We start from the raw sequence: 72,089 nt of genomic DNA, 5'->3' as shown, positions 1-72,089 counted from the left end.
CTTGGAGGTAAGAACAGTCTGGTGGGAGACCCAGGCTCCAGTCTTTCGGCTTCAATGGCTTTTCAAATTATTTTTCCACAGTGGAACAGCTTCAAAAAGAGAGTTTGAGGGAGGCTTCCACCCTTCCCCCATCAGAATAGCTGTTAGCCCAGCAGCGAGGGCGCTCACCTGAGAGAAGGCAGATCCCTATTCAGATTCCTTCTCTCCATCAGGCAAAGGGCAGGGGGACTAGAATTATGGGTATCCCATATCCCAAGTGAGTACCCTAACCACTGGGCTAAAAGTTATGGACCCATGGAAAAGAAGCCCTTGAGGAATTCCACCATGATTTCAACAATTTCCATCCCACCACCAACCTCAGCCTGGTCCAGTCCACACAAGAGATCCACTTCCTGGACACTACAGTGCTAATAAACGATGGCCACATAAACACCACCCTATACCGGAAACCTACTGACCGCTATTCCTACCTGCATGCCTCCAGCTTTCACCCTGACCACACCACACGATCCATCGTCTACAGCCAAGCTCTGCGATACAACCGCATTTGCTCCAACCCCTCAGACAGAGACAAACACCTACAAGATCTCTGTCAAGCTTTCTTACAACTACAATACCCACCTGCAGAAGTAAAGAAACAGATTGATAGAGCCAGAAGAGTTCCCAGAAGTTACCTACTACAGGACAGGCCTAACAAAGAAAATAACAGAACGCCACTAGCGGTCACCTTCAGCCCCCAACTAAAACCCCTCCAACGCATTATTAAGGATCTACAACCTATCCTAAAGGATGACCCAACACTCTCACAAGTCTTGGGAGACAGGCCAGTCCTTGCCTACAGACAGCCCCGCAACCTGAAGCAAATACTCACCAACAACCACATACCACACAACAGAACCACTAACCCAGGAACTTATCCTTGCAACAAAGCCCGTTGCCAATTGTGCCCACATATCTATTCAGGGGACACTATCACAGGGCCTAATAACATCAGCCACACTATCAGAGGCTCGTTCACCTGCACATCCACCAATGTGATATATGCTATCATGTGCCAGCAATGCCCCTCTGCCATGTACATTGGTCAAACGGGACAGTCTCTACGTAAAAGAATAAATGGACACAAATCAGATGTCAAGAATTATAACATTCATAAACCAGTCGGAGAACACTTCAATCTCTCTGGTCACGCAATCACAGACATGAAGGTCGCTATCTTAAAACAAAAAAACTTCAAATCCAGACTCCAGCGAGAAACTGCTGAATTGGAATTCATTTGCAAATTGGATACTATTAATTTAGGCTTAAATAGAGACTGGGAGTGGCTAAGTCATTATGCAAGGTAGCCTGTTTCCTCTTGTTTTTTCCTACCCCCCCCCCCCAGATGTTCTGGTTTAACTTGGATTTAAACTTGGAGAGTGGTCAGTTTAGATGAGCTATTACCAGCAGGAGAGTGAGTTTGTGTGTGTATGGGGGTGGGGGGGATGTGAGAAAACCTGGATCTATGCAGGAAATAGCCTGACTTGATTATGTAAAGAGTTGTCACTTTGGATGGGCTATCACCAGCAGGAGAGTGAATTTGTGTGGGGGGGTGGAGGGTGAGAAAACCTGGATTTGTGCTGGAAATGGCCCACCTGTTGATCACTTTAGCTAAGCTATTACCAGCAGGACAGTGGGGTGGGAGGAGGTATTGTTTCATATTCTCTGTGTGTATATAAAGTCTGCTGCAGTTTCCACGGTATACATCTGATGAAGTGAGCTGTAGCTCACGAAAGCTCATGCTCAAATAAATTGGTTAGTCTCTAAGGTGCCACAAGTACTCCTTTTCTTTTTGCGAATACAGACTAACACGGCTGTTCCTCTGAAACCAGTGATTTTCTAGGTGCCAAAAAGTTAGGGGTCTTCAGGCCTAAGTTCCATTGTGAATCTAGCCCTTCCTGTTTAGAATCTGAAAGCTGACATTCTCACATAATCACAGGACACCAGGAGCCTAAAGGAAAAGCCCCTATTCTGTCAGAGTCATGATGAAATTTTGGCAGTTGGCAACATTGGAAGTGCCATGTTGGAGTAGAATATTATTCTCCTTATGAGGAGAAGGTAGGAGTCTCAGGACACACGCCAGCACATCTGTGCTAGTGGGTAGTTAGTTCCTCTTCAGCTGGTGACACATAGGGTTCTATATATTATGATGGAAAACCAGCTACAAGAGTATGCTCAGTGTGGACAATCTCAAATGCTCAAAAATCCTGAGTCAAACTCCAAAAAATCATTAGACTGGCTGAGAAGCCATTAGATTTGTAGAAGTAATACATCTTTAGTTATTTTCACTTGCCTTTTGATTTCTGAGCCTTTAGGGTTCATATGAGGGCTAGAAACTTACTTTGTTTGGTGTGAAAGCTCAAGATTCTCACATGATCATGGTACTCCGGAAGCTGGATCTTGAAGAAAACACTATATATTGTAAAAGTTATGATAAAATCATAAGAGATGGATGGTGACACAAAGTTTCATTTCCTTACCTTGCATATTATGCTGTTTGATTATGATATGGCCATAGTCTTAGGAAGCATTTTCAGAGAAAAAAAAATATAAGCCTTAAAATCTGCAAGCAACCAAAATGGTAGTGTTGGTGGTGGGCAGTGCATTGGAGTGTATTTACTGGTTTATGATGTATTTTTCAACAACAGCCAGATGAAAATAATATATAAAGTAATTGAATTTCTGAAGAAAGGTGCCCCTTTGGAAGACCAGAATTTAATAGCATCACACCAGAAGACATCAAAAAAGAGCTCTCCAACCTGGAGACTCTCATAAATAACCAACCTTCCATACAAACAGACTTTATTAAAATAAGACTGGAGATCCACATTACATACTTCACCTCTCTACAAAGGAAAAAGGACTGTAAGCTGTCTAAAATCCTACCTGCCACATGGGGCCACAACAGTGGTACCCCTAACTCACCCAGGAATATCGTCAATCTATCCAGCTACACACTCATCTGGGTAGAAGAGTCTGTCCTATCTTGGGGACTCTCTTTCTGCCCCACCACCCCCACAAACATGATACAGTTTTGCGGTGATCTGGAAGCCTACTTTCGCCATCTCCAACTCAAAGAATACTTTCAAGATAACACTGAATAGCACACTGATACACAGATACCCTCCACCAACAGCACAAGAAGAAGAACTCCACATAGACTCCTCCTGAGCCTACCTTCATGCCTCCAGCTTCCATCCCAGACACACCACACAATCCATTGTCTACAGCCAAGTGCTGAGGTACAACCACATTTGCTCCAACCCCTCAGACAGAGACCAACACCTACAAGATCTTCACCAAGCATTCTCAAAACTATGATACCCACAATAGGAAATAAGGAAACAGATCAACAGAGCCAGACGTGTACCCAGAAGCCTCCTGCTGCAAGACAAGCCCAAGAAAGAAACCAACAGAACTCCACTGGCCATCACATACAGTCCTCAGCTAAAACCTCTCCAACGCATCATCACTGATCTACAACCCATCCTGGACAATGATCCCTCACTTTCACAGGCCTTGGGAGGTGTTAGAGGGCTTATTCCTTCACCCACTTACTTCCCTGGTCCTTCTCACATGAACAGAGAGCAACAATACCCGAAGTCCAAAGGTGCAAACAATTCGATGTTCATTGGGGTGAACTTCCAGCAAGCATGATTCCAGTTTCCTTCCTTAGTATCCTCCTTCCCAGCTCTGACACCACAGAGCCTTACACCTGTGTCCCTGTTCCCATTCCTGCCCTTAGCCAAACATGATTCCAACTTCCTTACTCCCATTCCCATTTCCCCCTTTAGCAAAACACGATTCCAATTTTCTTACCCCCATTCCCTGTTCCCATCTCACACACCCACATGCCCACCCACACCCACACCCAGTCACTTCCTCATTGACTACAGATTATATAGTAAAACTTGAGTTCTGCTTAGCTATACCTTAACCAATCATTTTCCTGAAATTTAACTAACCAATCCTAACATATTGTAACATGATTATGTAACTAATTATATTCCACCACCTTAATTAGTTTACACCCAGCAAAATTAATTATACAGCAGACAGGAACAATCACAGAACCAGGCAGAGATTATACAGACAAACAACAGCAAAGTGGGAACTATAATGACAAGACAATACAGAAGTGAGGATTTCACATCCCAGCTATTGATAAGTGAGTTCTTGCCAGACAGGATGCTATCAAACTAAGTTTCCTTTTACATTTTCTAGGCACCTCCCCCTCTCTGGAGGTGATAGGAACTATCAGGACAGGATTGTATTCCTAACAGCCGAACAGCACCTTATTTCAGTGTGACTAGTTTGGAATGTGAGGATGTGACTGTTTGCTTCCCAGCTTATGGCTGCCTCTGCTGCTTAGCCAAAGGCCTTAGCCTAAGAACAGGGCCTCAGACTGTCACAGTAAGAGAAGGCCCTTACACCAGCAGACAGTGATTTTGATTCTTTCTTTTATACCTCTATCACTAGCCAAGTGATAAGAATACACCTAAATTCTTAGAGTATAGGCCTTTACAGACAGGCCTGAATATCTATATCCTAACAGGAGGCAGGCCAGTCCTCGCCCACAGACAACCACCAACCTGAAGCATATTCTCACCAGCAACTATACACCGCACCATAGTAATTCTAACTCAGGAACCAATCCGTGCAACAAACCTCGATGCTCATATATCTACACCAGCGACACCATCACAGGACCTAACCAGATCAGCCACACCATCACCAGTTCATTCACCTGCACGTCCACCAATATAATCTACGCCACCATGTGCCAGCAATACCCCTCTGCTATGTACATTGGCCAAACTGGACAGTCCCTATGTAAAAGGATAAATGGACACAAATCAGATATTAGGAATGGCAATATACAAAAACCTGTAGGAGAACACTTCAACCTCCCTGGACACACAATAACAGATTTAAAGGTAGCCATTCTGCAGCAAAAAAAACCTTCAGGACCAGACTTCAAAGAGAAACTGCTGAGCTTCAGTTCATTTGCAAATTTGACGCCATCAGCTCAGGATTAAACAAAGACTGTGAATGGCTCGCCAGCTATAAAAGCAGTTTCTCCTCCCTTGGTGCTCACAACTCAACTGCTAGAAGAGGGCCTCATCCTCCCTGATTGAACTAACCTCGTTATCCCTAGCCTGATTCTTGCTTGCATATTTATACTTGCCTCTGGAAAATTTCCACTACATGCATCCGACAAAGTGGGTATTCACCCACAAAAGCTTATGCTCCAATACGTCTGTTAGTCTAAAAGGTGCCACAGGACTCTTTGCCACCTACACCAGAAGACAGTAAACCTGAGTAACAATGGCTTGTTCACTGGGAAGCATTGGACAACAGCAGTAGCTGGTGTATATGGCTAGGATCTCTGTGTACTCTCTCTCTCTACTTTATTTATTTATTTTTTAGAAACTCTGCTAAACTATAACCTCTCAAAATGACCTGTGGGAAAACATATACACATATAAATCATGTGAGAAAATCCTAAGGCCAAATTCCTGTTGCATACAGAAATAGCATTTTATTAATTTATTTTGAACTAACAGTATGATGAAAAATCCTAACGCACCTGAACAGAAAGGGCCAGATAGTAATTCCTTTAGTGAAAATTAATCACAGGGGAGCAAGGTAGCACTCAGCTAGTAGTAGTGCTACATGGCCACTGGTGGCTGGAAGAGATTCACAATCAGGCCTGTAGACATGAGGATTTAACAAACCAATTCTGGTGCCAAATTCTTACTTATGAGATGAATGGTGCTTTACTCCACCTTTTTCCCCACTGCTATTAATAGAACTGCTCTTGGAGTAAGGTTCCGATTTATATGAGAAAGAGAGGTGGAATCTGATGCTTGGAAAACAAAAGGTTCACCTTTTAGAAAAAATTCTCATTATTTGAGTTCAGAACTAAACATACAAACATTTTAATTCGTGAACAGATTTGTATTTGTGCAGCAAATATGGATCATCCAGCCCTCGTCTTTAGCAGACTTTGTTTTGTGTTGGTGCAGCTAATTATAATGCCGTCTCTAACTACAGCAGCTGTAGTGGAGACTCTCATTTCAAATGATTAATGACACTGTTTGGACAATAGGGATTTAAACTCACAAGTACTGTAAAGACTGGGAAAAAAATCCTACAAGTATTTTGCAGTAGTTTTTTATTCCAGTAATTACAGAACAATAATGGAGTAGATTGTATGCTGCACTCTCATCTGTGAACTAGGACATAGGTCAAAGTGTCATTGCTGCTCAGAGGACCAATAAAATATGAATGTGCTTATTCTGTTCTATTTAGTTTAGTTCTCTAACCTTTTTTGGTGTTAGGGGCTGTTATTAGTTAAGTCTGCCAAGTGACCCAGGAAATTAAAGATAAGAAATATTTTTGTTTGATTAATGATGAAGACAATAGGATATCTTCAATGAGCATCCATAAAAGAACCACCACCACCTAAATATTGTACTGTGACACCTCTAAGATGGCTATCAGCACCTAGAAATGTAAATGTTGTGGTAGTTGTGTATTTTAATGAAGGCTTTAAGAGGGAGACAAAAGATTTATATAGACATAGAAGTCTCTTATGACGGTTAAATATGGAGACAAGGTATACCACACTTTCATGTCAATTGCTGGTATTATAAATCACATAGAAATGACAGATAATGAAAGCATCCTGAACCAAACTCCTGTGCTTTGGATCTGGTTATAAGCTTTATATCTCTAAAATAGACAGAAGTAAAACCCAAGATGTAAACTTTCCTGTGTTTGAAAGTTTAAAATCTGGATCTGAAGTCCAAATTTCTCAATATTTGGATTATTCAGAATCAAGCCACCCTATTTGTGCTAGGCTTGATAGACTTGGTAGACATGAATCCAAACCTTGGATTTTGTGTTTGGATTCAGTTTTTGGCAAGGGCTCATTCCTAGTGTAAATGTCCTAAAACATTCAGTCATTTTCTCTCGAAATCACTATATAAACCTGAATGAATGTATTTGTTGTAGTATGAACGAATATCATAAAGCAAGCAGACTTTCCAGAGGCTATCGTGTTTCTGGTATAATCACAAGTGATACTGTTATTGAACACAATTACACTGTGTGGGATAACAATGGCACTAAAGACCCAAGTTTCATCTGAATTTAAGTACTATGGAATAGCTTGTTTCCTTAACTACATTCAACTTGACAGTTTCCATTCTCCTTGGCAACAGCAGACCTCTCTGATTTAGATTAATTTCTCCACCTACATATAATATTGTGGAAATAAGTGTTTTAACTTTTTTGGACTGTGACTGAAATGAGAAAACAACCTATATCTCCATTCCAACTGTGTAGGTGGTGAAGGGGAAAATAACTGTATTTTCACTGTAACATACACTGCCTTGCCTTAGAGCCCATTCTTAATTATCCGGTAAATGATGGATCTGTAGATGCAGCTGCACTATGTTCTCTAACCATAAGTGTAGGGCATGGAAAGGGGAGGTTTAGTAGTCTGCATGAGTAACTGGAAACTAGAGAAGTGTGCTGCTTGCCTGGAGCTAGAATTCAGGATGTGATGGAGTGTCTTCCAAGTCTGACCAAGCCCTCGGACTGCTACCCCTTCCTACTTCTCCACGTGGGCACCAATGATACTGCCAAGAATGACCCTGAGTGGGTCACTGCAGACTATGTGGCTCTGGGAAGAAGGAAAAGGAGTTTGAGGTGCAAGTCATGTTCTCATCCATCTTCCCTGTTGAAGGAAAAGGCCCATGTCGGGACCATCGAATTGTGGAAGTAAATGCGTAGTTATGCAGGTGGTGTCGGAGAGAGGGCTTTGGATTCTTTGACCATGGGATGTTGTTCCAGGAACAAAGATTGCTAGGAAGAGATGGGATCCACCTAATAAAGAGAGGGAAGAGCATCTTCGCAGGCAGGCTTGCTAATCTAGTGAGGAGGGCTTTAAACTAGGTTTGTCGGGGGATGGAGACCTAAGCCCTGACATAGGTGGGCAAGTGGGATACCGGGAGGAAACACAAGGAGGAGGGTGCAGCTGGGGAGGCCTCCTGATTCATACTGATAAAGTAGGGCATTGGCTAGTTATCTTAGGTGACTGTACACAAATTCAAGAAGCCTGAGAAACAAATGGGAAGAATAGGAAGTCCTGGCACAGTTAAGGAACTATGATGTGATTGGAATAACAGAGACTTTGTGGGATAACTCACATGACTGGAGCACTGTCATGAATGGGTATAAACTGTTCAGGAAGGACAGGTGGGGGAAAATAGGTTTAGGAGTTGGACTGTATGTAAGACACAAGTATGATTGCTCAGAGGTCCAGTATGAAACTGGAGAAAAGCCTGTTGAGAGTCTTTGGGTTAAGTTTAGAGGTGAGAGCAACAAAGGGTGATGTCATGGTGGTCACCTGCTATAGACCTCCAGACCAGAAGGATGAGGTAGACGAGACTTTCTTCAGTCAACTCACAGAAGTTTCCAGATCACAAATCCTGGTTCTCCTGGGGGACTTCAGTCACCCTGATATCTGCTGGGAGAGTAATCCAGCAGTGCACAGACAATCCAGGAAGTTTTTGGAGAGTGTTGGGGACAACTTCATGGTTCAAGTGCTAGAGGAACCAACTAGGGGCCATGCTCCTCTTGACCTGTTGCTTACAAACCGGGAAGAATTGGTAGGGGAAGCAGAAGTGGGTGGCAACCTTGGCAGCAGTGATCATGAGATGGTGGAGTTCAGGATCCTGACAAAAGGAAGAAAGAAGAGCAGCAGAATATGGACCCTGGACTTCAGAAAAGCAGACTTTTACTTCCTCAGGGAACTGATGGGCAGTATCCCCTGGGAGGCCATTATGAGGGGGAAAGGTGTCCAGGAGAGCTGGCTGTATTTTGAGGAAGCCTTATTGAGTGTACAGGAACAACCATCGCAATGTGCAGAAAGAATAGCAAATATGGCAAGTGACCAACTTGGCTTAACAGAGAAATCTTTGGTGAGCTTAAACACAAAAGGGAAGCTTACAAGAAGTGGAAACTGACTAGGGAGGACTATTAAAATATTGTTAGAGCATGCAGGGGTGTAATCAGGAAGGTCAAAGCACAGTTGGAATTGCAGCTAGGAAGGAATGTGAAGGGTAATAAGACGGGTTTCTACAGGTATGTTAGCAACCAGAAGAAGGTCAGGGAAAGTGTGGGATCCTTACTGAATGGGGGAGGCAACCTAGTGAAAGATCATGTGGAAAAAGCTGAAGTACTGAATGCTTTTTTGCCTCAGTCTTCACAGATAAGGTCAGCTCCCAGACTGCTGCATTGGACAGCACAGTATGAGAAGGAGGTGAGCAGTCGTCAGTGGTGAAAGAACAGGGTAAGGACTTTTTAGAAATGCTGGACACGGACAAGTCCCTGGGGCCAGATGCAATGTATCTGAGGGTGCTGAGGGAGTTGGCTAATGTGATTGCAGAGCCATTGGCCATTATCTTTGAAAACTCGTGGCAACTGGTGGAGATCCTGGACAACTGGAAAAAGGCAAATATAGTGCCCACCTTTTAAAAAGGGAAGAAGGAGAATCCAGGGAAGTACAGACTGGTCAGTCTCACCTCAGTCCCTGTAAAAATCATGGAGTAGGTCCTCAAGGAATCCATTTTGAAGCGCTTGGAGGAGAGGAAGGTGATCAGAAACAGTCAACATGGATTCACCAAGGGAAAGTCATTCCTGAATAACCGATTGCCTTCTGTGATGAGATAACTGGTTCTGTGGATATGGGGAAAGCAGTGGATGTGATATACCTTGACTTTAGCAAAGCTTTTGATACAGTCTCCCACAGTATACTTGCCAGCAAGTTAAAGAAGTATGGATTGGATGAATGGACTATAAAACAGATAGAAATCTGGCTAGATCGTTGGGCTCACGGGTAGTGATCAACAGCTTGATGTCTAGTTGGCAGCCGTTATCAAGCGGAGTGCTCCAGGGGTCAGTCCTGGGGCCAATTTTGTTCAACATCTTCATTAATGATCTGGACAATGGGATGGATTGAACCCTCAGCAAGTTTGCAGATGGCACTAAGCTGGCGGGGTGGGGAGAGGATACGGTCCAGAGTGACCTAGACAAATTGGAGAAATGGGCCAAAAGAAATCTGATGATGTTCATCAAAGACAAGTGCAGAGTCCTGTACTTAGGACGGAAGAATCCCATGCACTGCTACAGGCTCGGGACCGACTATCTAAGTAGCGGTTCTGCAGAAAAGGACCTGGGGATTACAGTGGACGAGAAGCTGGATATGAGTCAACTGTGTGCCCTTTTTGCCAAGAAGGCCAATGGCATTTTGGGCTGCATTAGTAGACCATTGCCTGCAGATCGAGGGAAGTGATTATTCCCCTCTATTCGGCAGTGGTGAGGTCATATCTGGAGTATTGCGTCCAGTTTTCGGCCCCCTACTACAGAAAGGATGTGGACAAATTGGAGAGAGTCCAGCAGTGGGCAATGAAAATGATTAGGGGGCTGGGGCACATGATTTACGAGGAGAGGCTGAGGGCACTGGGCTTATTTAGTCTGCAGAAGAGAAGAGTGAGGGGGGATTTGATAGTAGCCTTCAACAACCGGGGGGCGGGTTTCCAAAGAGGATGGAGTTAGGCTGTTCTCAGTGGTGGCAGATGACAGAATGAGGAGCAATGGTCTCAAGTTGCAGTGGGGGAGGTCTAGGTTGGATATTAGGAAAAAGTATTTCACTAGAAGGGTGGGGAAGCACTAGAATGGGTTACCTAGGGAGGTGGTGAAATCTCCATCCTTAGAGGTTTTTAAGGCTTGGCTTGAAAAAGCCCTGGCTGGGATGGTTTAGTTGGGGTTGGTTCTCCTTTGAGCAGGGGGTTGGACTAGATGACCTCCTGAGTTCTCTTCCAACCCTAATCTTCTATGATTCTATTCAGAATTTCATTGTGTCAACGGGGACAGAACTGGCTGTACCAAGAAGACAATACTTGGTATAAGCATATATTTAACACAGCAGAACACCCATTGAACTTGTTGAAATAATACACTTTCTCTGGAATAAACTAATCAATGTGTTGTAAGTTGGTCTGCAAAAGCCCTTTTAAATTGAATTTTAATTGATTTATTACTGTAATCATAACAGATATCTTCTCTGCACTCAGGTTGTGTTAGATTTATTCTGAAATGGGTAAGTGTTTATTGCTTACTATGAAAAGTTTGTTTCAGTGACAGATCGAAAAATTACTCTGCTTTGTTAGCTTATGCAAACAATAATTCATTAAAGAAATGTGTAGTTATGCTAGGATTGGTTTGGATTAAAACCCTTGTGCATTCTTGAAAACTGCTGAAGAAAACTGAGGCTTATTAAGAGATTGTCATTTCTTATTAATTAATGTAAGCCCCAGCCACAGGAACACATTTTTTAATGCTTGTAATGAATTGTATCAATTTAGAGTGGTCGCTTGTCCTTTGAGATGTGCTGTGACTGAAAACACTTGTCCAACCTAAGTATCTAAGTAATAGTAAAGTACCCATTGATATTTGGGTAAGGTGGCCTGTGTAATACTCAAAATATGTTGGTTATGGGGTTAGTTGAAGGAAATAAAAATTATGGCTGGCGAGGGACATAATATTTCCTTATTAACACCAGTGAGCAGACAACTCCTAAGATGGGGAGGAACGCTGAAGAAATTCCCCAAAGCCTAATGACAAGCTGTGGAAGGAGTAAAGAACTGCCCAGGAACCCCCCAATACCCATTGAGAGAAGTGGCCACAGGGTTTTGAGAACTGGTAGTATTTATTTTATTTTACTTCGTTTTATTTTCTATTTCCACCCTGCTCCTAGCCTAAAACCAAAGGAATGATTAAGGAAGTGGTTTTCAACCTTTTTTCATTTGGAGCCCCGTAAACAATTTTGAATGGTGGTGCAGACCTCTTTAGAAATCTTAGACATAGTCTGCAGACCCCCAGGTGTACGCAGCCCACAGGTCAAAAACCACTGGATTCAGGTATAGCCAGTAAATCGGCAACAGTTCACATTCTACAGTGTATGTTTGGCACACAGTTGTTTTAGTGGTATGTATGTGCACCACTCTCAGCTACTGAAGAAAGAGAGAGTGAAAATATATAGTCAGAGGCCTGTCTCTTAAGATGAGGCTTTCCAGAGGGTATTGCCACTATTTCTCACCCCAATGAAAGAGAACATAACATTGTGGATGCACTTCATTCTGGGAAATGAAATGCTGAGGAAACATAGCATGAGATCTGCTTAGGAACATCGTTTTTTCCTTACGAGACAAGATCACGGATGTATCAAGTCCAGCATCCTGCTTCCAGCAGTAAACCACACCCAGTGTTTCAGAAGCAGCTTCCCATGTCCTGCAATGTACCTGGTCAGTTGTGGTAATGCTGCATAGATGCGGGTAAAGAGAAATTCCTTTCTGACCCTTGTGTCAATCAAGTGACATCCTGAAGCATTGGATTTGTATTACCCTTATCTTAGCAGGAATAACTACAAAAGTCATTACTGACCATACAATTATCCCATACTTTAACAAAAAAAAATTCAGCTAACTTTATGACTTCCTGCAGCAAACTGCCTCCACACAATGGGAAGAACTATTTCCTTTCATTTGATCTAATCTTACATGCCAGTGGGTGCAGTATAGATAGATGCATAGGTAAACTGGTAGATTTTATCAAACCACTCCCTTTCTTCATATATTTTCTGACAGCTCATAGAAGGGCTGGGTAAGTTCTTTTATACTCGTCATCATTAACACCATATACTAATTACTAGAACTTGCTGGACATTTTTCAATAGTGTTTTTCCATGAGAAAATGCCAGTTCACCAACATCTACATGTTCCTCAGGAACATGTGGATTTTATAGACTCTTTCAGTGGAAACCAGGCAGTTTTCCCAGAGAAGCTTGCTTTGTTTTCTGCCAGTTTGCTTGCCTCTTCAGCTGCCTGTCTGGTGGGCTGCTGCAGAGCTGAGAGCCTGGCAGACCTGGAAGCCCTGGGAATTCTGACAGGAGCCAGGGCTCTCAGGGTTTCTAGGCTCCCACTCTGAGGATGGGAGCCTGGCAGCCCTCCTAGTGGTCTGGCAGGGAATCTGGAAGCAGGGGTGCTATTTTTCCACGCTGCTTGGAAAAAGTCAAAAATGAAAAGTTGTTTCATTTTTTTCCTTAAATAAAATTTTGGAATTCCCACTCCAGGGGAAATGTTGAAGTTGTATTCTGCATTGGAACAAAATCTATTTAGGTATTTCAGAATATCATGCAGAATGGTTATTCTAGGTATTCTAGTATTCTTCCTATACTTCTGAACCATCTCAAGATCTAGCCCCTAGTAAAGTGCATTATTACAGTCATCTTGAGGTGAGAAAGGTAACAAGGTAGCAAGGCCCACAGTTCAAACAAATGGCTGAACTTACCATACCATCCACAGGTGGAGAAAGATACTCTTTGTCTTGGCTGCCATCTGTGTTTGAAGCTCTAATAAAACCCCTAACCTGAATCTGATTTTCAAATAATGACCGCACTGACAAATCATGATTCTCATATGACACTATGTGATTCTTCTGGTTCCTTCCATCAACTGACTAATGTTGTCTTTCCTGGATTGAGCCACAACCATCTACCCCTCATCCAAGTCCCAAACTCTAGTGAGCACTAAGACATTCATTCCATTGCACCAGCAGGATTGGATATTTTAGAGAGACAAGGTGGGTGAGGTAATATCTTTTATTAGACTGACTTCTATTGGTCAGAGAGATATTTTGGAGATATACAAAAGTGTTATCATCCACGTATTTCAGAAACTGTAATTCATGTGCCTTTCCTCGCCTTCGTAGCTGCCTCAGGGGCACAATGAGCAAGAGAGGGACAGAGTAGAGCCCTGTGGTGTCTAGAGCAAAAGTGCCCTAGAAGTGGAAACACTTGTCCAGAGTCATCTTCTGGGGTTTCTATACAAAAAAAGGCCAAGCTACCTAGGTGGCTCCATCCAACCATATGGATTGCAAGCCTTGTCAACATCACCTCCTGATTAACTGCATCAAAGACAGCTGACAGATCAAACAACATCAGAATGGATAAGCTGTCCTTATTCATAGCCAGGAGATCAATATTACTAGTGCAGTTTTAGAGCCATAGCCAGTCTAAAACTAGATTGAACAGGATCAAAGAAATTGACATATTGAAAATATGGCCATGGTTGTTTAGCCACTAACTGTACAACAATCTTCTAAAAAATGGGTATATGTGACTCCACTCTATAATTGGTGAGGTCACCATTAAGTTTCTCCTTGAGAACACCTGGAATCCTAGTAATCTCTGTCACCACTGAGTACATTGACTCACTGCTGGTCTTTAGAAGCCAAGATGGACACAGGTCCAACAAATACACCAACTCTGATGCTGGCAGACCAGCTCATGCCAAGTCCCCTGGGCCTCAGTGAACACTGATAAATGCATAGCTGGAAGTGTGTTAGTACTGTTAAAATAGATCTTAGAGTTATACGAATGTGGTGAGTGCTTAGAACTTATGAAATGCTTGTAGGGTTCTACATATATTCATCTTACTTATAATATCTGACATGTTATAAGGGAATATTTAAGTGTTTGCTCTGTAACTATAAAAATGTTTGCTTAGACTCTAAACCCCACCAGTCAGGAGAGAAGCATTACCAAGTATGAAATACTAGTTTACCACAAGAGGCGTCATCTCCTCCCCAATAAAAAAGGCCTGTGGATACCAGGCAATCCATTGTGGAACATCAGTGGACAAAAGACTTTGTCGATTGTTTCCCCCACGCCTGTAAGGGGGCATGTGCACAAGCCATCATCCCATCACAGCTTGAATGCTGGGGGAAGGGAATAAAAATCCCTGTTAAAGAGAAATTATCAGCACTATGTTGCCTGGAATTTGGAGAGGGCAATATTTCTAATCTTAAACAAGGGATTCCCAAGCTGCTTGGCTTGGGTTAGCACTAAGCGACCTAATAGAGTTTACATATTACAACAACTTCTATTATTTTTTTAAACCTAAGTCTGTAGTTCATTTGTGTGTGTATCTTCACCTGCTTTAACCTTGCAAATAACTCGTTTCTTTTCCCTAGTTAATGAGCCTACAGATCGTTTGTTATAGGAATAGCTACAAGTGTTGTCTTTGGTGAGAGATCTAAGGTACAATTGACCTAGGGTAAGTGACTGGTCCTTTGGGACTGGGAGTAACCTGAATACTGTTGTGACTGTGTACTGACTGTTGTAAGAGACCATCTATCACAAAGGTGGTTGGCAAGATAGACTGGAGTACCCAAGGGGAATGTCTGTGACTCCATGGTTAGGCTGCTATAGTACTTGCACAGTTCACACTTGATATTTGATTGGTAAAATCTAAGTATGGAACTCACTCCCAGCTTGGGGTTTGTGCCCTGCTTCTTGGCACTCTGCCCTGAGGTTGGCACTCACGGTCATGAGCTCCTCCAGACATCCTGGCACCAACAAAGGGCTAATGTGTCTTCAACATTTCCAGAAATTCATTGAAATTTCAACAGAGAAGACACTGCACTGTGAAGAGTGATATATAAAGATCTAGGTATAATTATGATTTATTATTATTACTATTATTTTTCTCTTAAGACATTGTATTCCAAACTGTCTCTGAAACAAAGGGATTTTATCTTCAAAGCAAACAGGATATTTCTCACAGCAAGAATCACAGGACTATGTTTCCAGGTGACACAGCTTGGATCAATCAAGCTACCCACCACCTAGAAGAGTTCCACTATGTGAGTTTGCACACGCTGTTGTGGAGGCAAGTTGACAGCCACAGCATACGTCTTTTTAAAAAAACAGATGTCACAATCAGTCACACTGAGAGCAGTATTTCCACCATGCTCAAATCATCATTTTTTTATCTGTTGAAAGACATCTATAAATCATGATGACTGGGGAGGATGAATTCAGTAAGAAGGATATCTTTGTATCAATAGTCATGGACAAAATATTTACATAGTATCCCATCAAACCATTGACAAGACAATCCAATCTGCACTTGGCTTTTTCCAGGCTAATCTATTTTAGATTTTGCAGTCTCTTATCCTATGTGAATCCTCTAACCGTCTTTATTGCTCTTGTCTGAAACTTTTTAATCTCAACAACATGTTTTCTGTAGGTGAAGCGGCCAAAACTGGACACAGTATTCCAAACAGGTAAGTAGCATTGTTTGGTAGCATTACATCATAATTAAAAAGGCCCAAACCAGAGCCTTTTATCTGGGTTCTCTTCACCTAAGTTCTTGAGCTTTTGCAGTTGATGTAATGAAACCTGGATCTGAACCACCTCTGATACAGATTTTTGCAAAACCAAAACCAACCAGTTTGTTCTTGTTAAATGGAAACTTTTGATTCTAACCCATTCCCTGGCCTCTAATGTTGGGGGTTCGGATGAAATGGAACCTTCATCCAACTTACCTTCTGTTGTGGTTTTGTTTTGCAGAACTAAAACCCAGCATCCCCGGCCCATCTCTAAATAGAATGTTTTCTCTCTTATTTCCATCACTTCTGCTTCTTCTGAAGCAAGTGGCATTGCCCTGATATAAACTCCAGAGGACAAAGAGAGAAGGGAGAGAACACAGAAAGTGGGAAGATGTTGTTCTGATTCACTACTGCAGGGAAATATGTAATCAGAACATGTTCTTCAAAAACAGAATTAAGGTGAGAATTAGGCTTTAAAAAGAGCCTTAGCCATTCAACTCTCTTTGTAAGGTGACTGGAGGGGAACCTGACAAACACTTATTGCCCATTGCCAGTCTCCTTGTTCATGAACAGCCACTTAGAGGAAGCTAGCCTGGGAAGTTTGTCATATTTATTTATAGGAAAATGAAGCGCTCAATACAAGCTGAAGTAAGCAGGATTCTTCAATCTGTCAATGCCACGAGCAGTGATTGCACAGCACTCTGTATCCTCGGTGCACTGGGCTGTGATATTTTATTTCATACATCATTTCATATTCCAAGTTGTATAATCACACATCCAGCAAATTGCACTGCACAGCAGTGAACATGCTGTTTGAATCTATGGCGTAAAGTTAGCCAGTTAGGTAGGTAAAAGAACAATTTGTGAAAGACCGGGTAGTCTTACTTCTCCGACCTGCTGGTGCCAGGTGAAAAGGTTTACAATATTCCAAACCTCTGGTCTGGTCTTCGAACACACCTGTGCTCAGCAGCCCCGAAAGTTCAGCGAACAAATTGTTTCTGTGCTGCTATTTCATTTTATTCCTTCTGCAAGATTACTTTCGCACATCTGGTAAAAATTAGATACACAGATTAGTTATGGTTCTATTTTTGGTTCATTTCTTGAAGCCTCTGCCCTCACCTCTCTAGCGCAGGAAAGACATACATTTCTTTCAGGAATAGTTGTTCTCATTACTGGCTTTGGTTAGGGATTGCACAGCCAGTGTCATGTCTAATTAGATTCCAAGAACTCCAGGTCCATGATTTGTGACAGTGAAAGTGCATGCTGATGATGCATCTCTACTGAGAGCACGGCTTATCCAATAAAAAGGCACTCTCTAATCCACAGAAATATGTCACACACTTGCAGTTTTAATGAAACGGTAATCAGCCTACCCCAAGCTACATTTCATCTGCATTAGGCTATATAACATTAATCAGTGGTCTATAAAAAAAGGCAAGGTGCTTTTTAAAATTATTCAGGCATGACATTTTGCTTGGGTTTTAACTCCTTGCCTGCTCTCCTTTTTCCATTAAAACAGACACACAGAAGATACAGAGGGCCTGATATAGGTCAGTAACTGAAAATGAAAGTATAAATTTCTCCCTTATACCTTGCACTTTATTGAAGTGATATGCCTCACAAAAGACAAAGCATCAAGGTAGTGAGTGTCTATCCAGGGTTGCCACCTGCTTTGAGCTGAAAAGGCCTGTTTGATATTTCAATTTCTGCCCTATGTCCCACTGCTTCAATGACAAGACACTGCTGCTACACGTTACTGAGAAAACCAGGTAGCAATAGGAGCAAGGAAAGCCTTCAACCTCCAGCCTGACAGCAAATAATGTCCTTTTGAACTAGGACATACAAACCATGATCAATGAAGCTATCACCTCAAGACAGGACTACTGTTACTCCCTCTACTTAGGACTTTTCATCATTGCCAGCCAGGAATTCCAGCTTGTACATCATACAGCAACCTGCCTTGTGAGTGAAGCTAACCCTTGAAAGCACTTCGCACAGAACTCTGTGCGTCCCACTGGCTCCCCATTTGCTTCTGGATCCAAATAATCCTTGGGGCCTGCAATTATCTTGAATGCCCCACTATTTATGATCCTGGTACACAGACACTATCAATGCCTATAACAGAGTTTTCTACATTTTGGGAAGTGGTTCCCTTGAGGTGTGGGTGTGTGTATGCATGAAGGACTAGCTGGAGGGCATGGGCAGATCTCTTGACTGTTCTCCAAAGTCTCGGCTTTCACTTAAAAAGAAGACTCTTGTTGTGCTTGTGGGGGAAAAAAATCTTTAAAATATGACCCAAGTGTAAAATATGAGCCATGCAGTGATGTCTGCCTGTGTTTGCAGGGAGTCTAGAATTATACCTCTGAGGTATGAACTGTTCCATTTGCCTCAGTGGTTGCTAATTCTGATGCCAGTGATGATACCTTATATGTCATTCCTTAGAATAAAATGTCTGGACATTTAACATTCAATTTAATTTCATGCAAATTCTAAAATATGGGCAAACTTTTAAAAACATGTGGTAAGGCCAAAGGGCGGGCAGGGGAGGTGCAGCAGGGAGGGTCATCTTCCAAAAGATTAGGGAATGCTGGCCTATAGTGAGACTATCATGAGCTGGCAGCAAAAGGCCAAATTCTCTGCTAGCGTAAATGGTTACAGCTTCATTGCCCTCAATAGAATTTTGCCTATTTACACCAGCAGAGAATTTGGCTCAAGGATTTCCCTCAGATTGGGGTTTATGGAATTCAGAGAAGATCAGACTATGCTCTAATATGACTGTGCTCAGTTCCCTGTGCACAACCCATTTGCTTCTCAGAAGCCTTAACTTGAATAGATGCCATGATACTCAAGCCCTAATGATTTTTATAGGATTAATTAGTTAATCTATGTACACAGGGAAAAGCAGGTAATTGCATGCATAAAATGTGCATTTTCAATCAAGGTTATATGTATTTTACACCCACAATTTCCTGTTTACTCCCATGTGTATATATTTTATAGGAATAAGTAGGATAGGTACTTATTTAATTTTAATGTGGTCTTTAGAATTTTTGACATATTCAACCTGTGACACTGCTGCTACCCCTTGCCTTTGTGTTTCAATATGATTAGCTTCACTTCAAAGCTTTATAACTGTGTACACTCAATAAGCACTGAAGCACGACAGATAATTATAATCATTACTAGTTCCTGAATTCTTTAGATAGATATTTTTCCTGATTTCAGAAACTGTTCAGGTTCAGAAACAGAGCTCTTAGTACTCCTTGCATATCAGATAGAACAGGATGAATCCATTTAAGTAATTAACATCTTTATTAGGACCAAGGATTTTCCCCCATTTGCTTTATGGCCTACTGTAGTTCTCTTGAATCCTAGCATATCATTTAATCTGATATTGACTGGTAGAAATATTATGAAATAGAACTATTGTATCGTAAGTCCCTATTTACAAGCAAGTCCCTATTTTCACAATATTTCCACAGCAGAATTCCTACTGGCATTTTTACACCTGTCCAATTGATCCTTTCTGCCACTCTTCTAAAGTCTGACCCCAACATTGGCATCTGAAGGTCATATGACTGTGTCCGAGTTAAATAAACAGCACATTTCTGTATTAACATAAATGTCTCATTCCCACTGAGATGAATGTTCCAATGTCTGTCTTGTATTTGATCTGTGGTTCAGCTGATTTGCCTACATTCCAGAACAGGAAATTGGAGTAAGGAAAGAGAAAGTAACATAATCATTTATTCACCTCCCCATAAGTTTCTTTTCTCAACATAAATAATGACATTCGACCTTTCACTGGAACAGCATGGAAATTAAGACACATGATGATCTTTCTTACGGGTTTCCCTTGAGCTGACTGTGGTCATTTCTCACAATATGCTTTGACTTTCTTTCCCTCGGATAAAAAGCAAGCTATAAAAGTAATAAACCTTTCATGCCAGTTCTCAGAGTAGTTAACCAAAAGTCTAGCTAATGAGGGTTTTTCTTCTAGGGCCAGGAGAGAGTTTACAAATCCTTTGACCAGGGAGTATGGCTATCTAGTCCGGAAATGGCTTCTCTGCTCAGAGCACGTACATTTACAACAGTAGTGAGCAGCCTCACTGGATGCAATGCTAATCACTCCAGCTCTGTGTGTATTCAGTGTACACATTATCATACTGTACATAGATCAGGAAAGGAAGGAGGTAAAGGAGGGCCAGAACCTGACTCAGCAGATAAGGAAGGTTAAAAAAAAAAAAGAAGCAAAACATAAAATGATAAAGCACCTATATCTATAGTAGCGGCAAAGAGTCCTGTGGCACCTTATAGACTAACAGATGTATTGGAGCATAAGCTTTCGTGGGTGAATACCCACTTCGTTAGATGCATGTGCATATAAGGTGCCACAGGACTCTGCCGCTTTTACAGATCCAGACTAACACGGCTACCCCTATGATACTATATCTACAGTGACATTTGTTCATTCTGAATACCTTCCAGCTGAAATTTGCATCAAATCTCAAGGATGAAGAGAGCTCTTGCCATCTGCAGGAAAATGCTCAGCTGTATTGCAAACCATATCTTGTAGAAAACTTAAGACACCAGAATGTTAGACTGTACCAATTCTGTCTGGTGACTGCTGAAGAAAGGATGCTTCCATTTTCAAAGAGGTTATTTATAAACCAAAACAGACAGGACGCCTAAGGGAGCATAAACCCATGTGTACCAGTGCATTAAATGTGTTATGATTTGAAAAATACGTAGTGTATGGAACTGTTTCACAAACCAAAAAGCAATAAAATAGAAGGGCTATAATTCTGATAATAAAAATGATCTACATTGGGGGATCAGACCCAGAGATTTTTGAACCATTATTTTGAACCATCTGTTAAACCCACCAGCTCCATTCTTAGTCCCCACATTGGTTCAGACTGCTGGTTGGCATTGGTAGCGTCCTCATCTCTTACACAGATCACATGGTTTGGGAGTGAAGCCTAATCCAGTATAGCACCGTGTAGAAGTCTGAAATTTGATAGGCTAGCACTAATTCATAAATAGGCATATTTTCTTGCCTTGTTTGTTTTGTCTATCAAAAGTGCAATGCACTGGTATCACGATCATATGTTCTGAAACATAATATGCAAAATACACACTGAAGTCAATGGGAGTTGAGAATGCTCAGAAATTGAAGGGATCAAGCCCTAAAGCTACTAGAAAGGTACACGAGTAGACAGATCTCAGTGCACAACATACAATCACTAGGCTGATTTCATGTCAGGTATAATTCTATTTCACTGCAGTTACACCAGAGAAGAGTTTGGCTCATTGCATAGCTATTCATTCCAAGAATGATTTTCCCTAAAACAAACAATGTTTTAACCACCCTGTCAAGCTAATGCTACTGACAATTAATTTTAAGGAAGAAAATACCATGTATAAAATGTATGGAGTGAGGGTTTGGGGCCTGTGTTTTGTAGGAGATCAGATCAGATAACCATAATTGTCCCTTCTGGCCTATGGAACTGTTCTCCCTCATGACACAACACACACATTCTTAAAATAATGATAATTGCCTGGCTTCTCTATTTACAGTTTCCTGAGAACTTGTTCTTCAGTAACGTAGACAAATGTCTACAAAGCAAATTCTTGGTTTATACATTATCAAACAGACTTTTAAAGAATCTTCTTCTATTAATCAGGCACAACTGTCAATGCTGGATACAGCAGTTTTCACAACAGAGCCTTGGGATTTTTGAATAAACGGGGGTAAAAAACCCCCGACATTTCTTTCTTAACCAGACACTGAATTTACACCCACAGCTGGGGTGCTGAGGATTTAGATAGTTGAAAACAAAATTGACTATTTTTGTTTTCAGGATGAAGGCCCTATCCCAGAAGATGCTGAGTTTCTTTCAGGAGATGCTACCTGCCTTCCATTCAGGAGATGCTACCTGCCCTTCAATAGAAGCACAGGGACTCCCAGGAGGTGGTCAACAATTTGAGGTATTGGGCACAAAGAGAAGAGTGAAATGTTAGTTAAGGAATAGAGGTGAGGTGGCACAATGGATTTCTAATGCATTGGCCTTTCATTTCTGGAAAGAAGGGCTCATCTATGGCTTCATAACCTACAAGTGAAAATTAATGATGGGGTCTCAAAATCTTTGGAAAAAATATCAGAAACCTGACAATTTGACACATATGACCATCTGTCTTCTGAGCCTTAGTCACCAATAGAAATAGAAGGGTGTGGTGGGGTCAGGATCCAGTAGCAGTTTTCTGTATGCAGCCTTACATTTGGCCCTTCAGCATTCAGCAGATTGTAGCATTCCCCTTTTCTCTATGTCATGAGCATCTCTGGCCTGCTTTTAAAAATTCCAAATGGGATGATTAATACTGCCATTTTTCTGTCTTTTGTGTAGCCATTGGTTTTGTTTATAGGAGCTGCAGCAGTGCAAGTAGGGTGGTCCGGTCCGGTAAAGATACCAGAAGGCTATTTATAGCTAGTACAGAGTACCAGAAAGACACAGGAGGAGCAGAAGGTGGGGCCGCTGGGAGGCCCCATGCCGGCAGCTCCTCCGGCGCAGCTGTATCGCCCCCAGCCCTTCCAGGCAGGCTCTCCTCCGCCTGTACAACAGCAGCCCCGCCGGAGGACAGGGCTGGGCATGGGCCAGCCACAGAAGGAGCTGCCGGTGTTCTGCGCCTTTCCCCGCTGCCCCTCTTAGCTGGGGAAGGAGCAGAGCCCCCAGCCCTGCTCCTGCCCTTCCACGGAGCCGCGTCTCCTCCGGCTCGGTCTGTACTGCAGCAGCCCGGCCACCGCCAGAGGCCAGGGCTGGGGGTGGAACAGCCACCACAGGAGCCGCCGCTGTTCCTCTCCTTTCCCCACTGCGGTTCCCGGGAAACACAGGAGGGAAAGGAGCAGAAGAAGATGGGGCCACCGTGCGCCCTACGCCGGCAGCTCCTCCAGCGCGGCTGTACCGCCCCCAGCCCTGCTGTTGTGCAGATGGAGGAAACCCTGCGTAGAAGGGCTGCGGGCGGTACAGCCACGCCGGAGCAGCTGCAGACATGGGGCCGTACAGTGGCCCCATCTTCTGCTCCTTTCCCTCCTGTGGTTCCGTCGTCACACCTGCCCAGGAGGAAGAGGACAGGGCCCTCCACCCTCCGCCACAGGTAAGGGGAGTGGATCAAGGGGAGGGGATGGGGAGAGCGTGGGGACCCCGCGCTGGGGGCGGGGCAGAGAGGAGTCACATGGAGGGTCACGTGAGGAGGTCACGTCCCCCCCAGTTAGCTGCTCCCCCTCGGTACCGGTAAGAAATGGATTCCACTTGCACCGCTGAGGAACTGCATCCATCAGACAAAAGATCTTCTGGGTGATGCTTCTTGATAAACTGGGACAGGGGGGTACAACATTCAGCAGCTGCCAAAAAATCTTAGACCTTCTACGTGTCTGTTCTGTAGCTTATGGTGATAGTACGGTGGCATTATACACAGTTGCAGATTGTAAAATGATTGTTTACTGAAAGGACATTTTAGTTTTTCATATGTATCCCCACCGATCAATCCCTATGGTTTAAATTGAAACCCGTTGTCAAAAGCAGTCCTTTAATGGACAAACATCTAAATAGCAGCAGCAGCAGCTGATGCAAAGGGAATCATTGCATAGCCTTTGCACTGACATTTCCTAAGTTTGAGGGCTGCCTTATATTCATCATGACCTAAGTAAATGAAAATTGTTTTGACCTCAATGATGCACAGGCCAATCACTAATAAAAATTTTACAACAGCCTTAAGTACTGAAAGACTTTCCAACACATTTTGCTTTTGTTTTGTTTGCAAATTCCATTTTTCATTGATGCTACCTGGATATTTTCCTAACAAGGAAGAACCAGTCTATATCAGTCATGCTATTTTCCTCTTGTATGTCACATTCCCCTCAGATGTTTCAGTGATTTCAGCCTTGTTTGATTCCCCTTCTCACAAAAGAAAGGGGAGTTCACTTCCCCAGTCATTATGAGGTTGTTGTCAAGGAATGCTCTCTGAAGGGTGGTCCTTTTTAGAAAGGTCCAAGTGAGTGAATACAGATAGTGAGCTCTTAAGCTATGTAATAATATTTTCCTCTTCCAGCTAAACCTTCAAGAAACAAAGAGGGTTTCATCTATTTTGCAGAAGCCTTCCTGTTTATGCTCCACCACCCTTTTCTCTTCCATAAATCCTTTAAATCCTTTGAAAATTTCTAACCTGGGACAAATTCATAAAAATTCACAGTTTTGAATTTCATAATTTTTATAGTGAAATCTGTGCTTGCTCAACATGCTAAAGTTTCACTGTGAAGTAAATGACTGAATTCTGGCAAGTATATCCGTTCTTGTCTGTGAACACTGACAAAGCTGAACTTGGCAGTTTTGCACAGCTCTAAGTCAACACATGAGAGTTTTCTGGCACATGTGGAGGTGAGAGGCTGAATCCCTTCAAAGCTAGATTTTCTGTTTTAGCCATGAGAAGCAAGCAAGCAAGCAAGAAAGAAAAAGTATTTTGGAACTATTCCATCTGGCAGTATCTCACTGTGTTGTAGAATAAAGGGAAAGGAAGGGGACATGGAATACTCTACAGGTTGAGTGAGGTATAAACATGTCTGGGACCAGAGCCTTTCATTCCATATTTCAGCTGGAAAATGAGATTTAAGAAAAATTCTAAAATACTATTGCTAAATTACCTAAGCTAAACTGACTGATGGGAAACTTTAACTAAGTCTCCTTTACTGAACTGATGGCTAATGTGATTTTTTATACAGAGTTTGTTTTCTTACTTGCAATAGTCAAAGGGCCAGGGTAAGTTCGGGATCTTTCTTTCTTTCTTTCTTTCTTTCTTTCTTTCTTTCTTTCTTTCTTTCTTTCTTTCTTTCTTTCTTTCTTTCTTTCAGCTTGTATGTGAACCAGTGAGAAGAGAGTCAGAGGGGCAGGTGTGACATGAAGCGAAGGGGAAAGACTGTGAGGGAGGGGAACAGAGAGGTTGGAGCAAACAAACAATACAGTCCAGTCAACACTGTAGAAAGTTCTCTGAATGTCTGAAGGTCCCTGCTTTGGCTGCTTCTGCAGCTGTTTCTACCAGCTGGAGTCTCTGGCTGGTTCTTCCCTGGCTTGTGGAGGGGATGGTGGTTAGGCACCTAGTTCTCCAGAGAATGTTGTGAGGGGTGTCCCCCCTGCACAGTTCTGGGTCTGTGGGTGAGGGTGGCCATAGCCAGGCCCCATTTTATACTCTCCCTCACAGTGCATCAAACCCTGTGTCATAAATATAAAGGGAAGGGTAAACCCCTTTGAAATCCCTCCTGGCCAGGGGAAAGCTCCTCTCACCTGTAAAGGGTTAAGAAGCTAAAGGTAACCCCGCTGGCACCTGACCAAAATGACCAATGAGGAGACAAGATACTTTCAAAAGCTGGGAGGAGGGAGAGAAACAAAGGGTCTGTGTCTGTCTGTAGTCGTCTTGGCCGGGGATAGACCAGGAATGGAGTCTTAGAACTTTTAGTAAGTAATCTAGCTAGGTATGTGTTAGATTATGATTTCTGTAAATGGCTGAGAAAAGAATTGTGCTGAATAGAATAACTATTTCTGTCTGTGTATCTTTTTTGTAACTTAAGGTTTTGCCTAGAGGGGTTCTCTATGTTTTTGAATCTAATTACCCTGTAAGATATCTACCATCCTGATTTTACAGGGGGGATTTCTTTATTTCTATTTACTTCTATTTTTTATTAAAAGTCTTCTTGTAAAAAACTGAATGCTTTTTTCATTGTTCTCAGATCCAAGGGTTTGGGTCTGTGGTCACCTATGCAAATTGGTGAGGCTTTTTATCCAACATTTCCCAGGAAAGGTGGGGTGCAAGTGTTGGGAGGATTGTTCATTGTTCTTAAGATCCAAGGGTCTGGGTCTGTAGTCACCTAGGCAAATTGGTGAGGCTTTACCAAACCTTGTCCAGGAAGTGGAGTGCAGGGTTTTGGGAAGTATTTTGGGGGGAAAGACGCGTCCAAACAGCTCTTCCCCAGTAACCAGTATTAGTTTGGTGGTGGTAGCGGCCAGTCCAAGGACAACGGGGGGAATATTTTGTACCTTGGGGAAGTTTTGACCTAAGCTGGTAAAGATAAGCTTAGGAGGTTTTTTCATGCAGGTCCCCACATCTGTACCCTAGAGTTCAGAGTGGGGGAGGAACCTTGACACCCTGTTTTGGCTGTTTTGCAGTTGTTCCTGTCAGCTAGAGTCTTTCCTTTCCTCCAAATAAAATAAATAAAGAGTATTCTATGGCTAATATCTCATGTTTACTAACAGGTGATGTCTGCCAAAGAGCACAAATTAGCATGTTAATGGAGCTGTACTGTAATTTGGGTGGCCAAAAATGAAGAGGCACATACAAAAATCTAAAACTAAACCAAAATAAATTAGTAATGTGTTTGATGTTTTAAAATCCATTTAAAACACATTGTTTGATCTTGTTTGTTACCACATCTAAATACCCTTTTCTATTTCACTTTCTCTACTGAGTCTCATGTATGGGATAAAGAGAAATGTTTCTTTCCTGAATATTTTGAAAACAGTTGTTAACAAAAGAGCCCAGATGCTTTTAAAACTTATCGGAATTGGGGTTCCTTTCACTTAAAGCTGGTTTTACATTGTGAATCTGTTGATTTACACTGGCCTAAGGGAAAGGAGATTCAGAGCTATTGTTTTCACTACCATAATTAATTGAAATGTCCATATCTGTAGTTCTGCAGCAGTTCTAATATGTTCTATTAATATATCTTCTAGGCATTCACTTAATTACATCCTAAAATCTACATTGTGGCATGTTATAATAGGACAAACATACTGTAGTAAGTGTTGCAAAAGCAGTAAGAGGAATCTAATACTAATATGTAGGGGGAAATTCTGCTTCATTTCATCGCAGGTATGTAAGGCAATCATACTCGTATGGTTCCACTGCTCAGGGGAAGGGAACAGAATATGAGAAGACCCTGCAAAGGAATCTGCTCCCGCTCTGATGTGTGGAGCTGTAGAGCTCTGCAAATCCATAGGTATCTGCTTTATATCCACGGACCATTTCTGCAGATAGCAGCGTGGATGTGGATACAAATTTTGTATCTGCGCAGGGCTCTGACAGTCGTGGCATGGATCCTCCACCTGCCTTGGGTGGGGACCCTGGGGAGCAGGGACACTCGGCAGGGGGCTGCTTGGGCCCCAGGGCAGATGGAGGGTCCGCCGCAGCTCCCCACAGCTGCCAGCATGGCTCTCCTCCACCCAGTTCCGGCCAGGGAGGGGAGTGGCTCCGAGCCGCAGCTTGGCCACGATAAGAGCCGGCCGGGCAACTGTGTGAAGCTGTAGCGGACCCTACACCTTCCCTGGGCGGAGGGCCCAAACAGCCCCCAGGCACCTCCACAGGTCCCCCCACCATGCCCCCACCTCCCAGGCTCCCAGCCTGGCCAAAGGCAGATGGAGGGTCCGTAACTCTGCGCGGGCTCCCCACAGCTGCCCGGGGCTCTCCTTGACCGGGATCTAGCGGGGGGGATGCCTCGGAGCCTCAGCCCGGCCCCCAGTGTAGAGCCCAGCAAATCTGCAGATATCTGCGGCTACGCGGATAGCTGCAGATAATTTTTGCGGATAGTGGATCAGATATGCATACACATTTGTGTATCCACGCAGGGCTCTATGGAGCTGTGTTCCACAGGGGTTTATCCATAGCAGCATAGAGGGATACTTTGGAGGAGCATAAGTTAAAACTGGGGATGTGGCCAGGAGACCCAAGAGAGAAGGCCTAGCAGCCACAGAACTTCTTGCCGCCATGAGGCTACAGCAGCAGATGCAGAGTGACTCCACTGTCTTGCCATGATTTTAAAAGGTGGATTCTCTCCCCTAACCCATATATAACCTCCCAGCACATGGCCCACCTACTTGGTGTTTGATTTATTCAAGAGTTAACATCTTCATGGCTAATTCATCCTCACAACAGCCTGCACGGCAGGTAGGTGAGTCCTGCATTCCTCATTCTGCAGATGGAGAAACTGTTTCACAGAGGAATAATGGGGCAGATTTTCAAAGATATTTGGATGCCTAAAGATGCAGGCAGGAGCCTACTGGAATTTGCAAGAGCACCGTAGCAAGTTAGGCACCTAACTCACAGTGATTTCAGTGGAAATTAAGTGATTATCCTGCCTGTGCACTTTTAAAAATACCAGTAATCACCTATCTGCATTTTTAAGTGCCCAGATACCTTTGAAAATCTGTCCCAAAGTGACTGGCTCATGGTTACATAGCAAATCAGTGGAAGAATTTGGAAGTTATGGAGTCATGGAGGATAGGTCAATCATCCTGGCGGATAGGTCCACCAACGGCTATTAGCCAGGATGGGATGCAACTCCATGCTCTGAGGATCCCTAGCCTCTGTTTGCCAAAAGCTGGGCATGGATGAGAGGGGATGGATCGCTCAATGATTGCCTGTTCTGTTCATTCCCTCTGAATCACCTGTCATTGGCCACTATCAAAAGACAGGATACTTGGCTACATGGAGCATTAGTCTGACCCAGTATGGCTGTTCTTATGTTCTTAAATTCTTGTCAAATAGTTCCACATCTAGGCCACAAGGCCACGCAGTCACTCTACTATTTATGGTATACCTATGTTGAGTTCTAATGACAAGTATTATTCATCCCCAGTTTGTAGAAGAATAGGTGAAAGAAATGTGATGAATGTTAATGACACTTAGTTGTCTGTCCTTTCACTCACTCTCTCACAAAACAATGTAACTGTCATATTTCTCATTGCAGTCTTTGTGTTAGTCATTCACTTAACAGGGCTCTACACAGAAAACATGACACATTAGTTGTTTTAATTTTAACTGCCTTATTCATTAAACAAAATGTGTTTCTGATAAGTTTCTTTATTTTGCACAAAGGGGAGAAATTTTGCCTCGCCCATTGTTCGAGAGATGGAGTCTCTTGTTTTATGTTTTTCAGAAGTGCATTATTTTAACAATTACTCTTTTAAGTTGGCTGCAGTCCATTGTCTCTTTGGAATTGTCTGAGGCAATGGATAATTTACTCTTATAGAGTAATATGCCTTTTTCAACAGCTACTCAAGACAGACTAGCTAAATAGTTATTAGCTATTCAGAAAAAAGAAAAGGAGTACTTGTGGCACCTTAGAGACTAACCAATTTATTTGAGCATGAGCTTTCGTGAGCCACAGCTCACTTAAAGCTCATGCTCAAATAAATTGGTTAGTCTCTAAGGTGCCACAAGTACTCCTTTTCTTTTTGCGAATACAGACTAACACGGCTGTTCCTCTGAAACCTAGCTATTCAGAATGATTCAGTTCCAATCTTGGAATATCAGGGTTGGGAGGGACCTCAGGAGGTCATCTAGTCCAACCCCCTGCTCAAAGGATTACCAATCCCCAATTTTTGCCCCAGATCCCTAAATGGCCCTCTCAAGGATTGAGCTTGCAACCCTAAGTTTAGCAGGCCAATGCTCAAACCACCAAGCTATCCCTCTCCCTGCCTTTGGCTCATACTGAGCACAGCTTAAACACAGAGAGGCAAGGGATGTGGTGAATGATCCATCTCCAACTTCTGCTAATCACAGACATTGCTACTTCTAACTGTTCCATGCTTTTGTTTCAGCCCCTGCCCACTATCCCATATAATTGAAAGGGGCATATGTGAGGTAGTATGTTTCCAAGATGGTTCCTAAAAGCAGGCAAGCTCAGAGACAACCAAAAATGATTAATCATTGATCTCAAGGAAGGAAGTAAGCAGGGAAAAGAAGATAATGCTAGTTGGAAAATTCCAGAAACCAGACATCAGCACTGTACCAATATTTACATAAAAAAGTCAACCAAATTGTCATTGTGAAATTATTTTTACGTGGCCAGTTTCTTCCCTCTCAGATCTGGAATGACTTTGGGAATTATCCATCTTCAGTTCCACTCCTTTTTGCTTTGAAACCTGTAATTCTTTCTGCATAAGAGTAGATTAAAAAATAAGGAAAAAGAGAGAGATTTGAATTTCTGACCTTTTGACTTTAGACTACAGCATTCAGGCTTTGCTTCCACTTTCCCAACCAGATTAGTTGGCAATCTTTTTTTACCAGCCCTTCAACAGATGCGATTGCAAGGAGAAGTAGTTGGCATAATAGCATTTTAAAAATACCATCAGCAGTTGCTGATGTGACAGTACTTAAAAAAGAATGTGTTCTTTTCCTTCTCCTTCCTCAGTTGGACAGAAATTTACCCTTTCATTATATCTGAAAGTGTTGCAGCACATTATGCTTACATGATTCAATTTTTCTAAGATCATGCTCAATTTCTTATTCTGGCCACTTTCCCACTTTTAAAACAAACCAACAAACATACTTTCAAAAGTTGTTCTCCTGATGGCCTATTTATATTTCAGAAGTTCAAGGCCAAGTTTTTCAAAAATGATTATTGATTGGGGTGCCTTTTTTTTAGGTGCTCAAACTGAGACACTTTGGATAACATTTTCATAAGGGCCCAACTCGCTTATGATCATAAATCCCATTTTCAAAAGTGCCTAAGTCACTTGGGAGCATAAGTCCCATTTCAATTTAGGTAATGTTGAAAGTTTTACTCCTTATGAAATAGCTGCTTTACCGTGAGTAGGTGCTCAGCACTTTCTGAAAATCAGGCTCCTTTAAGACACATCTTTAAATTAGCCTCCTCAAAATGGATGCACCCAAAGTCATTCGTCACTTTTGAAAACTTTGGCAAAGAACTTCAGAGGTAATCCCTTTTCAATTAAAAGTGGTTTTATTGGATTGGATTTGGTAAATCAGTCAGATTCCTCTGTATCTTCATAGACAAATATGTATGAAACAATTAGGTATTAAATTTCCTTGGCAGGAAAGCTGGCAACATGGTCATAAAATGAGGTTACTTCAGTCTCTCATGTATTGGTCAAAAGAAAAGGAGTACTTGTAGCACCTTAGAGACTAACCAATTTATTTGAGCATGAGCTTTCGTGAAATAAAATAAATAAACAAATAAATTGGTTAGTCTCTAAGGTGCTACAAGTACTCCTTTTCTTTTTGCGAATACAGACTAACACGGCTGTTACTCTGAAACATGTATTGGTCAATCAGTTACTATAAAGGTGATGAAAAGAAATGTAATTGAAAATTTCAAAGTCAATATAACTGGTAACTACACATCGGAGATTCATTTGTGAAGAATAACTGAGTTGAATAATTTTGTCTCTTTTCCTCTATATGAACTATCCAGGAGTAAATTGTAAAATTCTCCTATTTATTTGTTCAGTTTTGTTTGTAAATTTAGAAACTAAAATGATTCTTTATCTGCCAGTCAATCATGAACACTTCATGCCTTAACATCAAAAATTTGTGCTGTATTGGTTATTAACATAAGTCCTATGAACTTGTTTCTGTTTTGTGACTGGATGATTTATGTCAGAAGCACAAAGGGAAGACATTTTGCCTCGCCCATTGTTCAAGAGAGGGAGTCTCTTGTTTTATGTTTTTCAGAAGTGTATTGTTTTAACAATTACTCTTTTAAGTGGGCTGCACTTAATGAGGCAATGGATAATTTACTTTTATAAAGTAATATGCTTTTTTCAACAACTACTCAAGACAGACTAGCTAAATAGTTATTAACTATTCATATGAACATAGGAATGCTAGCAGCAAAATCAGACTTTATTTCATTTCTCCAGTTCCATAATCTGGGCCACAGTTCCAAAAGCAAATACTCATGGCATTGGCAGATGATAGTTGTCAGCATCCAATCACTCCAGTGGTTACTTCTACAGCTCACTATTCAAAATGTACACTGTTGTTGGTTAATTCTGCAATTTGAAATTTGCTTTCAGGAAATGATAAAAAATTCAAATTAGAAACGGTGAGGGAGGTTTCCTCTAATAGTAAGCTCATTTGCTACAATATTCATAGAAAATGGGCAAAAATAAACAAACAAACAAACAAGCAAATAAACAAATGAGCTAACATAGTTGAAGCAAATACATTAAAAATATTGAACAGCTCTTTGTGGAAAATGCTTTGTTCAGCAATGAGGCTAATTCATTCATATTTTTCCAAGCTAGCAGGATTTGTGGAAGAAACCATTTTGGGGAGAAAAACAAGAACATTCTAAACTGGTGGTCTTTAAACCTTCCAAGTCTTTTCAGAAGTTTGCCTTGGTTCACACATGTTCATTTATGCTGACTGTTGCTCCTTCTTTGGCAGTCCTGCTCTTCCCCAGTAGTTCAAGGAAGCAATGCTGTGTAAAATTGTATCAGCTGTGACGTTGACCTGTCAGGTCTCCTACTGATTCTTGCGAGTTCCCATCAATCTTTCGATATCTACTAATCTCATCAGGAGCTCTCTGAAGCTGTTCCCATAGAAGTATCAATAATGTTTATTCAACTATTTAAACTACATTAACTTTTGAGAAAAGTTATTTAGTGAAGTACCAGACAAATATAAGGGTTAGGGACAATGGAATCATATAATTTCACAACAAACAAGTTGTCACTGTATTTAACTGAGTACATTAAACTGTGGTAATATTTCATTGTGAGACATTTCATTCCTACTACGAATGTACAGTATATACCTAGAAATGTGATATGCAAATCAGACATGTAAAAGTTGGCCTAAAATAGCACTATGTTCAAATGTGCAGCAATTTCTGCACAGTGAAATGAAACAGTTTTTAAAGTGAATAATAGTGCAATAAAAAGATTCAAACAGCCTAATTAATGCCAATCAACATGGTTTTATGGAAAATAGGTCTTGTCCAACTCGATATCGGTTTTTGAGGCGTTTGGTTGATAAATGTAACTGTGTTGACATAATATACTTAGACTTCTATGAGGCATTTGACTTAATACCATGTGACATTCTGATTTAAAAAATAGCACTATACATAATCAATCATAATATTAAATGTACTAAAAACTGGTTAACTGATAGAGCTTGAAGATAATTCTAAGTGGGGAATCATTATTCTATGGGGTGTTTCTAGACAAGTCTCACACAGATCTGTTCTCAGCCCAATGCTATTCATTATCTTTATCAATGCTCTGGAACAAAACATAAAGTCATTGCAGTTAAAGATGGTAGATGGCACTAAAATTGGTGAAGTGAAGTGGTAAATAATTATAAGGACAGGTCAGTTCTACAAAGTTCTCTGGATCATATGGTATGATGGGATCATTTGAACAAAATGTGCTTTAATACAGCTAAATACAAGGTTATACTCCTAAGAACTAAAAATGCAGGTCATGCTCATAAGATGGGAGACTGGACTTTGGAAAGCAGTAAAGTGAGGGGTCATGGTGAATATCCAACTGAACATGAGCTCCCAATGCAACATGGTGGCTAAGTAAATGCAATCCTTGGATGTATAAGCAGTAGTAAATATTGAGGAGAAGCAGGAAGGTGTTATTACCACTTTCTACACACTTTAATAGGACCATTAAAGGAATAGTCTGTCCAATTCTGGTGTCCACACTTTACAACAACGTTGACAAATTAGAAGAGGTTTAGAAATGACATAATACAATGATCGAAGGAATGGAAAACCTGGCTTACACACTGTGAGATGAAAGATCAATCCATTTAGCCTAACCAAGAGAAAACTAGGAGGGTACTTGAGCATGGTCTAAAAGCACTTATATGGGGAAAAGATTTCTGATAGTATCAGGCTCTTTAATCTAGCAGAAAAAGGTATAATGGCTGAAAGCTAAGCTAGACAAATTCAGACTGGAAATAATGTGGCAAAATTTTGAAGACTAAGAATAATTGACTAATGGAACAATTTAACTAAGGATATGGTGTTTTCTCCATCACTGGAAGTCTTTAAATCAAGATAGGATGTCTTTCTGAAAGATACGCTATCAGGGCCATCCTTAGGCATACGCAGCATACTGCGGCTGCATAGAGCACCCGGAAATTTGGGCACCACCGGGACCATAGGCACCGACTTCTCATCTTGCCGGGGGGGAGGGTGGTCGACCGCCCCCCCACTCCAGGCCTTGCCCCCACTCCACCCCTTCTCCTAGGCCCCCGCCACGTCTCTTCCTGCCCCTGCTCTACCTCTACTCCACCTCCTCTCCCGAGTGTGCCCCATCCCTGCTCCTCCCGGAGCTTGAACACCGTGAATCAGCTGTTCGTGGTGCTCCAGAAGCACTGGGAAGGAGGGGAAGGAGTTGGTAAGTGCGGGGCGAGTGGAGAAGAGGGGGGAGCTTGGCACCAGTGGGTGCTCTGCACCCATTAAATTTTCCCCATGGGTGCTCCAGCCCCGGAGTACCCACCCACAGAGTCCACGCCTATGACCGGGACAGCAGGTAAGAGCGGGTTGGCTCCTGCATACCCAGCGCACGCTACAGTCTCCTTACTAGGCAGAAGGCAGGGGCTGTATTCACAGAGCCGAAGGCACCGGCATAGGGGCACCAATTACGTTGGCATAGCGGCACCAGTTTAACAATATTGCATAGGGCCGCATAAATCCTAAGGATGGCACTGTATGTTATAGTTCAGCCATGAATTATAGTCTTGATACAGGAATCACTGGTGAGGTTCTATGGCCTCAATGTAGGAGGTCAAAGCAGATGATAATTATGTTCCCTTCTGGCATTAAAATCTATTAATTTATTCTATACAAGCTAATGCCATTAGACTGTGCTGTTCTGGGTGAGCATGGTTATCCTACTGCACAGTGCCATTTTGTTTATAGTACTATATAAACAAACACATTAATCATAGCACCCTGGGGTGGGGCACCAGCAAAGATTGCCAAATTCTCGAGAACTTTTGTTCTGAATTCTGCTATAATTTTTTTTTTTAATCCTGTCAAGGTCTGCATTAGGTTTTACACAAATTCTCATGACACACATGTTTAAAGCACACTGGCAACCTTGTCTGTACATTAATTATTTATGTCCTCATTCATTCATTCTTTCCTTGTCTTCTATCACCAAATTTTGCACTGTTTAAACTCCTGCCCGACCTCTCCTAACTTTCATTCCTTCTCCTGGAGATCTCATTTCCCCCTTTCCTTTCTGTCTGGGAGTGGAAATGTGCCATAAGATTTTTTTTCCCCCCTGTAAGGGAGCAGCTAGGGGAAACTGCAGAGATAATTTTATTTATTGGGCCCCTCTCCACCTGAATGGGAGAGAGAAGACTGAGCAGCAGAAGAGAATGAGGCCATTTCATAATCTCTCCATGGAGGAGAAAACCTTGCAGAATATCAACCAAAAGTGGCCAATACTGCTAGGAAATGCTAAAAGTGCCATTTTTTATGGATGCCATAAAAATCCGTACTAGACAAAATAATTTCCAGTGATATTTTCCAGTGATTAGAACAATGACTGGGAAATTAAAATAATCTATACAGGTCTAGTCCCAGATTCAATGAACACAGAAAACAGCATGAATTTCCTGTATAATTTATGAAGAACTGGGCCCTGAAGATATCCTGCTGGAAACAGCAACCAGCAGTTGAGTCATATTGGAAAAAGTCATACGTACTAATAAATGGTAATGCATGAGAAACTAACAATGTAGGCCATAGATCCATGGTGGCAACCTGTGGTGCATCAGGGTAATCTGCTGGCAGACCATGAGACAGTTTGTTTACATTTGTATGGCCCCTGCAGCTCCCAGTGGCCACGGTTCGTTGTTCCTGGCCAATGGGAGCTGTGAAAAGTGGCAGCCAGCATATCCCTGCGGCCCATACCACTTCCCGTAGCTCCCATTGCCTGGGAACGGTGAACTGCGGCCACTGCGAGCTGCGGTCAGCCGTGCAAATGTAAACAAACTGTCTCACGGCCTGCCAGCGGATTACCCTGATGGGCCACATGCAGCCCGCGGGCCACAGGTTGCACACCACTGCCATAGATGGAAGCCATCTTCCATTTGAAGTGACAAGTGCATTTCTGTAACCTTGCCTTTAAAATAAACACATAGGAACATGAATATATATTTTAAAACAACAACAAAACCCCTATGCTGTCTGAGATAACAAACAACATATGTCAAATGCTTAATACACTACTGCTGTGGTTCTCAACCAGGGGCCTGGGGACCCCTTGGAGGCCATGAGCAGGTTTCAGGGGGCTGCCAAAATAAACCAGAGAGCAGGGTCACTGTTAGACTCACTGGGACCCAGGGCAGAAAGCCGAAGCCTGAGCAACTTAGCTTCGCAAGGCCCCTTTTGCAGGGCCGGCTCCAGGCACCAGCTGAGAAAAGGGCGGCAGTCTGCGTCCCACGGCGGCAATTCGGCAGCAGCTCCGCTGCTCTTCCCGCCGCGGCAGCTTTTGGGAGGCAGCTCTGCCGCTCTTCTGGGCATGGCAGCAATTCGGCAGCAGCTGCTTGGGGTGGCAAAATTGGTAGAGCCGCCCCTGCCCTTGTGGCATGGGGCCCTGGACTATCCCCTAATGCCAGCCCTGGCTTTTAATCTATTGACAAACAGCTGCTGTTGCACAGGTGAGCCATGGAATTCTTATAGCATGTTGCAGGGGCCTCAGAAGGAAAAAGGTTGAGAACACCTGTCCTACTGAAAATTGTTCAGATACTATCGTGATGAGTAGGGTATAAGAACTGTGGTAAACCCAGGACAAACAGCTACAAAAAAAGGATTGGTAGTAATTAGTCCCAGGGGATAAAAAGGCCTCTCCCTGTCCACAGAGGAGAACCACCAGGAAATAAGGTTCAGCTGGAAAAGGGGTTGCTAGGGAGCTAATTAGGTTCAGCTGGCTCCAACTGCTGGAGACCTTTTTAAACCCTCCCCAGCCTGGAAGGAGGGGAAGGTGAAAGAATGAGAGAAGTAGGGAAGCTGCCAGTAGGCTAAGGGCAGCAAGACATCAAACCCTTCTGGGAAGAGAGGCTGCACTCCCTCCCCAGAAGGGAAGGAAAGCAAGCACCAGGGACTGATCAGGGAAAGGAATAACCAGACCCTGTGCCAACTGTAAGGATTTGCCTTGCCCAAGCTGGTCTCTCCAAAGCTAAAAAGGACTGAGTCGGCTGAGGAGAACAAGGTACTTTGCTGCAAGACCTACATAGAATAGAATAGAATTTCAGTATGAAATGTTTGCACTAACCCACAGTTCATGTGATTATCACTAGTTTCAGGTTTTAAGATAAATTCACAACTCAGACTATGTTCATGGAAATAACTGCTAAAGTTCACATGCCTTTGAATTTCACACAAACCTCTACTGATATATGGTTTTGTATCACTGTAATTTAAAATTCATGGGTTTGGAGCTAAATTAGGTGAAATTTGGTGGATTACATGAAGCTTTGCTTTGAGATTCTGAATTCATTTTAACATGAAACTCCAGAGAAAACTCAAGATCAAAAGTAAACAAAATGTTTGCCCTAACCCCTTTGAAGCAAACTACTTGGCTTTACATAGCTCCTGGACTGATTGCATAAGAAATACCATTAAATAAAGGTTTCAGAGTAGCAGCTGTGTTAGTCTGTATCCACAAAAAGAACAGGAGTACTTCTGGCACCTTAGAGACTAACAAATTTATTAGACCATAAGCTTTCGTAGGCTACAGCCCACTTCATCGGATGCATAGAATGGAACATATAGTAAGAAGATATATATATATATATATATACACAGAGAAGTTGCATACATACATAGGGAAGTTGCCATACAAACTGTAAGAGGCTAATTAAGATGAGCTATTATCAGCAGGATAGCCTAGCAGAAGAGTCTGTCCTATCTGGGGCCTCTCCTTTTGTCCCTCCAGGCCCATGAACATGATATAGTTCTGTGGTGACCTAGAATCCTACTTTTGACATCTCCAACTCAAAGAATATTTCCAACATGCCTCTGAACAACATACTAACCCACAGAATCCTTCCTACCACCACTACAAAAAGAAGGATTCTGCGTGGACTCCTCCTGAAGGTCGAAACAGACTGGACTTCTACATAGATTGCTTCCGTTGACGTGCATGGACTGAAATTGTGGAAAAGCAACATCACTTGCCCCATAACCTCAGCCGTGCTGAACGCAACTCTATCAACAGCCTCAGGAACAACTCTGACATCATAATCAAAAAGGCTGACAAAGGAGGTGTTGTCGTCATCATGAATAAGTTGGAATATGAACAAGAGGCTGCTAGGCAGCTCTCTAACTCCACATTCTACAGGCCATTATCCTCTGATCCCACTGAGGATTACCAAAAGAAACTACACCATCTGCTCAAGAAACTCCCTGAAAAAGCACAGGAACAGATCTGTGCAGACACACCCCTAGAATCCCGACCAGGGGGATTCTATTTGCTACCCAAGATCCATAAACCTGGAAATCCTGGATGCCCCATCATCTCAGGCATTGGCACCCTAACAGCGGGATTGTCTGGCTATGTGGACTCTCTCCTCAGGCCCTATGCTACCAGCACTCCTAGCTATCTTCGAGGCACCACTGACTTCCTGAGGAAACTACAATCCATCAGTGATCTTCCAGAAAACATCATCCTGGCCACTATGGATGTAGAAGCCCTCTACATCAACATTCCACATAAAGATGGACTATAAGCTATCAGGAACAGTATCCTCGATAATGTCACAGCTAACCTGGTGGCTGACCTTTGTGACTTTGTCCTCACCCACAACTATTTCACATTTGGGGACAATATATACCTTCAAGTCAGAGGCACTACTATGGGTACCCGCATGGCCCCACAGTATGCCAACATTTTTATGGCTGACTTAGAACAATGCTTCCTTAGCTCTCATCCCCTGACGCCCCTACTCTACTTGTGCTACATTGATGACATCTTCATCATCTGGACTCATGGAAAAGAAGCCCTTGAGGAATTCCGCCATGATTTCAACAATTTCCATCCCACCATCAACCTCAGCCTAGACCAGTCCACACAAGCGGTCCATTTCCTGGACACTACTGTGCTAATAAGCAATGGTCACATAAACACCATCCTATACCAGAAACCTACTGACCGCTATACTTACCTACCTGCCTCCAGCTTCCATCCAGGACACACCACATGATCCATTGTCTACAGCCAAGCTCTAAGATACAACCGCATTTGTTCCAGTCCCTCAGACAGAGACAAACGCCTACAAGATCTCCATCAAGCATTCTTAAAACTACAATATCCACCTGCTGAAGTGAAAAACCAGATTGACAGAGCCAGAAGAGTACCCAGAAGTCACCTACTACAGGACAGGCCCAACAAAGAAAATAACAGAACGCCACTAGCTGTCACCTTCAGCCCCCAACTAAAACCTCTCCAGCGCATCATCAGATTTACAACCTATCCTGAAAAATGATCCCTCACTCTCACAGATCTTGGGAGACAGACCAGTCCTCACTTACAGACAACCCCCCAACCTCAAGCAAATACTCTCCAGCAACCACACACCACACAACAAAAAAGCTAATCCAGGAACCTATCCTTGCAACAAAGCCCGATGCCAACTCTGTCCACATATTTATTCAAGTGACACCATCATAGGACTTAATTACATTAGCCACGCCATCAGGAGCTCGTTCACCTGCACATCTACCAATGTGATATATGTGCCAGCAATGCCCCTCTGCCATGTACATTGGCCAAACTGGACAGACTCTACGTAAAAGAATAAATGAACACAAATATGACATCAGGAATCATAACATTCAAAAACCTTTAGGAGAGCACTTCAACCTCTCTGGCCACTCAGTAAAAGATTTAAGGGTGGCAATTTTGCAACAGAAAAGCTTCAAAAACAGACTCCAAGGAGAAACTGCATAGCTTGAATTAATATGCAAAGTAGATACCATTAACTTGGGTTTGAATAGAGACTGGGAGTGGCTAGGTCATTACACATATTGAATCTATTTCCCTATGTTAAGTATCCTCACACTTTCTTGTCAACTGTCTAAACGGGCCATCATGATTGTCACTACAAAAGTTTTTTTCACCTGCTGATAATAGCTCATCTTAATTAATTAGCCTCTTACAGTTTGTATGGCAACTTCCACCTTCTCTGTATGTGTATATATATATCTTCTTACTATATGTTCCATTCTATGCATCCGATGAAGTGGGTTGTAGCCCACGAAAGCTTACGCTCTAATAAATTTGTTAGTCTCTAAGGTGCCACAAGTACTCCTGTTCTTTTTTCATTAAATAAAGGAAGATTTTATTTTCTTGTGACCACTGAAAATAATTAGAATCATGCAGTGGTTAGATTTACTACTTAGAGTCATGAAATATCAGAAACAACCTTGGACAGTAGCAGTGATAATAACTGTGCTGTCTTTATGGCCATAAACTATGCTTATAAAAGTATAATTATAGCAGTTCATAAATTAGGGCATTTAGGCCCTTAGATTTAATTTATAATGATGTGAATAAGTATGGCCTGCAAAGTGTTGCAAAATGCTAATTTTATTAGGGATGTCTATTCTGAATGGATTTTTAAGTTCTTGAACTATTTTGGTCATGAAACACCTACTGCTAGAGCCAATAAATTTCATTAAAAGGCAAACAGGAAGGATGTACTGAGTATCACCTAAACCAAACAAATACAGAAAACCTCAACTCCTTTGTCACTAATGAATAACCAAACCTCTCCTTCCAAACTCAAATTTGAGGAATTGATTTCAACATCTTTACGTCAATAAGTTTCTTATTACAATCTCAAACAATCTGGATCTGCAATTCGCAAAGCAATAAAGGGAAAATATATACCAGGTCTATTTTCCCCCTTGTTCTGACAGCAAAAAGGGGAATATGGTATGTGTAAAACTGATACCTTACAGTGTTGTATTAGCAACTAGTTTAGGAAATGGTTACTTGTCTTAGATATATATGCTCTGTATATACATACATAGGCAGGACTGGCTAACTCCAAAGAAACCCAGCATAACCTTGGGGGTGCATACAAACCAAGGGAGGTTTCTGAAAAAAAAGTTTATACATGGGAAATTCAAATGATATACCCTACACCAGGAGATGTAGCTATACCTGAATTAATGCACCTACAAACACACACACACACACACACACACACACACACACACAAGAATATGCTCACATAACCGCTCCAGCTTTCTGCGTAAATGTGTAAACTGAGCCAACTGAATGGATATGAACAATGGCTTGCATTGAATTGTTTTAGGTTTCCTATCAAGTACTTGTTTTCCTCTTTCTAAAATGTTTCAGATTTCTAGAAGTGGATCTTTGATGTACTGTGGTAAACATTAAAGGGTTCTTTTTTCCATTCAATTTCCTCGTTTTTACTTTGAACAGTAATTCAACAATTAGTTTTTGTCCACATTGTATTTTTAACTGTATTCATTTCAAAGGGTGTACTGATTTTTTAGAAAGGAAAGTGCTGGATTCCATTCAACAGAAACATATTCTGTGTTCTTGTAGCAACTGTGCAATCTCCTGTTCCACGTACAGGAGAATACCATGGCTACTGCAGGTATCTGGGGTTGTTGAATGTTGATTTTTGTATTGGTGTCCACTGTACCTTCTGCATATGACAGGGTTATGTCCTGCTATTAGCAATTATGATTCAAAGAAAAATATATAAAGACAACAATTATTTGTGGTATTTTCCAGTCATGCATTTTACAGTTTTACAAGATAATGCATGAAGAAAACTTTTCCAAAGTAATTAGCATATAGGGCTTGGTTCTCCTCCTACCTATGCCATTTTTACCACAATGTATTTTCTTTGGCTTCAAAGTTACTTGAAATTTACATGGGCATAAGTAAGAGTATGAACAGTCAAGTAGCTGCTCATTAAAACTGTAGCTGCACAGTGCTGCTTTAATCACGTTTCACCTTGGGGACACCTGTTCTTGGCCTTTCTTGCTACCACTTTCCCTCTGGATCTAGATCCAGCCCAGCGCCAAGGAAGTCATGTCACTGGGATGAGCTGCACAAGAGCTCTAGCTCTGGCTGTGCCTCCTGTGCTTGGCCGTTGCTGCTCTAATTCTCCATCTGGCACCCAGGAAGTGACATTGTTGAGGAACTAGTGAGGATTGCTGCTACCAGACCCTGCTCACCTGATATAGAGCATGCTGCAAGGAAGAATTAAAAGCCCCAGTCATTGCCAAGAGCAACTGGCTGCTGCTGTCATCAGACTCTCCCTACCTGACATGGAAAACGATATTTCATCTATTTATAGAGAGATCCTTTGACATTGCTATGGCCAGGATCACTAGGTGGTTCTGTTACAACGTAGTTTTTCATGTTCTTTTGCTTATCATGCAAACAAGTTTTGACTCTTGGGATGACATACTGTGGGTCTGTCCACTCTTCAAGTGGGGAGTGTGATTACTAGCTGGAGGAGACATACTTGTGCTACACCTCAGTGAGCTAGCACATTAAAAATAGAAAGCAGCAGTGGCAACCGAAGCGGTGGGTGGGGCTAGCTACCCCGAGTGCACGGCCATCAGAGAATTTGGGTTGAATTTGGTGAATAGTTTCTGCTGAAAAGTCCTCCTGATTACAAACATTTCAGAAACATCTAAACAGTTTGTTTTGAAAATGTCAAAATAGTTCAAAACAAAATATCGATTTGATGTGACATTTTCAAAGTGAAAGGTCTATTTGAAACAGCATTTTGTTTTGAAAATGTCATTTCAAATGGACATTTCAGTTCAAAATGTCATTTTGAATCAACACTCAAAACATTTCATTTGACCCAAACCATTTTTTTTTGTTTTGGCCAGAAAAAATAAAACAACAATAACAAAAAATAAAATAAAAAAATCACTTTTGGTTCGAAATGAACCACATTTTTGTTCAGATTTTTTCAGTTGGCCATTGAAACAAAAATTCAGTTATTCACTCCCCTCTACAACTGATACCTCCCTGTTTATATCATACCCTTACAGGAAAAAGAAAATTAATTCCCCAAACACTTCAATTTCTACTGTTGCTAGAAGTATAAGGGGTACTTTTCCAATATCATAGAATAAAGATTGAACAATAAATGAATTCTGGAAATGGAAAGGCAGTTTACAGTTCTGGAAAACTATAATTTCAATTATCCCCAATTTTTCCGCAATAAATCATGACAGACGTTCAAAGGCACTTATCTTGCATTCAGATTTCACCTCTCTCAGTTTCCAGACCACAGTGTTATTTCCCACCAAAATTCAGTTAAAAACAAAGGTGAAAAGTTTATGGGCTGCTCAAAGGTAACTAGTGCTATCCAGTGCTTCAATTTTGAATTGTTCAACTTGGGACCTCTTAAAAGGGTCTGATTTCCAGAGATAAGTGCTCAGCACTTTTTGAAAACCAAACCCCTATAACAGGAGTGGCCAAACTTACTGACCCTCTGAGCCACATACAATAATCTTCAGAAGTTTGAGAGCCTCAAGACACGTACAACCTGCCCCGTGGGGTGGCACCTGCTGGGGCGCGGGACTTCTGCCCCAATGCATGCCTGCAGAGATAAAGCCCTTAGCCCCCCTCCTTGCAGGGCAGCAGTCCCTAGTTTCAACCCCGCTGCAGGGCAGAAGCCTTGAGCTCCCCCTCCCCAGTCTGGAAGGGGGATAATGGAGGGATGCATGGGGGGCTCCGTGAGCCGCACTTTAACTGTAAAAGAGCCGCATGCGGCTCATGAGCCACAGTTTGGCCACCCCTGCCCTATAAGGTGTCTTAGGCAGAGCACCCCAGAGCTGAGGCACCCCAAACCATCAGTCACTTTTGCAACCCTTGGCTATAACTGTATTTTCTTTGATTATGCTAATTAAAGCTAATAACATGTTGCATCATGTTAATGATATGAAAACCAGAATCTTTTTCCTGAAAGGGATTCAGCTGCTGAAATTCCTGCTCAGCCATTGCTTTCTGAATATTGATAAAAGAAAAGGAGTACTTGTGGCACCTTAGAGACTAACCAATTTATTCTCTAAGGTGCCACAAGTACTCCTTTTCTTTTTGCGAATACAGACTAACACGGCTGCTACTCTGAAACCTGAATATTGATAGAGATTTAGGGTACTTTATTGTTTTCTTTCCATACCATTCTTCTTTCTGTGCTGTTCTTTTTGATAACTGTTAGCTTAAAATTGCCATGTTATTTTCTGATCCATCTCTGGTGGGTTTATTTGGTTTTTTTCTTTTGTGGCCTTTTTTGAACAGGGACTGATAATATGTTTTTACACATATAATATAATATGTAAAGTATTATTGACTCCTGCCATTTGTCATTATTTCGAAGGCTTAATTAATAATGAATAAGGTTTAAACTTAAAGAAGAAACTCACATATTTTACTCTTTGAAAAAAAAAATTACATATGCTATTGTCAAAAAGCTTGCCTTGTGTGCTGTAATTCAGCTTTTGTTAGAAAGGCAGCTGCTTGGACAATCGTGTAATCTACCCATAATTACAGGGCAATACCTGCCTATTACCTATATCATTTGGGGTATCTCTAGTGCTGTGTTACCTCACTTCATAAGTGACTGCTAGTCAGCACACATTGAAACTAAAGCAAGAACTGAGATCGCATTTGCACCTAAAAGCACACATTATGTGCATGTCATTGCCTGCCACTCAGTCAGTCAATTGTGGTGCTTTTTTTTTACCCTGTTTTCATTCACTGATAACATTATGAATTTGCTTTCTTCTGCAGCAAGAATGCAGCTCGCCAGAAATCAAAGGATGTAGGAGCATAGGAGCACCCAGCAGAGCAACTGAGAGACTAGAAGAGATAGCTTGCTTTCCATGTAGCTTCCTGGAGCTAATCTCAGTACTCTGGAGCTGACGTAAATAGCTAATGCTTGCCGATAATTCTTAGAGAAGATGAACGGGCGTGAGACTTCCTTCTGACTGCCTCCCTCTCTCATCGTCAGTGTGTGCTCTGTAGTAAAAGGTCATGGGGATAATCCTGCACCTGCAGTCTAAGAGGGCTTGGCCTGCAGTTCTCAATGAGCTCTGCCATAATTGATGCTAATTGTTACTGAGCCAATGCATCCTTCCACAGAGGAGCAGGTGGGAGGCTTTATTGCTGTCAGGACTATTATACTAATAACAAGCTTAGGATTCTCTGCGTAGACTTACAAGTACAAAGGCCCAAGCTATACTTTCAGGCTCTCTTAAAGGGTTTACCAAAAAATCTCTTAGCTCTATGAAGTAAAAGCTCCTGTGAGTAAGGGGACAAGCCAAATGGGATAATACAAACTGCACTACCTGGTGTCCATTAAAGTCCTGAATAAAGCCAGGAAATGTGAGTTAGTGGGGCCTGAACTACACCTGACAAGCTCTGTGATGATGATGATATGTTGCACCCTGCTAGCTGTGCACGGAGTCAGGTTTAAACCTCTACCTCTGGGATCTGGAGAGATCCCTGGGGATTTTGCTTTGGAGCTGCCCATCTGTTTGCTTTCAAGTTTTGTAATGGCTGGAGAGTCCCAGAAAGATGTCTGGAACAGAGAGGAAATTAAAGTGAAGTAGTCCAGCTGCTGATGTGATAATATTGGATTTTAGAAAGCAAAGAGTCAGTTAATGCTAAGTCTAAAGTGCCTTTTTTTCTTTTACATTGGAAGAGAAACTTAGCCCTTTTACAGAAGGCCAGATCCTCAGCTGATGGAAACTAGTATAGCTCAAATGACTTCAGTGCAATACGAGCTGAACAGCTGGCCTACTATTCTGTAATCATGTTGGTGGATTTCTAATTAATATTGGAACATATAAAACAAGGTTGGACAACGAACTGAAAAATACACAGTAAAGAAAAAAAACACTTTGGGAGGGGGATGGATTAGATGAATTTAAAGATAGGCCTTTCCCATCTCTGATCTACAAATCCGTGAATTACAACACCATTGGAGGATTTCATTGAAAAATTAATGGATGCTGCTTCAGGATGTCACATCCCAGATCAGATGGTATGGATTACATTAGCTATTCAATGCAATTTAGTATGATTGTTTTTCAGAGCCTGACACCGAGGTGTAGTTAAATTAAGCCCCTAATTTAATCATGTGCATTTTAGCTATATGGGATCATAAGGTCTCGGAAAGTTGATATTCTGATCCATTAAAACACCAGTTATACCTTTAACAATAAAAAACGGTTCTTGCAGACATTAGGTTAAAAGCAGAAATGGGAGAACTCATTTCTGCCCATTCAAACATGATGGAGGAGACACTTTCAGATACGGGGCCAGGTTACTCAGGGGTCAGCAGCAGCAGCATCACCTGGTCCTCTGAATACCTCCTTATATAGTACAAGAAATGTGGCCAACCCCAAGAATTCAAAATCCTTGGATTTGGTCCAGGAAAAAAAATCATGAGTTTGGTTTCCAAATTGTAAGATTTTTAAAAATAATGGATTTGGTGTTATTTTTATTTGCCTTCTGGTATTCAGGGTTCATGCTTTCCTGCAACAAGGAGGGTGAGAAACTTACTTTTTTTTTTTTTTTTTTTAAAGTGAAAGCTGATAGTTTCATGTAATCACAGAACTCCTAGAGCTGGAGCATTAAGAAAAACACTAACTATCACAAGAGTCATAATAAAAATCTTGAGATTGGACAGCACTCCATGCTGCTGAAAGAAACGTATAATATGGGATCAATAATAATACCACTAAAAGGGGATGTGATGGATTTGGAGTTGCCTCTGATAATTTATGAATGCTGTTTCTTGGTCACATCATTGTGTTGGTTACTGGATGCATGTACTGTGTCAATTCACTATCAGGTTTGTCAGGAATTGCGCCCAGGAAAAGCGGTGGTTCCTGATATTCATATCTTCAGGCAAATGCTTGGGGAAAAATGAAGAAACATTTACTTTGATACCCTGCTGTGGCCCCTTCCTGGGCCTGCCAGACAAGTTGTCTCCAGGAGGAGCCCCTTAGGAGGCAGGGAATGTTACAAAGGGCTTAGAGGGGCTTAAAGACAGACATCCTCTAGAGGGGTCAGATGGTTAAGTAGGAGGAACTGCACCCCAGATCTCGAGAGACTGGGTCTCTCTATGAAGATTAGTCTGTCTAGGTCTCCATTTCAAGATAGGGTGGCCACTCACATCCTCAGAACACCAGATTATGGTACTTCTGGGAATTGCGTGAGCCTGCCCTTGCCAGCGTGACGTGTGTGAGGTCACACTGGCAGAGGCGGGGGCAGCATGCTCTTCAAAATGGCATCCTCCATCCACGACTGGTCTTGTCTCAGTACCGGACAGAGGACAAACCATTTAAAAACAGGAATATCTGGCTTAAAATCAGCCAAATGGCCTGCCTGTTTCAGGATGGCCAGACATTTGGTTGGCCTTTTGTTGATTTCATCCTTTTCTCTTGTTATGTTTCGTTTCTGCTGTTAAAATTTAATAATACTTTGTTTTAAGAAGGCGGTTGTGACATTGCACTCCATATGTTTTATGGATATGCTTATGTGTGTGAATATGATGTAACTGGAATATGCTTTATGCAAAAGGTCTCTTGTAAGGTATAACAAAGGCTATAACCTACTGATTATATTCCTCCTATTTGTATACATGTATCATTCTTGTATATGAAGCTAGAAATATGAAGTATAACTCTGAGGTCCTATTGTAATTATGCAAAGTGTGGGCCATTAATGGTGGTTTAGAATCTTGATGGCTCCCACTGACTAGGACAATTGGTTATAAGTGGTTTATTTACTTGCAAACCTTCCGGTGTATGTGTGGGCCAACCCAGGAAGAATGGAGACTAGGGTCTTACTGTGACCATGTCACATGATACTGGAATCCATCTTAATCCTTATACTTTTCCATTGATGAGGCAGGGGTGGGGACAAGCACAGACAAAAGATTCCCGCCTTGTGCCAAAGCTTCAAAAGGGGGTGGGGAGCAGCAAAAAGGGGGTTGCCAGTGATGAGAGAACCCCTGAGATGTCTGCTGGAACTAACAAGGACTGTACCAGGGGAAAGGATTGGGCCCAGACTAGGAAGGAAACTAGTTTGTGAAAGAAGCTTATTGGAACATCTCTGAGGGTGAGATATTACCTGTAATCAGTTTCTTAATGTATTAGGCTTAGACTTGCATGTTTTTGCTTTATTTTGCTTGGTGACTTACTTTGTTCTGTCTGTTATTACTTGAAACCATTTAAATCCTACTTTTTATACTTAATAAAATCACTTTTGTTCATTAATAAATCCAGAGTAAGTGATTAATACCTGGGGGAGCAAATAGCTGTGCATATCTCTCTCTCTCAGTGTTATAGAAGGCGAACAATTTATGAGTTTACCCTGTATAATCTTTATACAGGATAAAACAGATTTATTTGGGGTTTGGATCCCATTAGGAACGGGGTGTCTGGGTGCTGGAGACAGGTAACCTGCTGAGCTGTTTTCAATTAAGTCTGCAGCTTTGGGGGCATGGATCAGACCCTGGGTCTGTGTTGCAGCAGGCTAGCATGTCTGGATCAACGAGACAGGGTTCTGGAAGTCCCAAGCTGGCAGGGAAAACGGACTCAGAGGTAATTTCAGCTCATTAGGTGACAGTCCCAAGGGGATCTCTGTGACCAAATCTGTCACAGCGGTTTTGGGTCACTATGTTCACAGCTGGTCATAGCTTCCAGAGGGAAGAATTGTAGGTGCTGAGGTGCAATAGCAGTTGGCACCGGAGGGTTCTAGTATAGTACCCTGGTCCGAGAGTGGGAGAATCATAGGATTTTACCTAATGAAGTAAAAGCACAAGCCTGAGACATTGAGGGGGTGCTCTCAGACACATACAGAGAAGGGATCAGAAGTACAGCTACTGCTGAAATACGACAGGGAGATAGAGGGTAAATAGAATCCCAGAGTGATAAACTGGGTAAACTCTAAATAACTATGAACTCATCTGCTGTAAAATTATCACGAGATTGTTCTACTGTCTTTTATTCATTTGCTAAGCCATTCCTGCAAAAATATAACTTGTACACAATGAGAGGCAGAAGTTGCCTTCCCAAATTAGTGCCAGTTAAAACAGTTTTCTTACAGAGCTAATGAACGATAAAGGTTTAGCAGAAAAACTTAAATCCCAGCTCTCCACTCGCACATCAGATAGCAAACTGCAGTAAAATTCAATTCCTCTGAAGACCTTCTGGGCTGCCAAGAGGCAGGTTGTATTTTCAAAGAAAATCATATCCTTACATCTTTATCAAAACCAACTTCCATACTTGCTAGAGGAACAGAGCTGTGAAAATAATGAATTTTCCATTAACCAAATTGTAGAGTCGATAATAACTGAGCCTGACCCTCAAAGAAATTAATGAAAAGTTTGCAGGTTGAGGAGTCTGAACAGTGCATAATATAAGAGGAGTAGCAACTTAACATAAAGAGGAACATTTTTAAAATGTTCCATAGTGATTTAGCCACATGATTCCTATTAACTATTTCACAGCCCATTTTACACTCCACCTGTTGTATCAAGGCAGGATAGTATTTTCAGTCATAATGCTCCACCTATTAATTATTATTATTATCATTATTTATTATGTGTATTATAATAGCACCTAGGAGTTTCAGACAGGACCCCAGCCTGGTAGGTGCTGTACAAGCATAGAACAAAAAAGATAGTCCGTGCTCCAAAGAAGTTAAAATCTAAGGGCTTGTCTTCACTACCGCGGAGATCGACGCCGCTGCAATCAATGCAGCAGGTGTCAATTTAATGGATCTAGTGAAATTGCTAAATTGACAGCAGAGCACTCTCTGGTTGACTCTGGTTCTCCACCGGAATGAGAAGAGTAAGGTAAGTTGACGGGAGACACTCTCCTGTTGACGCAGCACAGTGAAGACACTGTGGTAAGTCAACCTAAGCTACATCGACTCCAGTTACATTACTCATGTAGTTGGAGTAGTGTAACTTAAGTCAATTTACCTTGGTAGTGAAGAGAAAGCCTAACTAACGTAGTCATTTACACTTGTGCAAAAGAAGTACAAAATAGTTACAAACATTATACCATTCAAAATTTGGTAGCAATTTGCATCCATATTCCATAGGTGTGAATGACTATGCAAAAGGCAAACAATAGAAAATCAGACAACTGATGTTCTGTTGGTAATTTTCTATTTACTTCTCTCTCAACTGCCTATTTTGGCTCTGTTATCCTGTCTTTGCATTTCTAAGGCTCTGCTCACTGAGTCATAGAAACACTAGATAATCTGTTAGATCTTCTAGTCCATTTCTCTGCTAACTCGGAATTGTTGCACACAATATGTTCTCCACTGCTTTGTTCAACTTTTTTCTATCAACTCCTTTGTCTGCTGCTTTAAATCAGTTCATATATATTAAGAACCTGTTCAAACTTTCCATTTCTCAATACAAACTTGAAATTGTGACTGAACAATTCTATAGAGCTTGTTGGGATCTGATATTTTTCCTCCCATGAAAAATGTTAATGAAAATAAATTTCTACATTTTTTCCAAGTTTTTGATGAAAAAACAAAAACTAAATTCTTTTTGGTTTCCTGCAACTGAAAAATGGTGGCCAGCTGGGCAAACCTTGGGGAGTTTACTAAAAATTTTCACTAGGTTGCCTGAAATATTTTGGTTTTCAGTTGTTGAGGACCAGTGGTGCAAGTAATCTAATATGGTCAGGTATGCCATACCATTAAGACATTTATTGCCGGTATGCCATACTGGAAAGACACATTTGGTAACCACTGAACACTGAAGGGCTTTCCCGGGAACCGCAGCAGCAAAAGGAGCAGAACATGCCCACTGGGCAGCCCCACACGGGCAACTCCTCCTGCGTGGCTGTATTGCCCCCAGCCCTGTCCTTCACCAGGGCTGTACAGACCCCAGACAGGAGACACAACTGCAGGGAAGGGCTGGAGGTGGGGCTGGCGGTGGTGCAGCTGCAACGAAGGAGCTGCCAGCGTGGGACTGCCAGGCGTCCCCATGTTCTGCTCCTTTCACTGCTGCAGTTCCTGGGAGAGCCCTGTGTTTCAGCAGATACTGATTTCTATCCGCGGTTATCCATATCCGCAGGTGTAAATTTGTATCTGCAAAAGGAGACCAGTGGGAGGGGCACAAAGGCTCAAGTGCCACCCCCACCCCCCAGGCTCAAGTGCCCCCCATCGGCCCAGGCAGGGAGAGAAAAGGGAGGGGCCAGAGCCTCTCCTCTTCCAGCCACACTGTCTGGAACGTTGCCTAATGCAGCGCTATGGCTGCTTGGGAATGCCAGGCACTCTCTCAGGCAGCTGCTCTGCTGCACTGGGCAGCATCCAGGAGTGGCTCCGGGGCCTGGCTGCCAGGAAGAGCAGTGGAATGCCAGGCGGAGATGGTATAGCAGGAGGACAGAACTCCCCCCCATCCCCTGTAACGTGGGATGGGGAAGGGATGGGGAGAGTGTGGGGGCCCTGGGCTGGGGGTGTGATGGGGAGGAGTCACGTGGGAGGTCACGTGGAGAGGTCATGTGCCCCCCCTTTAGGTGGTGCCCCCCTTTGTGTCCCTCCCATGAGTCGCCATACCAGTAAGAGGACCAACAGCTGCCTTGTCCCTAAAAACAAAACAAAACCTCCAGGACCCTCCTGTTCCAGCACTTTATCCTTAGGGGAACAAAGATATCACTAGATCAGAAGACCATCAGAGGCAAGAAGATGTCAACATGGAGACAGAGTTAGGAGACAGTCTGGGAACAGAATTGAAGTCACTGGCACATCCCTGGAAAAAGGACAGCTTGGATCAACAGAACTTCTTCAATGCAGTAGAGATGTCTAGGCTAAATTGGTCTAAGCGAAATGGTCAGTTACTGAGTTGTGTTATAGATTCAGAGTCTCAGGCTTTAAACTAAATGGCAATGTTTCAGATAAGACCTCTGGGGAGCTACCAAAGTGAATATAATTTAACAGTCCTCCTACCGCCATTGCAAACATTATTTGCAAATAATTCTTTAAAAGATCCTCTTCCTATTATATCAAATAACACATTTGCACTAAAATCCTGGGCTATGTGTTGTTGCTTGCTAAAATATCTGTGGCTTTCTAAATCCTTGGGTCTTGTAGTACCTCTGATTTGCAAAGAGTTCATGTATATCTTTAACTTGCTTGTGTTAAGATCCCCAACTAAATTTGCCACTGCTTACAGAGCCTCAGAGTCCTGTGGGAGATTGAAATCCAGCATACTGTAAGCACACTTGCTACTATAAATAACCGGATAGAATAGCTTTGTTTAAGTACTGAAGGAATAGCATGGCCTTATGAGAAACATATGCAATGCAGCAGAAATAAATAGTATTGATTAGTAGATGCTAAGATGGCCCTACCCATTCAGAAAAGCTTTGATAATTCCAGCATGTAGATTATATCCACTCTTCTGATTATTTGGCATGCAATATGGTGTCTGTGGTGAACCCACAGTTTTCTTTTTGACCATTTTCTTCCTCTGACTCTGCCCTGGACTGGCTTTCAGATGTAAACAGTTGTAAAACTTTAAGAACCACCCACTAGATATACTCTCTTGGTTGCAGTTAATCAGTCTCTTGACATATTTGGAGATCAAGTGGCTGTCTGGCTATAGGCTCAAATTGGTGAAACTTGTTCTCCTTCTGCTTCAGCCATCTTGGACAGGGAAGACTCTCCCAAGCATGACTGACAGTGGGAAGAGAAAGAAACAAGTCCAGCGTTCAAGCTCACAATCCTAAACCATGTAAGCGTTCAAGCTGCCAAACATTGAGTTAGTGGGGAAATCTTGCTGGTGAGACAAGTCCAGAATCTTGAGGCTTCCGTATTCAAAGCCAAATGGAAGTTTCCTTTTATTTATTCTATTTCTTTTCTTTCTTAATGCGTGTGTAGTCTATGGGCAGGTCTACGCGTAAAAGGCTGCATCGGCGAAGCTGTACTGATGCAGCTGCACTGCTGTAGCACTTTAATGAAACGCTCAGTGCCAATGGGAGAGAGCTTTCCTGTCAGCGTAGTTAATCCACCACTGCAAGAGGCAGTAGCTACGTCAAGTGGGAGAAACTCTCCCACCAACACAGTGCTGTCTACATCGGTGCTTAGGTCTGTGTAACTACCATTATTCACATTCCCGAGCAATGTACTTACACCAGAGTAAATCTGTAGTGTACACCAGGGCTATCTGTCTGTGGCTGGGTAATTCCCTGTGAATATAGGTAGGTTGACCAGGAATCTTTGATCAGTAAAGGACTTGCCAACTCCAATCTCATTAACTTTAGAGAGATTTGAGTTGAGCCCTTATGGAGTAAACCACTTTTGCAGTAAACCACAGATTGCAGAGTCAAATGTTATGGCAGAGAAAAGGGGGCCTAAAATACCATTAACACCCCATCATTACTGAATACCAAAAAGACCAAATCACCATTTCTACCCGGAGGTGTTCCTTCTGATTTGGAGACAAAAGCTGCTGACATATGTGAGGAAACTTGAACTGTCTCATGCAGATAAAGAGAAGACTTCATTTCCCCAGTGCTGTCATTCTGACACCTTTACGACCATTCACATTTTTACTTAAAATATATACCCTGTTAGCCAAGTATTCCAGTTTATATTTGTCTCTAGTCAGTCAGACTATAACGCATTCAACAATCTCCCCCAACGCCTTCAAAAAAAACCCCACATTAATTGAAATTGGTCTTTTCTTGCAAAAAAATTCTTTTCAGATAAAAAAAGCTGCTTTGATGGAAAGTATTTGACCAGCACTTGCCCCCATCATTACTTCATTCAGGCCATGATTCAACAAAGTATTTAAGCGTAGGCTTAACTTCCCATTGAAATTAACAGGCCAAATTTGCATTAAGTTAAACATGTGCTTAGATGCTTTACAAAATCAGGGCCTAGGATTCCACTTAAAGACTCATTTCTTCCACAATGTCCACAAACATAATACATGTTAAAATTACCAACTTAAGATGGGGAAATAAATATTATCTAAATAACTTTTATCTAAACTGAGACTTCCTCTGGGTCTCCCAATGTAACTTGCCTTTCTCTGTTAGTTTTTCTAAGCTTTCCAAGAAAGAGGCTGTCTTGATTCAGACCAGATTGTCATTTGATGTAAATCAGCATAACTCCATTGTCTCCAATGTCCTCTACAAGACACAAGGGCCAGATTCTCTGGGTATGTCTATACTGCAGTTGGGAGCAAGCCTCCCAGCCTGGGTAGATAGACTCACACTAGCGCTGCTTGAGCTAGCATGCTAAAAATAGCAGGATGGATGTTGCGTTACAGGCAGCTGCTTGGGCTAGCTGTCCAAGCTCAGACCCAAGGTCCTGGATGTGTTTGGACTTGGGCAGCTGTGAACCGTTGCCCATGCCACAATGTCTACATTGCTATTTTTAGCATGCTAGTTTGACCACAGCAACTGTGAGTCTGTCTACTCAGGCTTGGAGACACTATCCTAGCTGCAGTGTAAACATGCCCATTGCTGGTGAAAGTTGCATTGTTCCACTAAAGTCACTAGAAGTATGCTGAACAACCAGTGGGGCCACTGGACGATCGAAATGCTAAAGGAGCATGCAAGGATGATAAGGCCATTGCAGAGAAACTAAATGAATTCTTTGTATTGATCTTTAAGGTTGAGGAAGTGAGGGAGATTCCCAAACCTGAGTCATTTTCTTTAGGTGACAAATCTGAAGAACTGTCCTAGATTGAAGTGTCATTAGAGGAGGTTTTGGAACAAATTCATAACTTAAACAGCAATAAGTCACCAGGACCAGATGGTATTCACCCAAGAGTTCTGAAGAAACTCAAATGTGAAATTGCAGAACTACTAACTGTAGTCTATAACCTATCATTTAAATCAGCTTCTGTATCAAATGACTGGGGGATAGCTAATGTGACACCAATTTTTAAAAAGGGCTCCAGAGGTGACCCTGGCAATTAGAAGCTGGTAAGCCTGACTTCAATACCGGGCAAATTGGCTGAAACTATAGTAAAGAACAAAATTGTCAGACACATAGATGAACATAATTTGTTGGGGAAGAGTTTTTGTAAAGGGAAATGATGCTTCACCAATCTACTAGAATTCTTTGAGGGGGTCAACAAGCATGTGGACAAGGGGGATGCAGTGGATATAGTGTATTTAGATTTTCAGAAAGCCTTTGGCAAGGTCCCTCACCAAAGGCTCTTAAGCAAAGTAAGTAGTCATGGGATAAGAGGGAAGGTTCTCCCATGGATTGGTAACTGGTTAAAAGATAGGAAACAAAGGGTAGGAATAAATGGCCAGTTTTCAGAATGGAGAGAGGTAAATAGTGGTGTCCCCAGGGGTGTGTACTGGGCCCAGTCCTATTTAACATATTCATAGATGATCTGGAAAAAGGGGTAAACAGTGAGGTGACAAAATTTGGAGATGATACAAAACTACTCAAGATAGTTAAGTCCCAAGCAGACTGCAATGAGCCACAAAGGGATCTCACAAAACTGGGTGACTGGGCAACAAAATAGCAGATGAAATTCAATCTTGATAAATGCAAAGTAATGCACATTGGAAAACATAATCCAAACTATACATATTAAATGATGGGGTCTAAATTAGCTGTTACCACTCAAGAAAGAGATCTTGGAGTCATTGTGGATAGTTTTCTGAAAACATCCACTCAATGTGCAGCAGTAGTCAAAAAAGCAAATAGAATGTTGGGAATCATTAAGAAAGGGATAGACAGATAGAAAATATCATATTGCCTCTATATAAATGCATGGTATGCTCACATCTTGAATACTGTGTGCAGATGTGGTAGCCCCACCCCTAAAAAGATATATTGGAATTGGAAAAGGTTCAGAAAAGGGCAACAAAAATGATTAGGGGTATGGAAAGGCTCCTGTATGAGGAGAAATTAATAAGACTGGGACTTTTCAGCATGGAAAAAAGACGACTAAGAGAGAATATGATAGAGGTCTATAAAATAATGACTAGTGTAGAGAAAGTAAATAAGGAAGTGTTATTTATTACTTCTCATAACACAAGAACTAGGGGCCACCAAATGAAATTAATAGGCAGCAGGTTTAAAACAAACAAAAGGAAGTATTTTTTCATACACCACACAGTCAACCTGTGGAACTCCTTGCCAGAGGATGTTGTGAAGGCCAAGACTATAACAGGATTCAAAAAACAACTAGGTACATTCATGGAGGATAGGTCCATCAATGGCTATTAGCCCAAATGGGCAAGGATGGTTTCCCTAGCCTGTTTGCCAGGGGATGGGTCACTTGATGATTACCTGTTATGTTCATTCCCTCTGGGGCACCTGGCATTGGCCACTATCAGAAGATACTGGGCTAGATGGACCTTTGGTCTGACCCCGTATGGCCATTCTTATGATTTATGCTATATGATTATGAGACCTGTTGTGTATTGTATAATACAGACAATAATAGAATATGACAAGGGATCAATAATAACAACACTGGTTGCCTATCAAAAGCAAACATACAGCAGAGACATGAAGAGTTACAGAGTTATTGTAGAATAGTCATTGATCAGAGGTCTAATACAGAAGACCTTATAGAATTAAGTGGCTTTGTGTTCCATTGTATTAAATTAATGGTTTATGTATGATTGTGGGCTGGGATTGTAAGTAACCTGTCTGGGGGAGATGTGATGTGAGTCCTGTATGATCAAAGGACTACATTGACCAAAGTGCCAGACAAAAATGGACTTTTGGTTCCAAAAGAATTAAGTGATTTTCCTTGGGAAGTCCTAGGCGGAGGTGAATGAAAATTCCCCACCTCTGGTTTTGCAAAAAAAACCAGCCTTTTGAAGCTATTCTCTGAGGAGCGGTCTTTGTCTGCAGATTACCTGTAACTGAAGGCCAAACTCAAAGGCCTGAGTATAAAAAAAAGGCTGCTCTGTCCAACCTGGATTCTGGTCAGAATCCAAGACAGTTATGAATTTGTAAACATGGGGAAAATTCAGTTTGGGGTTTTGAAGGACTGACACCTACCAGAGCCCAAGGTTGGAGTTGGTGGGGTCCTCTAGTGAGCTTTTTAGTAAGCACATAGGTTCTTTTATCATTTTACATATGATTTCTCTGTAATGTTTTCACCTTAAGAAAAAATGTATTTGCTTACAAAGAGCTGTGAGGTAATTTATAACTATGCTGTTGATAGCCTCTGGAGAGAAAGCAAAGTGCAGACACTGGCTTGTTTAGGCAGTCTGAATTGCTGGGAATGTCACAGTGTAGACAGGCAACTGTGCAGCCTAGAAAACCCTTGCTAGGAGGGAGAGACACACAGGTTTTTGCCCAAGATAAGTGATGGCTGAGGAGCCAGGATCCTAGAGTGGGTGCTTTTGAGGGATCATGGAGGAGGAATATGGTGCAGTTGCCCTGAATTTTGACACTCTATTACATTAGAAGGTACTGTATTACCGTAAAATGTAATCTTATAAAAGTAGTAATAAAGTGTTGTAAATTACAGGAACTATGCAATTTACAGAGACCAACTTTAAAGTCATGTCAGTGTAACCTAAATATTTCAGTCATTTGCAGAAAAATGCATGAAATATTCATCAAAAATAAATAATCATATAAGCAAAAAATAGCTAAGAAAAGACCAACAGTACACCAACTGATGCCAGTTATGTATACAAGTGAGAGATGTAGCATTAAGAGTTTCATATTTGCTTTATATACATATATAGTTCTGGGCACGTAATGTTAGAACTGCACAGACGAATGAATCTCTGAAGCTAAGGGAAGGTACAGTGACACGGCAAGACAAATAAAATCAGGAGGGAATTTATGTTCAAGGTGAAATAATCCAATGCACTGGGAATTATACCATTATGAAGGAGGCAGCTGAGAAATGAAGGCTTCCAAATTTCTTCTGCAAAGTTCAGTAATGACTCCCGGATACTGTAGTATTGGTTTAACTTTTCCTTTTTTCAGTAGGATTATTTTTAAATGCCAATGTATTCCTGATTTTCTGAACCAGATATCCAGGGAATATATATATGTATGTAGGGATTTTCAATTTGCCACTGAAATCATCTGGCCTCTTCTTTCAAGGGAAGAATATACTGTTTGTTCAATGGTAAAACCCCTTCTTTCCTATTTCATTCCCTCTGTATATATTGTGACAAAGTTCCTGCACTACCTTGGTGGGTCTTGTGCTTATTGGCAGATTTAATCACCTTGGAGCTTCACGGCAGCCCTCAGCTTGGCCATGTTTCTGAACCCACAGTCTAAGTAGACTCCTCCTGTGTCTGACCAGGAGTTGGGAGGATTTGGGGGGAACCCGGGCCCACCCTCTACTCCGGGTTCCAGCCCAGGGCCCTGTGGAATGCAGCTGTCTAGAGTGCCTCCTGGAACAGCTGTGTGACAACTACAACTCCCTGGGCTACTTCCCCATGGCCTCCTCCCAACACCTTCTTTATCCTCACCATAGGACCTTCCTCCAGGTGTCTGATAATGCTTGTACACCTCAGTCCTCCAACAGTCCATGTTCTCACTCTCAGTTCTTAGTGCCTCTTGCTCCCAGCTCCTCACACGCACACCATAAACTGAAGTGAGCTCCTTTTTAAAACCCAGGTGCCCTGATTAGCCTGCCTTAATTGTCTCTAGAAGGTTCCTGATTGTTCAGGAACCTTCCCTGTTACCTTTCCCAGGGAAAAGGGACCTACTTAGCCTGGGGCTAATATATCTGCCTTCTATTACTCTCCTATAGCCATCTGGCCCAACCCTGTCACAATATTTTTATATCATGTCCATCACTGTAATATGTCAGCTCACTCCATGGGCAAATCTGGATTTGACAACTACATATGTGTAAAGTTACTTGCATATTTGCACTTCTTGCAGCAGAAGTCAAATGGCCAGATATAGAGCTATGTCTGTTTACATGAGTGGAAGAGTGACCTAAAATCTAATTGATTCATATAGTAAAACGTCCTTAGGCCTTGTCTATTCTAGAAAGGATTTGCTGGTATAGCACTTGGAAATTAAGACTTTTGCAGGGACAGCTTATAGTAGTTCCCTGAGCTAAATAAGACATACACGCAAAAGGACTCTTGCTAGTATAACTGTGTCTAGTGTTTTTGCCATCATAGTTATGTCAGGTGGAGTGTGATTCCCTCCCCACCCCCTCACACAGTTACACTGGCAAAACTTTTAATTGTAGACCAGGCCTTAGAACTCAGTTGGAAACTAACACTTCCCTTACATGGGCAAACCATATCACAGATATTGACCATTGACATGCTCACTGCATGACTGGATGAGCAGCCTCAGTGGGACCACCGTTGCTTCTCCCATGCAGGTGAGTGAGGGAGTAGTGGCTCAAAATCTAATTGATCCATAAGGTAAACTTCTTTAGGCTTTGTCTATACTAGAAAGGATTTGCTGCACTGTCCCAGAGCAGGTAGGGGTGAGGAGTAGGCAGAGCGTTGAGGCCACCCTCACAAGGGGAAGCCCAGTTGCTGCACTTCCTCCAGGGCACCAGCAATTCTCTTCCACCTTCTGCACTAGCCTTTCAATTTTGTCTGCAACGATCGTAAATATAGCATCCAAGCTCACAGAGACTCTTAGACCTGAACGTGCCTTCTTCCTACTCAACATTTATTCCAGTTTTTTAATCATTTTGTTTAACTGACTATAAAATACCAGAGACACTTTTATACTGTGGCACAACATAAAGGAGAAACTTGACTTAATACCATAAGTAAAAGAATCCAAGAGATGGGATTTTTAACTGGGATTGCAGGGAATTTTTATGGGATAATAAACAATGGACCCAATAAAAAACACTCTGCACAGGATCAGTCCATATTTTCTATGTGAATGAAATCGAGTGTGTGTGAGAGAGAAAATGCGAGAGTATAAAAACACCTTATTTTGAAATTATTAATGTACGTGAAATTTTTACACAGTCCCTATTAATAAAACAAAGTCTATTGTAGAGTTGCCATCCAAACCATTGGGACAGACTCAGTATGTAGGTTTTTGTGTCCAGCCCTACAATAAGCAAAAACTAAACTTAATTTTGATCAGAAAAGTTGTAAGTCAATATCATTGGATCACAAAATAAAATGATAACTTATGTTCTAATACTGAAATTGGACTGCAAAATCTGATTTTGAGATCTGAATGCAAAATCAAGGCCTTAGTGACAGCACTGCATCGGAACATGCACAAACAGCATCATGTCACAATTTTCACCCCATACAACAATAAAGGAAAGATATCAACTAAAGCTAGGAAATTTTTAATTGAATTTTTTCCCCAGTGAAAAAAGGGTTTTGAGCTAAACAGAATTTTTCATGAGACAATTATGGTTTTTAATAGATTTTTTCAGCAAATTCAACGGATCTTTTTATTATTTATTTTATTTTATTTGAAAACCAAATCACCAAAAATGTTTCTGGTTTTGGGTTTTTTTAGGAAAGCTTGAAAAATTCCCTCCAAAATTTATATTAAAAAAGTCTGCATTTGCTTTGAAACTTTTAATGGAAACTAAAACACATTTTTTGACTAGCTCTAATACCCTGTAGTATTTTAAAACTTGTAGTAAAATAATTATATCAGAAGTAAATGGTATGTTTTGTTTTCTTTGGGTATAATCTGATCTCCTTTTCTAACTAATGACATATTGCAATATACTGCAAAGATATATTGAAGGTAAAGTACTGCTGTGACACAATCTCCTCTCACCTCTGAGGCTCATTAAGCTTTCCTTGTGTCTACACTGGCCTATGCTAGCAACTTACAGAGTCTTTGGGAATGGGCTTCACAGTTCCCTTGCTTTTGACCCAATGCTCAAGCAATTGCCTCTGTTCTCATTTTGAAATCAGAGGTCCCATTTTCTTATTATTATTTATTATTTCTATTATCATAGCACCTAGGAACCTTCTGTGTATGCTAGGTGCTGTAGAAAGGTAGAACAAAAAGACAGTCCCTGCTACAAAGAGCTTACAAGCTAAGTACAAGAAAAGAGACAACAGAGGGATACAGACAGACCGATGGGGGAATAGAAGGAAACAATGAGACAATATTGGTCAGCTTGATAGGGAGTGGTCTCTGCACGTCAGCAGCCTAGCCACTGTCAAGTTTTAGGCATCCTTACAAAGAAGAATTTTGAGGAGGGATTTGAAAATGAATAACAAAGTGGCTTTGTGGATGTTTATGGGGAGTTCCTCTCAAGCAAGCATGAAAGAAAGCATGAAGGTGCTTACTTGAAAATGTAGCAAATGGGAGATGGAAGCTGGCATTATTGGCTGATCAGAGACAGGAGCTGACAATCTCAACAGTGAAAGAGAGAGGATAGGTAGGGTGGGGACAGGCCATGAAGGGCCTTGGGTACTTCCAACAGTTGTTGTCCCCAGCAGAGCAATCACAACAGTCCAGTTCATGATGTCTTAGTTAAAAGTTGGTTTACTAAAGATAATTATTTTAAAAAAAACCCTATAAATATGCTTCCAAATAATATTGCTAAAAAAGCACTGAGCAGGATAAAATCTCTTTCTCTTGCAAAGATTTGTACATTTACTTCACTGTTCAAACATTTATACTTACATGGTACTTACACAAAATCCTTGGTTTTCCATGTGTGTCAAGGTTCCTCCCCCACTCTGAACTCTAGGGTACAGATGTGGGGACCTGCATGAAAAACCTCCTAAGCTTATCTTTACCAGCTTAGATCAAAACTTCCCCAACGTACAAAATATTCCACCCGTTGTCCTTGGACTGGCCGCTACCACCACCAAACTAATACTGGTTACTGGGGAAGAGCTGTTTGGACGCGTCCTTCCCCCCAAAATACTTCCCAAAACCTTGCACCCCACTTCCTGGACAAGGTTTGGTAAAAAGCCTCACCAATTTGCCTAGGTGACTACAGACCCAGACCCTTGGATCTTAAGAACAATGAACAATCCTCCCAACACTTGCACCCCCCCTTTCCTGGGAAATGTTGGATAAAAAGCCTCACCAATTTGCATAGGTGACCACAGACCCAAACCCTTGGATCTGAGAACAATGAAAAAGCATTCAGTTTTCTTACAAGAAGACTTTTAATAAAAATAGAAGTAAATAGAAATAAAGAAATCCCCCCTGTAAAATCAGGATGGTAGATACCTTACAGGGTAATTAGATTCAAAAACATAGAGAACCCCTCTAGGCAAAACCTTAAGTTACAAAAAAGATACACAGACAGAAATAGTTATTCTATTCAGCACAATTCTTTTCTCAGCCATTTAAAGAAATCATAATCTAACACATACCTAGCTAGATTACTTACTAAAAGTTCTAAGACTCCATTCCTGGTCTATCCCCGGTAAAGACCAGCATATAGACAGACACACAGACCCTTTGTTTCTCTCCCTCCTCCCAGCTTTTGAAAGTAACTGGTCTCCTCATTGGTCATTTTGGTCAGGTGCCAGCGAGGTTACCTTTAGCTTCTTAACCCTTTACAGGTGAGAGGAGCTTTCCCCTGGCCAGGAAGGATTTCAAAGGGGTTTACCCTTCCCTTTATATTTATGACAATGTGTGTACCCAGTACTGAGAGCCAGGTGATGTACTAGTACACAAATTTCTCTCTTGATAGAGCAAGATCATTTTTTGGTGGGAGAAAACAGAGTCAATGCTCCATGGTAAGGAGGGATGGTGCTGTTTCTTGTCTCTCCTCTGCTCCCTTTGGTGTGTCTTGTGCTGGAGGAGAGATTAGGAAGTACCTGGCACTGTGCTTATGGAAAGCTGTGGACTGCTGTTCAACCAAAAGGTGCAAGAGAAGACAAGCTTTTTTGTGCCTTTGCCTCTCCTTGACTACCCTTGAACTAGCTGGTCACAATAGAGCCATTGGAAAAGAGCCTTCCTTGCAGAGATTGCAATAGACTCCATTAAGATCCTATAGCTTGCCACTATTGGCCTCTACTGGTCTCTGTTGATTTCTACTAGCCTCTGCTGCTTTGTTGCCCCCAAGAAGCAGTGGAGCAACAGGCCCTTTCCAAAACCTATTTGTCAAATATTCAACATTTTTCAGCTGGAATTTCCACTTGGGCTATGGACATCTTTCTGGACACATACCCCTTAGATCCCTCCTAAAAAAGTCATGACCCTGAGCACATCTACAGGAATTCCCAGGAAAGGACTGTGTAGCAAAGTTTTATTTTTAAAGCCTTAAATAATGTAGGAGCATTGCATTCTGAGGAACTTTCTCTCATGCCATCATGTGTATGAAATTGGTGAACCAGTCGTGTAATCTACTAGGGTCAGTGACTCTGGCACACTCTTGCTTTTTTTACCGCAAACCACATTTGTGACATCTTTTTGGGTGAGCCCCGAGACACTGTGTATCCTTTTTAGCTTTCTGTTTCTGAGGTGTTTTGGTTTAGTTGTTGCATCTCTGGGGATGGGATTGTAGAAAGGGTTGGGTATTTTTTAAAATCATTTTTACACTGGCTTTCGTATTTATTTATCAGGCTATGTCATCCTTGGTTTTGTTTAAGGTATATCTCTGCATTTTGTTTTAGATTCTGTTGTGTTAGGTGCCCAGAGGCCTTTGAGCACTGTGTGTGCTATAAATAAAAATGTATTATTATGTATTATTAAGCAGGAACTGCAAGAACCCACTTTATCATTGCCGCGGAGCAGCCTGTCTTTCCCAACAAGATACATTTGTGAAAGTCATATAATCTCCTCCCCTGGTAATTATGCAACCTAAAAATGCTTAAAACAGGCCACACTTAAGGCATGATCCTGGTGCTGGTTTCTGAGAGGTGCTGAAGGCTTACAGTTCCCATTGACTTTAATGGGATTTCAAGATGCTGAGCACCACTCAGGGAAGCGCTCAGCTTTTCGCAAGGTTGGGTCCTTTACACCACACACAAATTGCCTATACAGTAAAAATACTAAACAAAAAACATGCAAGCAGATTTATGCCAAATGTAAAATGGTCAGCAACAATAGCAGGATAAGTCATGTGTGTGACACAAAAGAAGGGGTGGGGGAGGCACAAAACCACATTTTTAACATTTTCAGCCTAATTACTATTTCTTTAGGATATTTTAACAACAAACATTCCATCACAGCTAATGTCAATATGGTCATATTATTCATCTCAGTTCTAGTGTGTTTTGCTTATGAACCATGAAAGAATCAGTCCTATTCAAAGCCAAGTTAATTGAATTCCAAAACAAGAAAGAGCCTTTCCCAACTTCCTAACCTTCCTGAAGAACTAGAAAAGGGTCAAACAGATTTAAGGAGTCATTTAAGAGTATGTTTTCATTTATCTCAGCTCTACTCAGGGGAACTCTGTTCCAGATGGTAACCTTAACCCTTTCCAAAAATTGTCTGTTGTTGGACCCCATTTCAATTAGATCCAGATCTGTTTGATATTTTGGTGGTCAGGAATTTCCTGATATCATACCTCCTATGTTTTGCAGAAGTTTCTCTGAATTTGTTTTATAGCAGGGGAAATGAAGTTAATTACAACTTCTCTGCATTGGCCATAACTTTAATTTGGAAGACCTTCATTTTGGTATTATGATTTGATTATCATGAATATTTTGATTTCTTAAGATAAATATTATCATATCATTTAAAATACTATTTTAAATATTGGCCTTCCATTTGCACTTGCAATTTCTGGCCACAGAAAAATCATAGAGAAATGTTGTGCTTGCAATTACTGATGGGTATACTTAATGTCACAAATATGTCTGAGAACCTGATTTATGTGCATAGATAGGTACCAAGATATTCATGTGAAATTAACTGTGCCTGCAATTATCTGTGCCTGTGATTATGTAGGCAAAGAAAAAGAGGGCAGCTAAACATTAGAGTCCTAAAAGCTATGAAAATTGGGTCCTAAAGGCTCAAAATTAATTATTTACCACATTTAACTTGTAAGAATAATATTTGATTCTTTTATGGAACATTCCTTATTCTAGGTAGATCCTGAATTTTTGCTCTTATCATATCATTCCCTAATAATTACAGCTTTACAGTGTTTGACTGCATGGTTCATTGGGTTTCACTGTCTCTGCATTAATGCCCTAGCTAGACATATCATTGGAAGACATTCCACTTCCACACAATTGGCATAGAATTGACATATATTCATACCTTTGCCATGTTAAGTTATATACCACCCTTTCCCATTTTAGAACATCAAATAACTCCTTTAAAAAGCTACACTTAATGGAAACTTCATTCCATTAGTAAATTAGTTATAAAATCAACATACCTTGAATATAGATGGACCAGACAAGTTAAAAAAAAATAACAGTTCTTGCATCACAAACCTCACTTCAATCAGACTTTACCAAGCTTTGTTTCTCTCAATATTTTTCTTATAGGAAAAAATGGTTTTCTTTAACATTTCAAGCATATTGAACGTGTGATGTATTATTTCACTCAGATTGCTTCTTTACTGCCTGACATATTTTAAATTCATAAATAAATAATCACTGAACACCTTTAAGATGAATGGAGGCCATGTCAGCTCAATTTCTTTACTGCCATATAGATCTAGGGCATGTGTCCTGTATAACAGCACCCATAAGGGTCTACAGACATGTGTAATTAATAAATAGATAATAGTCCAAGAGCACCAAAACTTCCCACTCAAGATCGAGGCCTTATTGTGCTCAGTGCTATACAAACAAGTCAAAGTCTCTATTCTGAAGATTTTATAATCTAAGCAGACAAGACAGAAAAAGCAGTAATAGACACTATGTGAGAAAAAAAAATCAAATATCTTTGTTAGTACTGTATCTATTTTTAGTTGTTATTGACCCAATTTTTCCTTCTTTGTGAATTAGGATCTTACATAGGCTCTTGGATGGATCTAAATGTAGAGGGCATATTTTCCCTCAATGGACTGTGCATCAGGTCCAAATTGACTTAGCAGATAATTTTTGTTGTTTGAGTAAGTAACAGGAAAAGTGATCATGGAGGCAGGGGGGAGCTAATATTTCTGAGCTGTGCAGTTTATGCTGGGGTTTTAGTCTAATTTGTATACATTTACATTTCATTTTAAATATGAACAGGTGCACAATTTTTATAGTGTGTGTTTTAAGACAGAAGATTTTACAGGATTACAAAAATAATATAATTTATTCTTAAAACATTTTCAGATTATAATATCCTCCACTGGAGTCTCTAGGGTGTTACATTAAGTCTGATTTTATCATCTCCTTCTCTCCTCTCATTTCTGAATACCTGATGCATTAAGTTTTCCTCTTCCTTTTCTGGACACCTGGAGCCAGATCCTCAGGTGGTATAAACTGGAATAGCTTCATTGACTTTAATTGCATTACAATTTACACCACCTGAGGAGTTGGCCCCGGGACCTGATTTTCCACTTATACCATTGTAAATCCGGAGTAAATTCATTTAAGTCAGTGGACAATGGAGGAGAAAGAGGTCTCTTGCATCCACTTCCCTCACTTTGGCATGGTCGTTTTGTAATTCTGTAAAGTGTATATTCCATACAGACCATTACACCAATGATAGTTCATCCAGTGTCCTTTCTCTTAACACATAGTGTCTTTATAATTAATACATCCTATTTAAAATGTCTGGTAAATTTTGTCCAGCTCTCAAGCTTATGCAATATGAAAATTCTTTACAGTAACAAACGTTCATCTTTGTAGCTTTTCTTTGCATTTTAGACAAGTAAGACTTTTTCTTGGTTAGGTGCTAACATTTCCCAAGAGATCCACCCTTGATAAACTGCTCTCAGGCTGGAATAAATAAAATACATTGTGTCTGAAAATTCTATGCTGATGACATTAGCTACAGCTCAAAAGACGCAGGCGTCAAAGCACAAAAAGAATAATTTGGTTTTTAAGAAGCCTCACCTGCTGCAGTAGTGAACGCATATTTCTCAAGCTTAGCTCTTCGCTCACACCATGTTTATGTAGTTACTCCTACCATTGTGGGAGGAGAATCTTGCCCATAATTTTCTTTATACCATACTGTCACCCACAAAACAATTCCTTAACTTTACCAACTCTTTAGAATATAATTAGGACTCTACCAAATTCATGGCCACGAAAAACACGTCATGGAACATGAAATCTGGTCTCTCCCCATGTAATCTGGTGTTTTGTGTGCTTTAACTCTATATTATACAGATTTCACAGGGGAGACCAGAGTTTCTCAAATAGGGGGTCCTGACCGAAAAGGAAATTGCAGGGGGGGTCACAAAATTATTTTAGGGGGGTCATAGTATTGCCACCCTTACTTCTGTGCTGCTCTCAGAACTATGTGTCTGGAGAGCAGCGGCTGCTGGCCAGGCACCCAGCTCTGAAGGTAGCATCCCGCCAGCAGCAGCACAGAAGTAAGGGTGGCAATACCATACCAGGCCACCCTTACTTCTGCTCTGCTGCTGGTGGCAGCTCTGCCTTCAGAGCTGGGCTCCTGGCCAGCAGCTGCTGCTCTCTGGCTGCTCAGCTCTGAAGGCAGCACCACCACCACCAGCAGCACAGGAGTAAGGGTAGCAGCACCGCAACCGCCCCAGCAATAAACTTGTGACCTCCCCCTCCCAACTCCTTTTTGGGTCAGGAGCCTACAATTACAACACCGTGAAATTTCAGATTTAAAGAGCTGAAATCATGAAATTTATTATTTTAAATCCTATGACCATGCAGTTGACCAAAATGGATCGTGAATTTAATATAATATATAATATATATTTTAAAGAATTTGAAAGAGCTGTTTGTTTTGGGTACTTTAAATAATTCTTTTTTCTCCCTCTTTCCTTCTGTCAAGGGAAGTTTTGGATACACAAGGAATGCAAGGTCGGGCACTGAGTATGTGGGGGAAATGAGCAGAACTAGCATCTAGCACAAGGAATGATAGAATTGTGGGACTGGAAGGGACATTGAGAGGTCATCTAGTCCAGTCCCCTGCACTCATGGAAGGACTAAGTATTATCTAGACAATTTCTGACAGGTGTTTGTCTAACCTGATCTTAAAAACCTCCAATGACAGAGATTCCACAATCTCCCTAGACAATTTATCCCAGTGCTTAACCAGCATGACAGTTAGAAAGTTTTCCCTAATGTCCAACCTAAACGATCCTTGCTGCAATTTAAGCCCATTGCTTCTTGTCCTATACTCAAAGGTTAACAAGAACAATTTACCTCCCTCCTCCTTGAAACAACCTTTTATGTATTTGAAAACTGCTATCATATCCCCTCTCAGTCGTCTCTTCTCAAGACTAAACAAATCCCATTTTTTCAATCTTCCCTCAGAGGTCATGTTTTCTAGACCTTTAATCATTGTTGTCTCTCTTCTCTGGACTTTCTCCAATTTGTCCACATCTTTCCAGAAATGTGGCACCCAGAACTGGACACAAAACATTGGTTGAGGCCTAATTAGCCCAGAGTAGAACGGAAGAATGATTTCTTGTGTCTTGCTTACAACACTCCTGCTAATTCAGCCCAGAATGATGTTCACTTTTTTGCAACAGTGTTACACTTGATTTAGCTTGTGATCCACTATGACCCCCAGATCCCTTTCCACAGTATTCCTTCCTAGGCAGTCATTTCCCATTTTGTATGCATGCAATGGATTGTTCCTTCGTAAGTGGAGTACTTTGCATTATTGAATTTCATCCTATTTACTTCAGACCATTTCTCTAGTTTGTCCAGATCATTTTGAATTTTAATCTTATCCTCCAAAGCACTTGCAACCCCTCCCAGCTTTATAAATGTTCTCTCTATGCCATTATCTGAACAATTGATGAAGATATTGAACAGAACTGGACACAGAACTGATCCATCCAGGACCCACTTGATATGTCCTTCCAGCTTCACTGTGAACCGCTGATAACTGTTCTCTGGGAACGGTTTTCCAACCAGTTATGCACCCGCCTTATAGTAGCTCCATCTAGGTTGTATTTCCCTGGTTTGTTTATGAGTATGAAGCTCAAACTGAAAACCTTGGGAAAGACTTTACCATTAAAGATGTTGCAGTGACTCTTCAAAGAATCATGGGACAACATCTTGACATTCCAAGATGATGAGAGTGGTGTGGTATTTCCTCATTATGAAACAACATCACACCACAGAGACTGCCATGTGGAAGACATTATATTGATTATTTTGTGATTCTTTGCAACTTTGTTGAACTCTGTCTGATCTCTCTTCTTCCTGCACTTTCCTGAGGGCTGGAAAGGACAAGGGTATTTGTCTTCTCTCCTCCTCTTTGGTATACTAGAAAGAAAAAGGGGCATTTCTGCTCTTTCTTTTCTTTTATTCTATTCCCACCCACCCACCCACACTCACCATTCAATTTTCCTGTTACATGGGAGTCTGGGATGGGCTCCCGTTGACTCATCTATTTGCTTAGCACTCCCCGCCTAACCCTATGTTAGACAATGCTGGATGAGGCCTGGTGAGAGCTACTTACAAAGACCCAAGGAGCTGCACATGGCTCTAGAGCCATAGCTGGAGCTTTGCAGATTGGGTCCATCTTTTCCAAAATCCTGACATAAACTGCTACAGTGGGTCACCCTGACACTAGGAAAGTTTGGATCCAGATCTGAACTTGTTGGACTGACAGAATGTCTAGAGTGAACATTTTATTGCTAGTTTACCAAGAATGTAAACGCAAAGGCTGTGATATTTATCAAAAGACTATGAAACCAGCACAAATGTTTGTTTGTTTGTTTTTGTAATGACGACACAACAACAATCAAGTTCTACTTTTATTTTATGTGAGAAATAATGCCATTTTAATTTTGTGAATGGCTTCCTCTAGATCAGACAATCAGTTTTCACATTTTTAGTTCAGTGCTCTTAATTTCTCATGCAGGATGCTGCAAACATTCATCTTTTCTTTATCTTTTGATATATGAAAAAAAATAGGAAAAACATCATAGTCATTTTCTATTAGCAAATCAGTAGCTGAATAAGTGATTTTAGTGCTTTTGTTAAATGCAGTAATTCAACTGTGAATCTGCATCAAGGATTCAAAACTCATCATGATTGACATTATGCGCCTTGTATCGCAATAAGGAAAAGCAATGCCCAGGGAATGATGCTCACAGGCAGGGAGCCCTAATGCTAATATACCTTAGCATGTTTAATCAAGCATTTTTAAAAGTAGAAAAATATGCACCCAAATGAATAACAGTTTTTAGGGGTCTTCAAATATATTTTTAGCAGTAAATAGGCTGGGAAGTACCTAATTCGCTCATGGATCTTTCTGCACAATCTCTTTTTAAGTTAATCATGTTACACTAGGGATAAATTTATCACACTGCTGTTATATATTGGTATAAATCAGAGATCGGCAACCTTTGGCACGCGACCCATCAGGGAAATCCACTGGCAGGCCTCGATGGTTTGTTTACCTGCAGCGTCCGCAGGTTCAGCCAATTGTGGCTCCCACTGGCCGTGGTTCACCATTTCAGGCCAATGGGGGCTGCGGGAAGCAGCAGCCAGCACATCCCTCGGCCCGCGCCGCTTCCCGCCATCCCCATTGGCTTGGAACTGTGAACCACGGCCAGTGGGAGCTGTGATTGGCTGAACCTGCGGATGCTGCAGGTAAACAAACCGGATTTCCCTGGCAGGCCATGTGCCAAATGTTGCCGATCCCTGGTATAAATAAAATGAAACTACTGTACAAATGTTGGGCCTGATCTTCAGCTGGTACAAATTAGCGTAGCGCCATTGAAGTTGTACATTGAAGTTTACATCAGCTAAGGATCTGGCATGCAGATTTTATAGTCATCACCATATATACATTGTAAATACAATAAACTACTGAATTTAATATTACCCAGTATATGCATGTCATCCAATTGTACCATAATATCAAGGACAGTATTTCTATTTTTTATCTTTTATATTGTGTAAAATAAATGTTAAAGAGCTTATTTTTAAAGGATTTTTAAATATATATATATTCAGAATAATTTTATCACCACTACTTTTACAGAGAATAATTCCTTGTCAGTCTGAAAATGACAACTCTCTCATTAGCCGTATTATTCGTTCCATAATGCACAGTTTGTTTATTGTAGGATTGATGCTAGTCAGCTAGCTTTTATTTATTTTTATTTTTTAGGGCAAAGAGAATATTAGAAGATGTGAATATCAGACATTTTCAGAATGGGAATGGCCATCTGGCTCTTCAAGCCTGCCTTCTCCTTTCCCCTTTAGCTTAATCCCATTTTCCTGCTTTTTCACCACACCCTCAATGCCTTTATTTTCCAACAACAAATAAAGGCATCTCTTAAATTCACTGAATCTGGATTTGTTCTGAAAACACACACCTGTAAGGCCTGATGCAAAGCCCATTGCATTTGATAGAGTCTGTCCATTCACTTCAGTGGGGTTTAGATCAGATCCATAAAGAATTCAGTGGTTTCACAGACAGATACAAGATGATGCAATTGTTCAAAATGTATGTTTACCAGCCTTGACAGTGTGCCTGTATACATTTTGGCACAGAAAATAGATTACGTGTATTATCATTATTTCTGATGACATAATGCTGAGGCGCAATCTGCAAATATGCATTTTGCTACTCTCCAGTGTACTCTAGAACACGACACAGATTTGCTTGAAGTTTTAAATATTTATCCAGAAGATCTATGACTCGCAAATTGTCAGAGCAATCAGAGCTTAGTGTAATAACTTGACTTCATTTATTTATTGCATTAAAAACAAAAAACAAAATCAGTCCTATTTGCAAGATGGTTATATGATTACTGGATTTCCAGCTCCCTAGAAAATACAACATGCTTGTAGCAGTGTATACATACCTACATATTTTTCTGATGCTCACAGGTGCACAGAACTTAAATTATTACACTGTATTTGAGGCTTGATCTGGCTCTTGTGTTCAAGAGTGAAAAGAAAGCAGGGTCTGGGGAAACAATACAGAGTTTCTAATCAGAGGCTAGTTTCTGGAAAAGAACTTCCTATTAGAGGGAAGTAACTT

The 72,089-nt window shown here is 41.4% G+C and overlaps 1 long non-coding RNA gene across 1 annotated transcript; it reads left to right on the top strand.

The window, feature by feature from the left end:
* The first annotated feature begins 23,169 nt into the window (after positions 1-23,169).
* LOC125634890 (uncharacterized) lies at positions 23,170-46,685 on the top strand. Its single transcript, XR_012667644.1, has 2 exons — positions 23,170-23,439; positions 44,907-46,685. It is a non-coding gene; the product is annotated as an uncharacterized LOC125634890 (long non-coding RNA).
* The last annotated feature ends 25,404 nt before the right edge of the window (positions 46,686-72,089 follow it).

This window comes from Caretta caretta, chromosome 3, assembly GCF_965140235.1.
Source record: "Caretta caretta isolate rCarCar2 chromosome 3, rCarCar1.hap1, whole genome shotgun sequence".
Lineage (NCBI taxonomy): Eukaryota > Metazoa > Chordata > Testudines > Cheloniidae > Caretta > Caretta caretta.
This window is presented reverse-complemented; position numbering and strand designations above follow the sequence as displayed.